We start from the raw sequence: 53483 nt of genomic DNA, 5'->3' as shown, positions 1-53483 counted from the left end.
TTCCTTAAGCTAAGAATTTACTGTTTGGAAGGTCACAGTCCACCATGTCAAAACCTAAACTCAGTCACGTTTAAATCCCCCCTTTCTTCATGTTTTATTTTCTGCAAGCATATTAGGATTTTTATCATCTTCCGTAGTTGAAATAGCAGTGCCTAACTAATCAAGAACTTGCACTTCTTCACAAGCAGGAAAAAAAGAGATAAAAAGGTTAAGGACAACTTTTATTGCTACCAGAGGCTTTTATCATCAGTACATGGTTCTGACTGCAGTACCTTCTTCAGGCTGCACAGGGAGCTCAGGACCCAGAAGTCATGAAGAGAAATACAGGTAGGCTGGGGAGGCAAGGGGATTAACTTTTATCAAGAAAATCCTAATAGCTTAACATAAAACTAGGGTACTAAATTCAGTTATTACATGTTACAGACCCAAATCATAGAGCTGCCCCAACATCTAGACAGTCTCTCCTACCGATTATAAACGAGTGAACTGAACAGTTTTTTTAAAATCTAATTTTAGTTGTTACATGTTTCTTTGGTGAGCACCTGGATACATTAACTTTATCACAAATTCTATTTTACAAACGTCAAAAATGCTTCCAACAAATCTTAACAGTGTCCTAATCACATGCCACTTTTAAGCTTCAATTTAAGATAAAAATGAAAATATTAATTTTGTTTCCAAACTCTAGAAATTGAAAGGAGACAAACAAAAATCAACATGGTAATGGGAGTTCTTTTTCTGTTACCAACTCTGATTCATAGGCAATTCTGAAGTACCTTTTTCAGATTAAGTTGAATTTGAATTATTGATTAAACATGGCTGTCACTGAAATAATTTGTTCACTAAATTGCTAAAAATAAATTTTCAGGGTTTCCTCATCAGTGGAAGTCAGGCTATAGATCAACATGCATAAAATTCATTTAGTATTCAAAGCAGCAGCAAGCAAAAGCAAGAGGAAAATTAATTCAGGATTCTGGGACAAGGTTTGCTAGCTAGGAATTTTGGAACTTTAAAAAAAAAAAACACTGAACGTGAATTTCTGATACAGGGTAATTAATCTACATTACACTTTAGCAGAGAAAAGGGTGGAAACGACAAACACTACAAAGAAATTTTTTACTTAAAAATTTTTTGATCTTGAATTTTACACTGTTTTTGGTCTTTAAGTGCTTAAATAATGTTGAATTATAATTAGCCATACAAGTCAACAGGGTTTTTTTTCTGGCTTATTTCGAATCAGCCTGATAAGGTATATACCTTTATACAGCCTATCCTGTTTTCCATGTTCCCATTCCCACAGTAGTCTACCTTAGTTTGCACTTGAAGGTAACACCTGGAGCTACATGACAGAAACAGGCTGCAAAGGTGGACAAGGGGAAGTATGTCCCTCTTGCCTTGATAAATCAGTGCCACACACAGAACCCACATTTTCTGAAGCATTATCTTCATTATAGAGCCGTTTGATCCCATCATAGAAGTCGTCCACTTCCATTTCCTCTACTTTGCGTTTAGCAGAGGTATGCTTGCACCCACTGGCAGCTGGGAGATGATGGCAGAAGGCTGCTGTACCTCTGACTGGCACTTCTGGTTTGCTGTTGTCCTTGGAGAAATCTGGGCCTGGGGCAGAGGAGGGTTGTAATCTGAACACTCCTTTGTCACAGGTCACCAGGGTGTGCTTGAGGGGACGGTAGACATAAACGGAATTTAGAGGCAGGGAAGACTGCAGAGTAGAAAGGTGACGTGCCACAAGCTCCCGACAGTGGATCAACTGGGAGCTATCCATCTGAGCCAGGGGGAAAGAAAACGCAAAGTTGATAATTAACATAGGCTGCTCTGTCTGTCATCTTTGCTGGCCACTTTTTCTCCCCGTGCCCTCTGCCCCCCAAGATTTCTCTCCCCACATCTTTTACCTCAAACTCGTCTACTCCTCCAGCCTATCATTTTTAGAAATTGTGTCCAAATCTGCATTTGTATTATAAACTTCTTTGGAACTTGAATTCTTTATTTGCACTTGTATGCTGTACATCTTCATGAAAGCTGAAATTATTCTCTTTTGTTCACTGCTATATATTCCAACATATGCTTTTGTTCAGGCTATCTCCCCTGTCTAGAAGGCCTTTCACCCTACCCTCTTTGCCTCTTCCAACCTCCTTAGTGAAGACCAAGGTACAGATAAACATAAAATCCATTAAGCATTTAAAGAAGCAGACAGAGGCAAGAAAAAATTTAAATAAGGGATGGGGAAAGGCTGGCTAAGAATTTTGAACAACTTAAGTATTTTGTTTTTAAAACAACAAATGGGAACCTTTGACAAGTTATATTTTTGTAGAAAACAGCAGAATTGACAACAATAAGAAAAAACGTTCTTGCTAGTGTTTTTAATTTGGGAGTTTCACTAATTCCTTCTTATCCTTCAGGATAATTCAGGTATCAGTCCTTTCTGAAGCCGCCCTTGACTCCCCTTAACCCCCCAACAAACCCAAATTTCAGGGTCATCTGTTTTTGTATCAACCTGTCATCATACTTACCACACTGTATTAGAATAATCTATTTAACCATTTATGCTTTTCTACTATAGACTACAAGATCCCAAGAGGTAGGCACTGTATCATGTTCATTTTTATTCCCTAAGTTTCTAGCACCAATGACTGTACCTGGAAGGCCTTCAAAATCTTACTTGTGATAGAGTCTAATTAGTTGCTCTTTGCCTTACTTTCCCTGCAATTATAGCTCCAGTCAGAATTCCTCTAGCAACATATATTTCTCCCTATTCAAATTTCTTTAGCGGCACCCCAAGTGCCTGCCGGAAATAATCTAACCTCTTTAGCTTGGTATTAAGAAGGCTCTCCACAATCTGACCCACCCCTCTTTTCCAGCCTTATTTCCTCCTACCATATCCCAATTTGTGCTCTACATTCCTGCCAAATAGGCCTGCTCGCTACTCTGCACAAATCTTGCCCTTTCTTACTTTATACCCTTGCTCATCCTGTTTCTATATGTTGAAACTGTATTACGTATTCCTTCCAGGTCTGGCTAACTGATGCCACCTCCAGGAAGCCTATCTTGACTATTTAACTATCGGGGATCACTTTCCAGTCTTATATATTCTATATATAGTCAATTCTTATTCATACCTATAAAACCTGTAGCACACAGCAAGACTTTGCAATGCCACAGAGAAAATAAAGGAAAATAACATGCTCTGCAAGAACATATTTGGTGACAAAATTATTTTTATCTCTAAATATACTCATTACTTGTTACCCAGGAAAGGATCAGTGGAAAGGAAGACGAAAGGCTGGTGTTAGTCACCACGTAGTACAAAGGTAAAAATGTCTGAAGTTGTCAGAAACTATACCCGAAAATGACCATTTTTAATATCTACTATTTTGTTCACTAATCTTTTTCCCCTAGTTTGAAAGGCACTAGATAACACCCTAACAGGTAAGATATTATTAACTAGTATTAGAATTTCTTTTCCTCTCTTAAAAGAAAAGAATTATACAGTAACTTTCAAGCTTACAACTGTAGGCTAGAGCTTATCATGTCCCAGGGATGTGGAACAAGCTAAGCCATGCTAAAAACAATGGAACAAAGCACACAGGATAGGGATGCGGCTTCAAAGTTCTTTAAGGCAACTGGTACTCTAGGCCAGGTACCACGCTTCTTCAAAAAGCCTACAAAAGAGAGGTAACAGAAAAAAAAGACAGGAATTGGGAAGTGAAAAGAAGGCTACAGGGTAAAAATTATTATAAGTACCTAGGTTTAATGAACTGTTCTTTAACAAATGAATGACACTTAATGGCCTAGAAAAGTAAAAATATCACAAATATTCTAATGCCTTGGTCACTGGGCATAGTATCACAGAAGAATCCTGAAAAAAAGACATGTATTTCAAGTAAAAGGAAGACTATTTATGTCACTATAAACTTCCTCTGTGAAAACAGTTAAGTAAATAGGGAGTTCTATTTATAGGTGAGGACTGGCAGAAAATGGGGCTAGAAAGACAATGAAGATTATGCAAACCAATACCATCTAATGAACTCTACTTCCACCCAAGTTAAGTCCTTTGTCTAAAATAATGCATCAAAATAAATTTCTTCTAATCTACTACAACCTAAATTGTTCTAAGAAAAAAAATAATATGGCCCTCATTGAGATACAGTGGAGGAAACAAAATAAGCACATATACTGGAGTTACTGCAACTTTAGACACAAGTCCTCTAATGAAATTGTTATAAAAAGATTTAAAATGAACTTGTTCTGATTGCAGAGTGTCAAGAGAACATTTAACTATCTCCCCAAATTCAAATATGGTAACCATTTTAAAGCATCCCCTGCAACAACAAACAGAACTATAATATAGCTCACCAAGGAGGTAGGGTAAATAGCATTGAAAGTTTACAGAGCGGACATCCAAATAGGTTACTGATGGGAAGAGGGGATCAGAACAGCATGATGTAATTGGTTCAGATGGACCCATTAGGTTCAATGGACAGCATAAAGCACTGAAAATACCATGCAGTGCAGTAAGTAGTCTGACTTTAAGCACCTTTAAGAAGAACTAGAAGACCCTGGTGGGGAAGGTCTGCTTCCTTAACTCCATACTCTAATTTTAAACTACACCACAGCAGAAACATCTACTTTGACTAGTGCCTGACTAGGGACTAGGAAGACCACCACACTAATCTGGGTAGATTTAACATCCTGAGATCATCAAGGTGGACCACATCAGTCAGAAAGAGGAGAACATGAGTATAGCCACAGAAGCAGAGCAATGAGAGAAGGGGTAAGAGGAAAGAGAGGGTTAGCTATCCCAGAATGATGATCAACAACAGGTAGCAAAAGAGATAAGAGGGGTGGTGATGGGGGCAGTGGAGTGGGGAGTGAGGGGACTAGGAGGGACAAGAGGAAGCTTGCCTTTCAAACCAGGGAACACTCACTGTACTTTGTCTGAAGTCCAGAGGGAACATAGGCAGGGTTGGTGATAGTGGGCCCCCTCACAGCATGAGATGTCTATGATGGACCATTAAGCAGTCCTCTCAAACCAGGACCCTGGGAAACATGTCAGAAGTAATTCCAGCATGATCTTACCATCTGATGCAAGAACTTCCTCAACTAGAACCAGAAATCCAGGAGAAACATCTGATATTACTATGGCCTTGTCATGGGTCTAATGACAAAGATATTAGACTTGGTGTTCCTACATGAACACAGGTGAACTTAGCAAAGACAACTGAGTCTTAAAGAATAAGGAGCCACTCAGATCTGGGCCACAAGGGTTTCAGAGAATTGCTAAAACCAAGTCTCAAAATCTCTGAAGTTCTGTGACCTTACTTGTTTTAAACTGTCTTCCTCATTATAACTTGACTACTACATGAAGCAGAGACTTTTTAGAATCACTGTATCCCCAATGCCTTGATCATAGATTTCTCAATAAATGTCTGTGGACTATAACTATATACATATACAAGAGAAAGGAACAGTGGTTTTCAAACTATGTCCAAATGGCTTATGAAAGGGAAGAGGCCATGTTGAATAGGACTGCATCTGATAGGCCTGTGCCCCAAACACACATTGCAAAGTAATACTTTACTACTTAGGATTTTGGGATTGTGTGTGTACAAGATTTTGTTGGGGGTGAGGGAAGGGTTCCAGTTCTAAAGGAAACTCTTAAAACCACTGGACTAGAATCTTCAAGGTTTCTGTGGTATGGAAAAAGCACTGGGGTTTTTTTTTTTAGTTTTCTTTGCTACTAAGTTCTGTGTGTCTCTGAGAAAGTCCCAAGTTCCCTGGGCTGCAGCTATAAAATAAAGGAGTTGAATGATATGATTTCTAAGAAGGTTCCTTCAAATTCCAAGCTTAAAATAATAATACTTGGGGAAAACAGTTTCAGTGAACACTTTCTTCTAGCACCAGAAGACTTAATAAAAGAGAATAAGCAGATTCTCTAGTGTTCTTCAGTAGAGAACAAGCCCTCAAAGCTACAGGATATACATGCTATTTACATTCTTACTATTTATGCTTCGAAGCCTGTGCTTTCTCTGTGACAGTAACTCTTCATATAGCACATTTTCTCTGGACGAGATTGGAAATAGGCACAGAGACCAAGTCATGGAGGCATTTAGAAATATGTCCTTTGTTCCAATAAAAAGATGAAAAATGTAGGAGGTAGGAGGTTCTCTTAATGTCCCTTCCCCTCCTTCCGCAGTCTAATGTAAAAGATTAATACTCAGCTTCATTTTCCAACACTCTAGGTAGGCAAAGTAAATGTTCTGTGCTACACTATTCACTTATGTGGTAGTTTATGTTAGTTTCTAAAAATTCTCACTAAATAGTAACTATCTCCTTGGGTTTATTTTCATTATAGCATTTATTTCAATGCAAAGAAGCACTTCTCAATTATTTTAATCTAACACATGCAATTAAAAGAACATAAAGGAGAAATAGCCTTTGTTACACTAACATCATGTTTCCCAGGGATACAGGACAAGCTGAGCCATGCTGAGAACAGTGGAACAAGACACATATAAGAGGAATGGAGCTCTAGTTGATATATTGCTCTGATCATCATCATCATTCTTTTTATGAAAAGACTCTCAGCCCTTCTCTGCTCACAAACTAGGGCATGATATTCTCAGCTGAGAGGTTGCACTGAAGTATACCTTACATGTCTGGGTCTGCTAACTTTTATATCTCATACCTATAAAATTGTCAATTATAACTATCTCACCAAACACCAAATTCAAGTATTCTCTCTTTTCTTTTATAGAATTATAAGTTTTATTAGCTCAATAACTGCAGCTCTTTGCTATAGTTCTTTTTATATTACAAAATGTTTTTAAGCTCAGAATTTAACAGACTCTGCTCTAAATAACATTCAATGAAACAAATCAGAATAACTACTGCCAAATGAGAATAAATAGGGACATATATATTTAAAGGGAAAGTAGGTTCATAAGTCTTTTATGGACTCAGTTGGCTGAGGAGTATGGTTTGCAGCAGATCTAAACTTGCAGGTTCTATTTGGTGACATGAATAGAAGCAATAAGGCTTCTCTCCAAGTTGCTGCTAACACACAGCACCATTACTAATTTTTCATTTGAATGAGAATTTTCTCCCCTAAACTTTTACTTTTTATATAGACGGTTGATAAAAATTTAACTGACCGCTAACATTTTATATCAATTTGCAGATACAAGTTATTAACCAATCTTAAGCAAGAGTGAGAACTACCAGGACTTCAGAAAGTCCTGAAACTTCAGGAATATAGTTTCTATTTGCCAAATACTTCCCTCTCTAGCCAACAATAAATTATCTGCTTGTCTAAAAAAGTAACTTCTTGCAATTTATGTTTTTGACTTTTATAAAATGAGTAAGTCAGAAGTACTATAATGAAACCTACAAATATAGCTAGGAACCTTCTTCATACAAAACTAATCAAGAATATATTATCAAGAATCTTACTAACTTTTAAAGTAATCTAAAAGGGATGAAAAGAATCAAGAAAATACTATCTAAGCTTTAAAAGAGGAAAAAAAGACATCTAACACATAAATTTAAAGTGTGTAAAACTATACTCTTCTCTACTCTTAAAAATGAGTTTCCATTACAAGATTAAAATGTCTCTTAGTTTTATAACTATCTGCTAACCCTATGTATCCCAATAGGAGAAAAAATTTAAAATGAACACTATTTAATTAGACTGACACCTACCTGTGCTTTCTGAAGCAGTTCAATTGTAAGAGGAAGCCAATCAGGAATGAGTTTCTCCATTTCCAAACTAATCATGGCCAGGGCAAGCATGGATCCTTTGAATTGCAGAAGTTGGCTGCAGGCCATACAGTGAAGTAATTGCTTGGTAAGGACTGCCAAATGTTGAGATGGGCTCAGTTTGGGCAAACTAAAAAGTAACTGAGGCCTAGTTGACACTGCAATGGCATGGAACTAAAAAAAAATAAAAATTTCACAAGAACATCATTCTAGTTTTACTCAAATGTCTAGATAAGCTATATACAGAAACTGATGTAACCTCAGGTATTACTCAATTTCTAAGTTTGCAATTTTAGCTTCAATGATTTGACATATACCCCAATTTCTCATTTTTCCTTGGCTAATTGCAATAATTTTCCTTTTCCTAAAAATCAGAACAACAACAAAAAAAATGAGTGGGCAATCTACTTTTCAAGTTACTGAAATAGGACTACACATTCAAATAAGAAACTAAAAGATTTCAGGTATATTTACAATGTGAAGAAAATCCAATGGTGTGGCTGTGTGAAGATCCCAATTCAACTTATCCAGAATAATTCTCTCCATCCTCAGAATTTCAGACGAAGAACATCCACAGAAACTATCTCTTGCCAACACCTTCAGTACTGGTATTCTCTATCCAAAGCAAAGGGGGATGGTGCAGGAGGACAGGACAGAAAAAAAATAAACTCATTTTTCAGTTTTTGTTTTGGTAAACCGAAAACAATAAAAGGATAATTTCAAAAATGAGACATGACTAATCTTTAAAGGAAAATATTTACCTCGTCTTCCTCAACAGTCTTGGCAGCTAGGAAAAAGCAGCTGATTGCAATACAACTCAGGTATTTTGGGTGGGCCTAAAAATGGGGAAGAGAGAAAAAGCAACTTCAGTGATTCTTCAAAAAGTTAAAAGAGTTAAAAGTATGCACACAATTCTATGGAATTCAATTAATCTGGTTCCTACCCATTGCTTTCTAAGATCAGAGCTAACTTTTAACTTCATAACCTCAGCCTTATTATACTCTGTGGAAATACTAAGACCATTCCATTGTTGGAAGTTCAACCAATGCTAGTTAGCCAAAGTTAACTTCTATCCAGCAGAGATGAGCTTGATTTTAGAAGACATTTATTTATTTAATAAAATTGCCCAAATTAAAAATATATTTGTGTATTTTTTAAGCTAGTTTTACTCTCTTTGCCTGTTATATCAGTTAGATTAACATACTAGGTGTTAGGGGAATTAAAGAGAAAGAAGGGAAAATAAAATGAAGGCTATTAATATATTTCACATGCTTTTAAAAATTATGGGATGCTAGCAGATGAAATTTTCTAATTACATGTTCACCCAAAAAATTATATATTCAAGATCCATGATAAGAATGAAAGGCTCCTAAATATATACAGAACCAATTAGTGTGGAAAAAACCATTCTTGGGTTTGATACCCATAGGAGGGCTTGAATTTGCCTATTTTCCTTATCTATAATAAGTAGGCACACTTTCTACGTCATTGGTAGAATAAGGGTTTGCCAACCCAGCATCAGAATCCAATTTTAAATAATCAGGACAGGGATTTCCCTGGCGGTCCAATGGTTAGGATTTGGTGCTTTCACTGTCATGGCCTGGGTTCAGTCCCTGGTCAGGGTACTAAGATCCCGCAGCCGCTCGGTGCAGCCAAATAAATAATCATGATAATTTAGTCCAATTATATTGAATGACACAGAGATAAGTTATATAACCTAAAGAAAACCTGTTTCAACATTTATTTTATACCTAAATATTACATTCCCTTGAAGCCTTGGGGAAGGCTGCTGATGACCAGAGTATGGCCTTGATTAATTATTTAATAAACATGCCAACCAATGACCATTGTGCCTCAGTATAAGTGGCAGACTGTCTAGGAATCTTCCAATTCTCTGCCCGTATGAGAAATAAAAGCTAGTTCAATACTATCAGTGTTTTAAAATAATCATTAATATTAATCAGAATATTACTGTTTAGAAAGCACTGCCATAAATATGTCTTCTTTTACAGATGAGAAAACAGTCTCAGAGGTTAATGGACACCACACAAGAGATCTAGAAAGTGAAGTCAGATCTTGTTGCTAAGACAGTTTTCCAGGTTCCCTTATTTCTCCATGTACACAACATATCAAAACCATATCCCTGAGGTAATCAGAGTTCATTACAAAGAAAAGAGTCCAACAGTTAACAACTTTGGGTAGGAAATGCAACCCCCAAATCAAGGGCACCAATAATAAATTTAGTACTGAGAAGAATCCCAACAGCAAATATATGGGTGTGTGTTTTTTAAACAAACAGTAGTTCTCAATCCTGGATGTATATACCAGAATCATCTATGTAGTTTGTTTTTGTTTATTTAAATACAGATGTCCAGATCTCACCTACTAGAGATTCAGATTCAGTATGTCTGGGATAGGGCTCGAGGTCTATTATTTTTAAAGAATTTCATAGTACCTTCTTCTGCACAGCTGGGATTGAGGTTCCATTCACTGTTGCAGCCCTTTAATGGTCTGCTTTAAGCACCTTTAAACTATGAATACATTTTAGATGAATTGTTTCAATATAGATTAACCATATCTAAGTATCTGATGCTAGTAGCATGATAGGATCCATTAAATAAGCAATATGAAAGAAATGATATTTTACTTGGCAAAATTCTCTAATTGTTCCAGAAACTTCCCCTAAATCTGTTTAAAATGTTTAATAATAAGTAAGACCAGTAAAAATCTTCTCTATGATAGAAGCTACAACAAGTCCATTAAAATTTTTGAGGAATATACAACCCAAGAAACGACATTAACCTCAAACGCATCTTTCTCTGTGAAAGGGAGATTAGCTATAGTAGGGGACTAGGGAGAACGGAGGGGGACTTGATGCTGAGATAAATGTAGGCATCTCAGATAACCCAGACTTCAGGCAATTAGTATCATAATTTAAGTTTCTTTACTCTCAAAAGTAGAAGTTTGAAACACAGAAAGGTAACTTGAGTGGCCATCCAAATTCTTCCACTCCATAATTCTTTGGCTTCTATTTTTTTATACCTAATAACAAAGAATATGGTACCCTCAGCACTGAACACATCATTCCTGCAGCTACATATTCCTAGGCATACAAATAACAACTGAATTGCTTTTCATGCCTTGCTATTGAATAAATGCTGACTTTCTGCTTTAAATCTGTTGTGGGCCTACTATGACTGATTTCACATAATATAACCAACAATATATTACAGCAATAGGGACAACATAAAACTTACCTGTAATGCTGCCATTTAACAAAAACACAACGAAGTTATTTTATGACAGTTCAGTTCATCTTGTTATACTCCTCTAGAAAGTATTTATATATTGTTCAGAAAACTACACAAAAGGGATTCAATAAATAAGTAGTGACAGAGAAAAATATGCAATAGGCTTATACTTTTCTAGTCTGATTCACTGTTCACAACTAGTACTCAATGTGTTTAAAAATGACTGAACATTTTGCTAATGCTATATGGTTTGTATTAAAATCAAGAGATCAAAACTTTCATAGGTTAAGTATAAGTTACGAATACTTGTAGCCAAAAGAAAACTACAGAATATAATTAGAAACATTTCCGAAAACTTAAAGCAATAGCAGAAGACATCGTGTCTTCTTATAAGTATATATATAATCTTTAGGAAGGTTTTCCACTCCTTCCCACTTTGCAGAATGTTTTACTAATAGTCCCTGGTGTAGCATATGAACCCTCAAAAAAGAAGTTGCATGTAAGTGTATTCTAAAATATTTACCTTTACAGTAGCTAAGAACCTGTCCAAAAGACTGCTAGCCAGAGCAAATGTTTCTGGGTAAAGGTTGAATTGGTACTTGAGTTTGGCCAGCCACTGAATCACTTCATCTCTCTGGGATGGAGAAACATTCTATAAGGGAACAATTAAAAAATAAAAATAAAGAGAACAAGTAAAGTTTCAAGTTATCATCAAGCATATGTTTGTAATTCTTGTTTATAAAAGGTTAACAAATGCTATAGAATCTGTGTTTATACGTTAAAAAATGTTTTTAAGTTTATTCAAAATCTATCAAACTTGAGATAAATGAAGATAAGACCTTATGTACTAGTTATAGCATTTAATATCAATACCCAATATTCTCTTATTTATTAAATAAAATTTTCATAATGTCATCTCACTATATATCTATACTTTAATTAAATTGAGGTTTTAAAGTTTAGGTAACACTAATATCAACTGATAGTAATTTTGGAAGTAAGTTTTCTTAATTCTTGAGAATAAGAAAATATACTGAATTTCCTTCTAAGGCAGCAAATAGCCATTAAACTATCTTAGGAAACACAAACGGTCTATGATAACAGAATGACAGTCCATTAAAAACAAAACTAAAGTCAAGAGGAATAAATGAAAAATATCAGGAATAAGAGACAAATTACACATTTAAAGATGATGGAAGAATATTGAAGGGGAAATTAACCTGAACCAACCTATCATTACAGAGATCACTACACAAACACTAAACATTATTGGCGTTTTAATCTTCCAACATATTATTTTTAACTGCTGGATATAGGCTTAATTTTTAAAAGGTACACACTTTAAAGCAGTATTTAACGATTTACTCTTCAGTTTTGTAAGCACCATAAAAAACAAAACAAACCTAGTAATACTTAATCTACTACTAATAAATAAAACAGATCTACGTAAGTACTACTTCTGCCAGGTAAACACAACAAAGTACAGAAATAACTCTGTGATTAGTGGAAAAGACTATTTTCAATAAGTGAGAGTTCCAGACAAGTAAAGGTTTAATCTAAGCACTGCAGGATTTATCATCATAACCATTTTGGATAGAAATCTCTTTAAAAATAAATATAATACTTATTTCATTCCTCAGAAAGTACACAGACCACAGCTTAAACCTTTTTCCTGATCATTCAGGGTCAACTTTATGAAATTAATTCCTATATCACAGAAAGATGCCTCAAGAGCTACTAAAGCATGAAGGGCTGTACATCTTGACAATGTATCTCCTCAAACAGGTATTTCAGTTGGAATTTCTTCTCTCCTTCCTCTTGGCTTTCTTTAGTTTTGTAAGGAATAAGCGCCTTGATGATCATTATAATCTCTACTATTGCACTGGCTAGTTTCTCTTATTTTATTCCAACTCCTCATTCTGTCAGTTTTCAGCTTTGACACAACAAAATAAAGTGTTTCTGTGTTGGGCAAACCAACTAATCACACACATAATTTTTATATTTAGCTCTAAACTCAGTTATAACTGGTATTTTAGAAGGTTAACTGCCATACATTCACCCTCTGGTCAATTCCTTTTTGTCAAATAAAGATTGACTCTAGAATACGGCACAGAAATACTGAGAAGAAAATGAGATAAAGATGGTTTACAACCTCTTATATTTACATCTCACCACCAAGCTGGTGTTAAGACTATGAACAATAATCTGAAAACATCTGACAATCAAGACATTTAACTGAGTTCATATTAATGAACATTAAGTGTCGATCATATGATAGGTCATGGGAATACAATGAAGAATGAACTCTGGGACTTCCCTGGTGGCACGGTGGTTAAGAATCTGCCTGCCAATGCTGGGGACGTGGGTTTGATCCCTGGTCCAGGAAGATCCCACATGCCGCAGAGCAACTAAGCCTGTGCGCCACAACTACTGAGCCTGTGCTCTAGAGCCTGCCTGCCACGACTACTGAGCAGGTGTGCTGCAACTACTGAAGCCTGCGTGCGTAGAGCCCATGCTCCGCAATAAGAGAAGCCACCGCAATGAGAAGCCCGCGCACCACGACTAAAGAAAGCCCGTGCGCAGCAACGAAGACCCAATGCAGCCAAGGGGGAAAAGAAAAAAAGAATGAACTCCCTCTTTAAGCTTTAAAATTTAAAGTCTCACAGTGAGGCAAACAATCAGAAAATGTCAATAAAATATGGTAAGCATTAGAATAGAGGCATGCACAGGGTGCTAGCGGACCACAGTGGAAGGGCACCTGGCCCAGTGTGGGAGTAGAGTAAAAGGCTCTTGAAGGAGACAGTAACTGACTTGTATCTTAAGAGTGAGGGGATGGGGGCGATCATATGCGAGGCAAGGAAAAGAACCAAGTATTTTAAACCTGTGAACTTTACTCTGAAGGATAGGACCAATGTCAACCTGGAGGCAATAACCTATTGTTAAGCTCCTCAGATTTGCAAATAAAAATCAAGATGGATGGAAAAGACTGCTAGAAACAGATACTCTGACAACTAGTGAAACGAGTGATACAATTCAATGAATCAAAAAGAAACAATAAGGTAGTTCATGGGACTGAAGTTGTGGGCTTGACAGGTTTGGGGTATATAGAGTAGCAGGGAACTGTATGTCCTGCAGAGACTATTATCCAACTTGACAGATGAAACTGGAGTTACGCTATTAAAGCCAGGAGTTGGATTCTCACTCTCACAAAAGGAGTCTGAAAAAGGCAGCAAAATACTATCTGGATTCTATGGCTTCTCCAGAGGTGGGAGGAAGCAGACACAGCCCTACAGCTAGTCCCTGGGTCAGACAGCTCTTAGCATGGTCATTGGTTTTACAATATTCCATTTTCCACAGAGCCTTGAGGTGCTACTTTAAGAGCTGGACTAGGGGCCCCTAAGGGTCCCTGGGAACCAAGTGAAGCAATCACAAAACTATTAGATGGAGAGAGTTATGTATTCAAGAGAAATTAAATTTCTACCAAGGTGAGCTTTTATCTAAAAATGCCAAAAAAAAAAAAAAGTAATGTTAAGTAAGCCATCCGAACAATTCAATTACAAGGAAATAAATTCATACAAGGAAAGGCAGATGGTGATACAATCTGATGAAACTGGGGATGCTTTTAGGGAGGTGAAAGAACAATGATCTAGAGTAGCAATGAGGAACAAAAACACCATTAATTCTACCTTCAGGTCAGAGATATAGGAGAAAAAAAAAAAAAAAACCCTAAATAACAGATTATATTATGTAATGTGACTATCTGGTGTTTGACATTAAACAAATAACACAAACATATAACTGTAAGCAGTCCCACAGAAGATGGGTATAATGTTCTGTAAGTATGGGTGTAACACAAGGGAACACAGTTAAATAGAGATTTCCATACCATATTTATAACTAAATGATATAACTTATGTAAAACACAGAATGCAAAAGGCACTTAAATATTAGTTTTGTCCTTTCCCTTCTCTAAAAATATCTGGTACTCTGTGATGCCAGAAAAAACAAATTTACAAAATATTACATATAAATAATTCTCTTAAACCAGTTATAATGCAATGTTATGAAAGAGATCATGACAATCTTTGGACTTTAACTTATATTAAAAATTTGAGAATAGAGCCAAGAAAGCATTGTTGCACGGCTAGTATTATCAACACTAGCCAAAACTAACAATAACCAAAAAAACCCCACAGAAGATAACGGTTTGAGAAGACTCACTCTTAAGTGAAGTGATACTGATGCTAAGATAACTTTTTCAAATCAATTCAAACCTGTACTGAACAGTAATATTATCAGAATAGCTTTAAACAATTAAGTTCTGTGCATAAGTAATCCCATCAGGGAGGGAGGGAGGGAGGAAGGAAGGAGGTCTGCCTACCCCAGATAGTATTTCCTGATCAAGGGATCTGTTTTCTCTTATATGGATTTCTCAAATAGGGTTAAGAGAGTTCAGTAAATTGGTTGAACAACTAATCCCACAGAGAATTTACAATGGTTTGATTCAACCTGGTAAAACACAGGGCTTTATATTCCACGTGCTGCTATTCTGATCATTAAAACACAAATCCTCCCCAGCTTTAAACTCGAAAAGGTTCACCATTACCTAAAAGATTAAGTATAACCCCCCAGGCATGGCATACAAATCCCTCTTTGACATACCTCTCCAGCCTCACTCACCTTTCATCACTTTCTGCCTTAAAATTCATAACAGCAGTACTTGTATTTATGTTCTTCCTTGTTCCTGTAACGCTACTTACATCACTGCTCCTTTGCTCATACTGCCCCCTCTGGTTGGAACACACTCCCTCTCTTTTCCCTGCCTTATTATTTATCCTTTAAGAGATATTTCAACGGTCAGTCCCCACCAGATACTTTTCCCGATAACTCAAGTCAGACTAAGTACCTTCCTGTGCTCCCACAGCATCTCTTGTCACAACTATTAAGTTCAACACTTTTTAAAAAATTACCTTACTGCTTTTGCCTATGACTGAGTAGGTAGCAGCAAACCTACACTCTAGCTGAGAACTAGAAAAGCTATTAACAACAGCAACAGAAAGGCATCAGAACTGCTAGGACAACCGGGCCTTGAGGAGCCAAGATTCTGGAGAGGAGGTAACAATAAGAGATGAGTCACCACTCTGCATAGCTTCCCCTTTCAGGCATCTGCCCATCCTGTGCGTATGGCAAGAGGTGTAAAGTACGAGCAAAGAACCAACAGAGCTTTTGGGAGTCTTACAAGGCAAGAGACAAAATTTGGAGACTTGAGGAGCCAAGAACCTAGTGGGAAGAGGGAGGGTCAGAGATCTGAATGTGACACTCAGCTGACTTTCCTCTTAATTCATTTTCTGAATGAAATTCTGAAGTTGGGAAGGACAAGGATCTCAGAGGCTAAGCAGAAAGCCTTTGAAAAGCAAGAATGAGTTCAGGAGGAGTTTAGCACCCTTCAGGAATAAGGGGCACTAGTAAACACTCCAAACTCTCAGCTGGAATCCTTGGCTACACTCTAGGAGTTGGGGGCAACCAGAGGTGATGAAGCCATACCCAACAGCAACCCAGCCTCCAACCAGCACAGTCCCTCAGTGGATTAAAGTGATTAACCTCCTCTTCAGTTTGCCCACCAGAGGGAAGACTGAACCATCCTGCAGAAAGACAGCATCTAGAGCCTCTACAATTTTTCATAATGTTCAGCAACCAATCAAAAATAACCAGGCATGACAAGACAAAGAACTAAGTGATCAAAAACCAAGAGGAAGAAAAGGGGCAACAAAAAGATCTCAGTCTTTGAGTTACCAGAAAAGGACTTAATACACAAGTAAATAGAGGATGGAAGACAGATGACAATTTTCAGGAGAGAAATGAAATCTATAAAAAAATCCAAAAGGGAAATTCTAGAAATGAAAAATATAACAACTCAAACTAAGAACCCAATACAGGACCTAACAACAAGCTAGGCAAGGGTGGACAGCTATGCTTTGAAGAAAATTTATAGCTCTAAATGAATATATTAAAAAAGAAGAAAACTGGAAAACCAATTATTTAAGCATCTATCTCAAGATAAAGAACAGCAAATTATATAAAGAAAGTAGACAGAAATAATGAAAAAAAGAGCAAAACTAAAAAAAAAAAAAAAGACATGTTATAATAGGGAAAATCAACAGAACTGAAAGACTGACAGACCTCTAGAAAGGGTGATTAAGAAAGAAAAAGCACGAATCAACTAAGAAATGAAAAAGGGAACATCACTATGGACCCTTTAGATGGTAAAAAGAGGATATGAGTAACTTTACACAAATAATTTGAAAATTTAGATGAAATGAATAAATTCCTCGAAAAACACAACTCACCAAAACTGAGATAAGATTTAAATGAAGACCTGATTAGCCTCATATTTACCAAAGAAATGGGACTGATTATTAAATACTTTCCCACAAATAAATCTGTAGGCCCCAGTGGCTCTGCAGTAAAACCTTCCAACATTTAAGAAGTAATATTAATCTAAACAAACTGAGAACACTGAAAAAAAAAAAAAAAAAAAAAGCAGGAACACTTCCCAACTCATTTTACAAAGCCAGCATAACTTTACCATGAAAACTTGACAAAGGCATTACAAACCAATCTGACCCATGACCACAGATGCAAAACGCCTAACCAAAATATTAACAAAATCCAATGATGTATAAAAATTCAACACCTATTCATGAAAAAAAATCTCTTAGCAAACTAAGGCAGAGAAAGGAATTTCTTAATCTAATAAAGATTAAGAAATATATAGCAAATATTATAGTTAATGGTGAAATACTGAAAACTTTCTCCTCAAATTCAGACTTCAGCAGTGTTCTGGAAACCCTAGCTAATTCTGTAAAACAAGAAATACAGAAAGTATAAGGACTGGAAAGAACTAAATAAAACCATGATTATTCACATTTGACATGACTGAGTATAATACACAGAAAATCTTAGAGACTCGGCAAACTATTAGTAAGTTAGTTTAGTATGGTCTATATAAAAATCTATTTTATTTCTATATACCAGCATATAGAAGCAAGCATGTAAAAAAAATTAAAAATTTAAAATACCATTTGTAATAGCCTCAACAAGACTCAAATACCAAGGAATAAACCTAAATCACCAAACGTTAAAAGAAACTGAAGACCATCTTTAAAGAAAAATGGAGAAATACTCTATGTCCATGAAATAGAAGACTCATATTATAAACATGTTAATTCTTCCCCAAATCAATCTACAGACCAAAACCCCACAATTTCTTTTTATTTTTCAAAAATTGACAACTATATTTAAAAATACATATGGAAGAACAAAGGGCTTAAAATAGACAAGACAATCTTAAAAAAAAGAACAAAGTTTATGCCACCAAAGGCTTATTATAATGCTACAATAACTGAGGCAGTGTGGTATTAAATAGAGGCAAACAGACCAATGATGAAAAAAGGGGCAAGAAACTAACCCACAAATGTATCTACTCATATACAGCAGTCACTTGATTAAAAACAAAAGCATTTATCACGGGGGGACTTCCCTGGTGGTTCAGTGGCTAAGACTCCACGCTCCCAATGCAGGGGGCCCGGGTTCGACCCCTGGTCAGGGAACTAGATTCCCCATGCCGCAACTAAAGATCCCACATGCCGCAACTAAAAGATCCCACGTGCCACAACAAGGATCCCGTAAGCAACAACGAATATCCCACGTGCCGCAACTAAGACCTGACACAGCCAAATAAATAAAGAAAAAAAAAGTACATTGCAGGGCAGTGGCGAAAAATGTCTTTCTAATAAATGATACTGGTTTTCCATATGGAGAAAAATTATTCTTGACTCCTCTTACTTCACACATACCAAAAAGGAAAAACAAAATCCTATCTTCATTACCTTGGATCAGGCAAACTTTTTTTTTAGTATCTTTATTGGAGTATAATTGCTTTACAATGTTGTGTTAGTTTCTGTTGTACAACAAAGTGAATCAGCTATATGAATACATATATCCCCGTATCTCCTCCATCTTGAGCCTCCCTCCTACCCTCCCTATCCCACCCCTCTAGGTCATCACAAAGCGTCGAACTGATCTCCCTGTGCTAGGCAGCAGCTTCCCACTAGCTATCTATTTTACATTTGGTAGTGCATATAGTCATGCTACTCTCTCATTTCGTCCCAGCTTCCCCTTCCCCCTGTGGTCCTCAAGTCCATTCTCTAAGTCTGCATCTTTATTCCTGCCCTGCCACTAGGTTCACCAGTACCGCTTTTTTAGGTTCCATATATGTACGTTAGCATACGGTATTTGTTTTTCCCTTTCTGACTTACTTTACTCTGTATGACAGACTCTAGGTCCATCCACCTCATTACAAATAACTCAATTTCATTCCTTTTTATGGCTGAGGGATATTCCACTTTATATATGTGCCACATCTTTATCCATTCATCTGTCGATGGACATTTAGGTTGCTTCCATGTCCTGGCTATTGTAAATAGTGCTGCTATGAACACTGTGATACATGTATCTTTTTGAATTATGGTTTTCTCCGGGTATATGCCCAGTAGTGGGACTGCTGGGTCATACAGTAGTTCTATTTTTAGTTTTTTAAGGAAGCTCCACACTGTTCTCCACAGTGGCTGTATCAACTTACATTCCCACCAACAGTGCAGAAGTGTTCCCTTTTCTCCACACCCTCTCCAGCATTTATTGTTTGTAGATTTCTTGTTGATGGCCATTCTTACTGGTGTGAGGTGATACCTCATTGTGGTTTTGATTTGCATTTCTCTAATGATTAGTGATGTTGAGCATCTTTTCATGTGTTTGTTGGCAATCTGTATGTCTACTTTGGAGAAATGTCTATTTAGGTCTTCTGCCCATTTTTGGATTCAGTTGTTTGTTTTTTTGATATTGAGCTGCATGAGCTGCTTATATATTTTGGAGATAATCCTTTGTCAGTTAGGCAAACATTTCTTTAAAAGGACTAAGCAAAAAAATTTTTCTGATAATTTGGTCATTAAAAATTAAGAACTTCTATTCATCAAAAGTCAACACAAATAGAGCTGAAGATATGTGTAATACACAGAGCCTGCAAAAGAACTCTTAACAATTTAAAAAGGAAGTCAATGGAACACAGGTGAAAGATTTGAACAGACATTTAACCAAGAAAGGATATCTAATGGCCAAATAAGCACATGAAAAGCTGCTGAATTTCATTAGTTATCAAGGAAATGCAAATGTGATACTATAACGCTCACCACGATAACTAAAATGAAAAAGACAGACAATACCAAGGGTTGACAAAGATGCAGAGCAACTTGGGACTTTCATACTCTGCCAAAAGGGGTAAAAAAAAAAAATGTGGTGTAAAAGTGGTATAACAACTTTGGTAAGTAACACAATTGGTGGTATCTGCTAAACCTGAGTATACACATATTCTAGGTTCTAGCAATTCTACCCCTAGGAATATACTCAACAGTAATGTGCACGTATGTTCAACAAAAGACAAGCACAAAAAAAGACTCTAACGACCATCAACAGCAGAATGGATAAATGAATTCATATGACGGAATACTACATGGAAATGAGAATTAAATTAACTATGGCTACATGAAGTACCATGGATGCATCTTACACCAAAGAAAATGATGAGCAAAGGAGGCCAGTACACACTTTATGATTACATATATAAATATAATTCAAAACAAGGAAAAACTAATCTGTGATATTAGGATAATGGTTTCTTTGTGGGGAGGGGATAGATGGTAGTAACTATAAGAGGACACAAGGAGGTGCTAGTAATGTGGTGGTTACACAGTGTTATTTTGTGAAAATTTATAGAGCTGTACACTTATGATCCGTATACATATACTTTAAGAAACTGTTTACTTAAGGAAAAGAAACAAAACCTATGGGCAAAATAGATTTATTTGTTTACCAAGTCTACAGATGGTACAAAAAGGACAAAGTCAATACATTACATAACAATCATAATTTTAAAGCCAGAAAAATGGGCATCAACAACTTGAAACTTAGGTAAGAATAAATATGAAACAGTGCACCTAAGTTAAAAATTTTAAAAGTACACCTAGGATAAGGGAAACTCTGCTTAAAAGTAGAGAAACAAAAACAACAAGGTTTTAAAAACAAGTTCAGTAGAAGCCAACAACATGACACTGCTGCCAAAGCATAAAAATTTTTTTTAATTTAGGGCTATATTAATGAAATTATCAAGCCAAGATAAAGTGAGGTAATAGTTTCACTTTATTGCTCATTAATGACAACTCAAATGTCACAATTTAAGAAACACAGTAAATTAAAGAGTATACGTAGAGAAAGAAAAACTGAGAGGCACAATCTTGTCAAATGAAAAATGGTTAAAGAACAAAGGATATTCAACCAGGAGAAGAGATGACTGCGAGCTTAACACCTGACTGTAAGTAGATAAAGGGCTATCATTTAAAATATAAAATGAATTTTTTCTGTACTGCTCCAGCGGAGAGAACTAGAACCAGTAAGTAGCCACTAGAAATAAGCAGTTTTCAGGTTCAATTCAGGAAAAACTTTCCAATAATTGATAGAGCTTTTCTACTGTGGAATGGACAAAGTATGCAAAGTAGAGGATCACTTATCCGTGATGTCAGGACTTTTTTTTTTATTTTGTGGTTAGACTAAATCAGTGTTTCCCAAACCTAACGCATATCAATAAAACTATGAAGTTTTTTTAAAATACAAATTCCATAGTTGTCACCACAAGCAACGTAGGTCTGGGAGGGGCCTGGAATATGTAAGAAGCCTCCTGGGTGATTCTCATACACCTAGTAGCCCAGTGGTTCAAGATCCTGTATTTGAAAACCACATAATTAGATGGCCTTTAAGGTTCCTTCTCAAAATTCTAATGGAAGTCATCTTTATATAAAGAGCTTGAGGCAAGGTTTACCTTTGTATATCAAAAGCACTCTGTACATCAAAATAAATTGAGAATATCTGAAAATACATGTCACTTTAACCAGTCTTTAATTTTTTTCCCCCAAATTTGTAACAAAATTGCTGTGTACTTGAAAATACTATTATTATGTAAAAGAACTCCTCTAACCTGGATGAATTATAAAGAAATGATAATCAGTGTTCATTTAACAAGTGTTTACTGTGAGCCTATTATATGCCAATAAACAAAAATGACAACTCTACCTCAATGGAACTCGGTCAAATCATCAGGGAATTAAAATATTGTGTGCTATCATACAGGAAGTATAGAGTGCTGGGGGAGCACATAGAAGGGGAGTGATAGGTGTAGAATATTCTTGCATGACCACTCTGTCCTAAACTGCAAGATAGGATAATGTAAATGACAAGAAAACTGTGAGAGAATGACCCTGAAGTAGAGTTTAGGTGAAGGAAGGGGTAGGAATAAGAAAACCAGAGGGAAAAAAGCTTAAAAATATTTTATTTTTCTGTTGTAACCAGCACCCCCCCAAAAAAAAAGAAAAGTGGAAAAAGATACATGTATGGTTTAGACGCTAAACTTTAGAGACAAGATTGTTTCTCTTATGCAAGGAGGAGTCAAGAAGGAGAGAAAACATGGTTAGAAGCAATATTGGAAAGGGAAGTAGAAAAGCCAGTCCCTGAGAGTCACAGAAGAAAAAAGAATTAGAACTAGAATAGAGAAGTGTCCCTGGGGTTATTCTGTCAAGTGGCTCAAGCCCCTATAGCTCTTTACTCCCATCTCTATCTTATCTCCTATACCCACCAGACCAAGCCCACACACATTTTACAAGAATTAAGTATGGCTTCCACCTGACATTACTAAAGGCAAAACCTTAAATAGATCCCTCTTATAAGTTCTGATAGTGTTCTGTTCTCTGGTCTAACATCTTAGTAATATTTGTTAAAATACCTATAATAATAGGCCAGATTAAGTGATAATATAGCAATATACTATAATCTTGGTAGAATATCACCTTCGAAGACCATGTTATAAAAGTATATCATTGTTGGTTGCATGCTGACTCAAGGAGATAGTAGGAGAAAAATGAAAGAAATGGTTCTAAAAGCAGCTGTAATAAAGCTTTGAGGCTTACTAGAATGTCAGAACGTAAGGGCAGGAATTTGTTTTTCTCACTGTTGTATCCCCAATGCTAGGACAGTGTTCAGAATATGGCAGATACTTAATAAACATTTACTGAATGAGTGAATCCCCAGTAATCTAAAAATCACACAAGCTTACAAAAATAAAAAATGAAAAACAAAGTATAATGGGAAGAGAACTGCCTCAGGTTCAAAATTATAACTCTACTACTTACTAGTTGAAGTCTTGAACAAATTGGGACTACTGCCTTTTTCAAAGGATTAAATGATATTAAATGTGATAGCACATGCAAATGCTCCTAGTATAAAAGGCATTCATTCAAGCTAACTAATCTTCAGTTCACTAAATGACAATTAGATAACAGTAAATGGAAAACATGTATTTCTTTAGCTTGTGGGAAAGAAGATAAAAGTAGGTTGGAATTAGAAAAAGCATTCAGATATCAATAACCTATGAGCAAAGATTAACCTAAACCAACACAGGAGGAGCTTAGATACTGTCATTTGCCTACACATACCAAAAATTTCTCGGCCACTACTTTTTATCCCAAACACAATGCTAGGTACTAGGGATAAAAAGATGTGTAAGACATGTTACATAGTAAACTTTTGGAATAGACAAATTTCATAGTTATTTGGAAAAAACAACTCTATATGAAATTTCTAAAAGGCATACAGCCAAGAGTAATTGAGAGGCCAGCTGCTGATTATCTCCCTAGAAGCTTTGAACATTGACCTTACATTAGTAGTTTAAGTGAATTCCTTATAAATATTCATGAAAGAGAAAGTTGTTGATCACTAAACACAAGGATTTGACTGTGTTCAGCCTCTGCGGCAAACTATGTATCTAGAAATAAAGAAGGCTTATTATTCTAAGTATTGTACTACAAGAAAAGAGAAGGGACATACCTAGCTCCCTAAAGGTGTAACTCAGATAAAACAAAACAAACAAAAACAGTTCATTTTTGTTTTGTTTCAGAATGAAACAAGGAGATGTTTCTCAAATAAACAGAGCATATCTTTAATGGTACATATTTCTCCAATACAGTGTCAAGGTGCAATTACATATGATAGTAGTACACTTAGTTCTAATAAAAGTCTCCTGTCTAGAGTAAAAAGAGAAATCATTACCTGATTTGTAGGCATTTTCAGCACCTTCACTTTCCACATCTGGGCTTCCCTGGAGATTGCCTTTTCCAACAGGAAAGACAATCTCTGGTTTTCCAAAGGCCCTGGAAACTTCATGATATCCTTTGGATCTGCCTGCCACCCAGCTTGATGCAGCTACCTATAAAATCAAATATAAAACAATGCTCTATATTTAATTATATACATAGTAACTGTAGCATTATATAAATATGTTGGTACTTATTAAGCAATTCATAAAACAAAATAAAAATGTTATGAGGCAATATAGGATTTTACAGCTCTTTAAGATATCATATATTAAAATGTTACCATAATCATCAGTTATCTAAAACATTCTCACTTTAAATCTGAAATTCAGTTGTAAAGAGAATAAAAACATGACCATATAATTGACAGAACCTTAGGACTTTGATCAAAACATATTATCACTGTGTCAAAAAATTTTAAGTCACAGGCTTTTTAGACTAGGAATTCTTAGAAGTAGTTGTCCCAAATATTTCTCTTAAAAATCTACACAGATAAGGGCTAAACCCTCTTTTCATTAAAAAAAAAAGTTACATCAATTACATTAAATCCCACCCATTTCTACTGAATCAGTATGAGACTATCCCCTCCTTTAAGTATGAAACCATCTTGAATTGTGCTCCCACTACAGTGTCCACTAGCTACACATGTAACCATTAAAATTAGAATTGAATAAAATTAAAATATAATTCCTCAGTCACACCAGCCCCACTTCAAGTGCTCAGCTGTCACATGTGGCCAGTGGATACTGCACTGGACAGTGCAGGAAAGGAACATTTTTATCAATGCAGTAAGTTCTACTGGACGATGCTGATCTAGAAAGCTCAACAGTAGAGTAACTGGCACTCTAAAATGAGCAGCAAGTCTAAAGAGCAACACAGTACAAGGCATCTCAGAGTCCGAGAGACGTTTCTATGTTTCTTAAAAAAAAGGGAAACTATAGAGGTTTGACTGTGTATGGAAAATTGGATTGAGAAGCTGCTGAAGAATGTGAAAAGACAACTAGATTGATGAAAGCTAAACAACTGAAAAGGTTATTAAATTCAGAAAAAAAGATTATGCAAGCAAATAAACATAATAATATACCACAATATTTACATAGCAATAATAATGAAAATACTGAATAGAAATTTCAACACAAACGCTGTAATAAAACTACACTGGTAGGATGAGGGGTGTTGGGAGAAGGTAGAATGAGAGCCTCATCTTTATAATTCAGAGGAAAACCATAAATAATATCTAAAACTTAAATATCAACAAAACAGCAATAGGTAAGTTACTTGAAAATATGATCTTAAATAACAAGAGAAATAGGTAAGAGCTGAGAGTGATTAACCTCTGGGGAATGAGAAAAGGGTGGAGAAGCCAAGCAGCAGGGGAATGTGGTTTTTCATTATAGACCTCATATAACTATTCCCTTTTTTCAACTCCGGACCTGTATTACATATATGCTTCAAATTCCAGGGATTCTTTTCAAAAAAATTCAATGTCTAGAATTAACATATGAAAAGTTCCTAATTTTTGATAAAAATTTAAAATTTGAAAAAACAAAAAATACAAACCTAATCTTCAATTTCCATGTTCCCTCTGCCCCAACTTCAGCTACTATCCTCTTTTCTATTTATCACCCCACACACTTCACTTACTATTCAACCTATTGCAAACTACCTCTGGTTAACTGGATTGTAATTTTTTTTCTTTTTGCTTCTTTAAACTCTTGGGTTTTTGCAATTTTTCTATATCAAGCATGAAGTGCTTTTCATACTAAGTAGAAAAAAGTTAAATAACTTAGAAAGTGGAAAATAATAACTATCCTGAAAGGTCCAACTCAAAGGTAATTTCTTCCAAGAACTATCTCCCCTAATAAATTATAAATTCCCTTGCAGTCATATCTACGAATATCATGTTTTTATTACTCACAGTGCCCATCGCACAGTATCCTGATGAAACAGAGACACAACCAAAGGCTCATTTCAACCCTCGGGGCCAAAACCAAAAAACCATAACCAAAACAAACAAACCCAAGTCTAATCTCTTTCACAGGTGAATTCTTCAAATGTTTAAAGGCTGCTATCATGCTCACCAGGTTCATCCACTGCATTGCTGAAAAACCATTCAAGAGTTTCTCACATGACATGATTTTTGCTCTTCTAAATTAGCACCAGTTTAATTATTAATGCAGTCTAAGATCATTAGCTATTTTTTTAGAGGCTACACCACATTATCAATTCAGATAAAATTAATGCTCAACTAAAACTCTTAAGACTTTCTAAGGTAACTCTTAGGTGAACTTCCCCTCCACCTGACCCACCTCACTTTGTATGGGTTTTTGGTACCTTTGGGGGGGGGGAGGGGCGTTACATCCTTGTTCAGGACCTTAAATGCATTTTTTCCTTAAAAAAAAGTCATCTTGTTAAATTCTATCTACTGTTACATTCTGCTTAGATGTTCTGAGATTCCAATTTTGTTGCATTGGTACTTTTCTCAAATTCTCCACAATTAGATAAACAAAGTCACTACAACTTCATCGAATGCAAACATAAATACCAACCTCACAAACAGTATAAACTAGATGTTCACCTGTCTAGACGTATTTAGAAGAAACACCTATATTGGATGGAGACTGAACTTCATAGGTTCTAAGAACTTCTTCTAAACCTAATTTTGGTCTGTAATTGATTAACTCCTGTCAAAACTTATTTATTTCATTCCTTTAGCTACTCTCAACAGGGTGGCTCACCAGGATCTGCCAGCCTTCTCAGCATACCCCAATGGGTGGCTGCCCCTAGTAATTACTCTTCCTTTACAATGATTCCTTTGAAGATTACTTTTAGGGTAGGATGGGTGGGGGACCTGAGAGGAACATATAGGATACAGTCATGTAAAGAAGTATAAGATCAGGTTCAAGGCATTCTTGTTCCTCAATCTTCTATAATTAAGGCCCTTAATAAGACTTTCAAATATTTAGATGATAGAACAACTTTTTTAAAACAAAGGAATCTGGGTCAAAGAAGAAATCATAAGGGAAATTAGAAAATACTTTGAGATGAATAAAAAAATCAAATGTACTAAAACTTACAGGAAACAATGAAATACTTGTAAATGCCTATATTAAAAAAGATCTCATATGTATAACTGAATCACTTTGCTATACACCTGAAACACAATACTGTAAATCAACTGTAATTCAATAAACAAGAAAAAAAAAAAGATCACAAGTCAACACTCTAACCTTCCACTTTAAGACACTGGAAGAAACAGACCAAACTATACCTAAAGCAAGCCAGAAGAAAGAAAATAATAAATATCATAGTGAAAATTAAGGAAGTAGAGAACAGAAAAATAGAGAAAAATCAATGAAACCAAAAAAGTTGGTTCTTTGAAAAGATCAACAAAATTGGCAAACCATTAGCTACACTGACCAAGGAAAAACAGAGATCAAGTACTAAAATCAGGAGTAAAGAGGGGACATTACTACCTATGTTACAGAAATAAAAAGGATCATAAAGAAATTTTTATTAACGATTGTATGCAAATAAATTGGACAACTTAGATGAAAAAGACAAACATCTAGAAACACACTATCAAAACTGACAACAGAAAAAGCTAAATAGTCATATACCAAGTACTAAAGAGACTGAATTAGTAAAGAAACTAGTGTCAAAGAAAAGCCCATGCCCCAGTGGCTTCGCTGGTGAATTTTACCAAACATTTACAGAAAAATTAATACAAACTCTTCACAAACTCTTCCAAAAACTAGAGGAGGAGGCCTTCTCATTTTATGAAGCCAGTTATTATCCTGCTACCAAAACCAAAGACAACAGCACAAAAACTACAGACAAGTATCTCTTAAATTACAGATGCAGAATTCCTCAACAAAATACTAGCAATCTGTATCTGAAAACATAAAAAAGGGACTATACACCATAACCAAGTGGGATTTAGCCCAGGAACACAAAGTTGGTTTAACATTCAGAAATCAATGTAACACACTGTATCAACAGAAGAAAAGAAAGCAATCATTCTTTGCTCACAATAGGGAAATGTAACAAAGGAAAAAAAAAAAAGTTCAAATTTCCTTAAACTTTAAAAAATGGGGTATAAATAATACAAGTGAGAAACAAAAAGGATGGAGGACACCCGTGGGGATGTTCCAGATTTTCCAAGCTACAGAAAAATAAAAGTGCAATACATTACCCTAGACTGGATCCTGTACTGCAGAGAAAAATGCTATAAAGGTCATTTTGGGGTCAACTGACATAATGAGAATTTGGACAGATTTGACAAAAGTAAATTATCAATTTAAAATTTACTAAAGTTGGTAACCTTACTGTGACTCTGTAAAAGAATATCCCTATTTTCAGGAAATACACACTGAAAAATTTAGGTGTAAAGGGCCATAATGAATGCTGTAGAGAGAGGGGGTGTAAGATGGGAGGGAAAGACACGATAAAACAAATGGAGTAAAAGGCTGAAAATAAGTGAATACAGGTAGTTTCTTTTTGAAATTATTTACAAGTTAACAACACAGAAAAAGCAAAACAAAAACAGAAACCATAATTTATGAGAAAATGTTCTACATTCCTTTTTTAAAATATATGATACAGTGGAGAAAGCGCTGGCTTGAATTCTACTTCTTTTACTAACAATCCACAAGCCTGCTTTCTAATGTTTTAAAAACAAATTATTTGAGCTAGATGAAAAATGAATCCTGCTAAGGAAAAAAACACAAACACTAAAAATATAACTTTACTGTTTTAAATAACAGAACTTTATAGTTTTATGTTGTTATTTTATGCCCACTAATGGTCACATTCAGAATTCTGAATGCTCAGATAGAAAAGTCTCTAGGAACTAAAAAACAAAAAGACTGTATTTTGGTTGGCATATTCCATAAACTTTGACCTTGAGCGTTTCACATTTCTCCTCCCATTCTTTCAATTGCTGCTTCTGCTTCTTCCTCTATGTGTATCAAATACCTTAATGTCTGAGTGAATAGTTTATAAAACACTTAATTGTACAGCATTAACTATGTTACAAATCAGCATACAGGGCCTCTTGCTCTTCTGAGGAAAAGTGCTGCACAGTGCTGGGTATACAACAGAAACAACTTCATTAACATGGAATTATTGTATTTATTATGTTCAAAACACCAACTCCATTAATAATTTTGTACTGGTGCTGACTTCCAGATCTTAGTTCCTCTTATAAAAAGAGGGATTTATTAATGTGACCATACAAAAACCTCATGTTCTATTATTATCTCCTTGACTTTACGCCCTTAACCTAATAATGAACTACAGGTACTTATTAATTCCAAAACACCCTGCTTTATCCCAATCTCCATGACTCTCCACATCCTGTTCTTTCAACTTGAAATGTCCTTCTCTAGCTTGCACTCTCCTTCCTACAGAGTTGTCATTTGCATCATATGTACTTGAACATAATTCTACTTTTGCATTTAATTGCTCCGTGAGAGCTGTCTATTTGTAGGCTGGTCTCTCCTACTAACCATGAGTTCCTTGATGGCAAACACTCTCCAGAGTTTAGCACTGTGCCAAATAAATAATAATAAGAGCTTACACTTGTTAAGTGCTTAACAACTAAAAACAATGAGTGCTTACTACTTGGCCAGGTATTGTTCAAAGTACTATGCCATATGAACTCCTCGAACACAAAGGAGGGTATAATTATTAAGTCTGTATTATTATCAAGCCCCCTTCAAAGATGAAGAAACATGGACAGAAAAATGAATACTTTCAGAATAAAACATGTACACACACTTTAAGCTTCCAATCTTGACCAAGAAACATTTTAGAGTTCCATTCTAAACTACTGACACTAGGATGTCACATTGCCACGTAAACTCACTCATCTCAGTTTAACTGCAAACCATCCCGGTGCACCTTCCCGACACACGCTGATTCTACTAGTCTGCTCTTCATTACTATTGAGAAACTTCTTCTAGTCCAGAAGCATAGAATCTCTGATGCGTCTGGTCCCAGACTAGCAAATCTGAATCCTGTCCCTTCTTCCTTAATCTATTTGTCCGTTCCCTTCTATTTCCTCTGCCACAAATGACCTGGAAAAGCCAGAAGCAGATAACGCTACTTTAATCTGTTCCGGGACAGAGACTGTATAGCACAGCCTGCCTGGGCTGGAATTCTGGCCACCGGGTTCTAGCTGTCCTCTAGTGGGAAAATTAATCTTATGGAGCCTCAGTTTCACTCACCCATAAAATGCTCCTGAACTACCTGCCCCGTGAAGATTCAATAAGTTGCAAACCACTTATAACGATGCCTCTCCGATAATAAACCTCAACAAGTGTTGTTATTAACATCCTAAAGCCACACTGCTGCTGCTCAAACGTTGAGTGTCTCCCACCGACAGAATAAAAGCTAAATACTTTAGCCTAACATTCAACGATCTCCAGTCTGATTCCATCCTGCCTCCGGAGCGATACCTTCCACTATTTTGCCGTCTAATTCTCAACTCCTAACAAAACGATCTGCAGTGGAACCTCTAGCTCGGCAGAGGGGGTTCTGCCCTCTTTTCAAATTTCCGGTATTATCTGCCCTACAGGGTGCAATTCAAAGCTCACCTCCTCTCCAGATTCCCCCGACTCACCCCAACCCCGGGAAACGTGCCCCTCCCCCGAGCTCCCGCAGCGGCTCACCCCATTCATCCGTCCTCCTCCCCCACCCCCGCCCGCTCTGCAATGTGAATGATGTTCCCGCGGGTCCCGCGGAGGCGTCGAGGTCTAGGGGCGGGGGTGTGTCCCCTTCTTTGTGTACCGCACAGGCTCGCGGACCCTAGAACGCGCATTAGGAGGCAGCTTGCTGTTGCTACAAGAAAGTTAGTCGCCGACGGGAAAACTGGCCCGAAAGGGAACCCAGCGGAGCCGTTTCCAAACTGGGCAGGTGCCTGAGTTGTAGGCGCCAGGAGACAAGAGGGGCGTCTGGGAGGTTTCCCGGAGGGGGCGGCGGGGGCGGGGCTCAGCCGAGGGGCGCGCGCCGGCGGCGCGGGGCTGCAGGGGGCTCGCGCGCGGGTCGCGGGGACGCGTGGAGCCCCCCCGTCCCCGCCCGCTCACCTTCTCCTCCTCTTCCTCCTCCTCCTCCTCCTCCCCGGCAGAGCTGTAGGCCTCACAGTGGTGACGAGGGGTCATCCGGGGGCCCGTTACCACCTCATTTTCCTCAGCGCGCGGCGACGGGGAGCGCGGGACGAGGACGGGGCCGACTGAGGAGGGAGAAGAGGGGGAACCGGGCCGGAGGGCGCGGGCGCTCGAGCGGGACGCACGGCTGCGGCCTGTGGGTCGGTCAGCGAATTAGTTCCATGACGCCCCCGGCCCTGAGGCCGCTGCCGGTCCCGCTCCTCCAACCGCAGCCGCTTGTGCCCGGGTGGGGAGGGGGTTCCCTCTCGCCATAGGGCGGCGGGGGCCGGGGAGAGGCGGGGGGTGAGACCGGCTCTGCCCCTGCCCGGGGGAAGCGCCTCCGAGGGGAAATGGTGAAAGGGGGGGAAAGGGGGAAAAGGAAAAAAAAAGGAAGGGGAAAGGGGGGGAAAAAAATAAGAAAAAACGAGACAGAGGCGCTGCCGCGTCCGCTCGCGGGGAAGGCTGGGGAAGGAGGGGAAGGGACAAAGAAGTGCCGGCTTCGTCGGCTCCGCCCTCGCGGACCGATTCCTAGACTCGCTCACTCCTTGTAAACAACACTGAACTGGCCTCTGGACCCTCTCCCGTTTTCCTCTCCGCTGCGATCTCCGTCCAGCGAACGTACAGCGAAGTCCGGCAAAAAGCTGGGCTGTTGGAAACGGGCTGGGAAAGTCTCTGGCATTGGGGTGGGAGGAGGGCTAAGAGAAGCTAAATGTGCGTGGACTCGTTTTCCTTGGAGGAGCGGAAGGGTTCCTCTTCCACTGCACGGTGACGTAAGCGCCTTCTGAGCTCGCTGGAAGAGGCGTGCGGTGGCCGGAGAGTGCGCTGCGCATGCGGCCCAGGGAAGAAAGAAGCAGCTGAGCGCTTAGCTTGGGGGTGGGGTCTTATAGGGATGCTCCTCTGGCCGAACAGAGCGCTACGTGGTTTTATCCAGCTTGTCTTTCTCTCTGGGGCTTGTAAAAGGATTTGTTGGAAAGGGCCGCGATCTGTTGCGTAAAGATCTTGCGTTCTTTGTTGACCTCGCAAAAAGTTCTGTGTTCTCTTCTTACCATTGACGTGTAAATAGAATTGCGGATTTTTTCGCTGCCACGTCGTGGGTGGAGGGAGATTCTAAAGCGCATTATAAATCGGGAAATTGCAGGGAGCATAGTCTCAAGCACCTTCTAAAACAGTAAATTATATTGCTGGCAGCAGGGAATCTGCTTTGTAATGCGCCAAGGGAATTCTATCCAGTTAACCAACACATCTGAGTATTTCCGAGTAGGTTTTATTACCAGGTCTTTAACGAGTGAGTGGTGACGTATAAATGTGTTTTATTTGGGGTTCCTTTACGGACCTATGGTAAACTTTGCTCATCTTTTAATCGTTTTAGTTATAAAAAGAAGAGTAGAATTACAAAAAGTTTTGAAAGAGAAGAAAACCCTCAAACTCAACCATTTACAGAAGTAGTTGATTTGTGTTTCCATTTGTATTTTATATGCCTATTTTAAGTCACTTAAATTTGTTTTAAGCTTATTCAGAGAGCCAGGGGCTAATAAACTCTAGCAAGCTGGAATTAACCAAGACAAATAGCTTCTACCTTCATGGAGTTCACAATCCAAACACTGAGCTAATTATCACTATCTAAAATCACCCAGTACGTTGATTTGCTTACTTGTACATTGTATTCTCTCCTTAGAATATAAGGTCTAGGATGGCAGGGATCTTGTATGTTTTATTTCACCCTGTATTCCTGCATGTAAGAGGCTCTCAATATTTTATTACTGACTGAATAAACAATTACCAGTATCAAAAGTATTAAGATGGAAAATTGCAGGCTGCTATGGAAACACTTAATCCTAGCCTAGTCAGGGATATCAGAGGAGGTTTTTGTGAGGAAGAGACATTTAAGGTGAGACTTGAAACCACTTGGACATAGAATTGGGGAAAGAGTGTTACAGGCAGAGGAAACAACAAGTGCAAAGACTCTGGAGCTGAGACATTCTAAAAATCTCGGAAAGGTAGTGTGGCTGGTCCTCAGAGAATTGAAGCCTGGGGCAGGGGTAGGTCCCTATGACAGAACCGGAAGGGAAGCCCAGGAAGGATTTTAAGTGGATCGTATTTTGCTTTTTTCACCTCACGTAGTCTTTCTTACGTGGGCTTTATTGCTACATGGTCTTCCTTCTATAATACATCGGCAACATTTTTTTGCACAATACCATTCACTGCAGGACCATGAAATTGCTTCTGATTTTCACTACTTTAAGAAGAATACCAATTCCATTCCCAGATATGTAGTCAAGAGAAATGTAAACCTGTCCACACAGAGATTTGTACATGACTGTTCATAACAGCATTATTCATAATGACCAAAAAGGTGAAACAACACGAGTGTAAGTCAAATGTGGTATATCTATAATATGGAATGTTATTTGGCCATAATAAGGAGGTACTGAAATATGGTGTAACATGAATGACCCATGAAAACAATGTGCAGTCCTTTGTGGCTGGCTTCTTTCACTTAGCATAATGATTCCATTTGTATGAAATGTCCAGAATAGGCAAATCTATCGATAGAAAGTAGATTAGTGGTTGCTTGAGACTGAGGATGGAGATGGGATTGGGGAATGATAGGTAAAAGTTTTGGTGTTCCTTTTTGATGAAACTATTTTACAATTGATTGTGGTGATGGTTGCAAACTAAATATACTAAAAACTATTGAATGGTACACATTAAATAGGTGAATTGTCTGAGAGGTCAGTACAGCTGTTACCAAAAAAAAGGGAGAAGGGGAAAAAACCAAAAAGAATACAATTAACATCTTCATGTGTAACCTTTTCTGGGTTATTCCTGGGTCCAACGGTATTTACACTTTTACAGCTTTTGATGAATACCCATTTGCCAAATTGCTTGGCAGAAGAGTTGAATCAATTAAGATGTAACCTGAGTATTTAAGAGTTCTCACTTCATTATATACTTACTCTTTTTGAAACTTAGTTTTAATAAAACTGTCTTACTGCCTGTGAGATTGCCAGTGACAATTTAATCTAGAATACTGTAAATATAATTACAAGTAATTAATTGGTGGGTAAGGAACTTGTTCCAGTTGTCCTAACAAAATATATGGACATTCTTTTTCTTTACTATTCATTCAAAGACCTTACTTTTAATCAACATCTCTTTTTTGTTAAAAACTGTAGTAGTTTTTTAAAAATTAAATGTAGTTGTAACAAATGGAAAGACTTTGAAATTCCCTGAGAAAATAAATAAGGCATATAAAGAAAACATTAAAATCCTTGTATTGGTAAGGAATTCATATTTTTTCATTAAAAAAATATTTTTTAGGAATATTTTGTCAAAAATAGTAAAAATTTTACTAAAATTTTAAAAATTAATTAACATTTAATAATATTTATTATTTAATTAATATTAATAATATTTATTATTTAATTAATATTAACAATATTTAATTAATAAAAATAGTAATTAATTATCTACTAATAAAATAATATTTATTATTTAATTAATAAAACTACCACCTTTCTATGTGGTATTTGAGAATAATAATAACTAAAATATATTGATTACTCACTGTGTACCAGGCATTGCACCAAGCACTTCTATTGCATTCTCTTCTGTTTATTCCTGCAGCACTCCTCTACTGTAGGTATTTTTGTTATCCGCATTTTTCAGAAGATAAAGAGGTAAAGTAAAAATAAACAACAACAAAAAGAGGTAAAGTAAATCCTCAAGACTGGTCACACAGCTTGGAGAGGCAGAGCCAGGATTCAAACCCAGTTTGTCTCACCCCAGAGCCTGATGTGCTTTTAGTCACTACCCTTTACTGCCTCACCCTGTGGGTATTACTGGCTTGCATGGAAGTCGTCGAACAAAAATACTCACCCTATGGTTATTTTTGGCTTGCCTTTAATCTTAGAACAAATATTCAAAAAAAAGTTTTTAGTGACTAGTTCATATTTGTGTTACTAGAGAGTTGATTTTTGCTTGAAAACAGGTTATTAAAATTTTCTTACACTTCTTTTATTTCATGACTAGAATATTGAATCTTGAAATATAACATGTCCTGCTTCAAACGCAGACTGAGGAAGCTGAGAAACTGTGCTCTCAGAATAAAAGCTCTGTTCTGAAATGCAATATAATGTAAAGTGAGACCCCTCCAGGAGTCTAAGACAACTGAAGGGAATCAAGTTGATGAACAAAGTGGTTTGCTATCTGTAGTCTTTTGAGAAAAGTAATTAGGGGCTTCCCTGGTGGCGCAGTGGTTGAGAATCTGCCTGCCAATGCAGGGGATCACGGGTTCGAGCCCTGGTCTGGGAAGATCCCACATGCCGCGGAGCAACTAGGCCCGTGAACCACAACTACTGAGCCTGAGCGTCTGGAGCCTGTGCTCCGCAACAAGAGAAGCCGCGATAGTGAGAGGCCCGCACATGGCGAATAAAAGCGGCCCCCGCTTGCCGCAACTAGAGAAAGCCCTCTCACAGAGACGAAGACCCAACACAGCCAAAAATAAATAAATAAATAAATAAAATAAATTTAAAAAGAAAGAAAAGTAATTAGAAATGGACTGCTTACCTTTTCATGAGCATAGAAGATAAGGTTATATTTAATCTCTAATGACAAAAATTTCTAGTCTCCTTTGTCTTAAATGAAATTTTAGGGTAATGTTCCCAGCAGACAATCTATGAAGGTACTATCTTGTAGGAGAAATACTAAGGCCTACAGGAACAAAGGAAGTGATTCATTGTCATTATAATCACTTACCTTTAGCATTTATGTACACTTAAGGATCCTTTTTACAGCTCCCAAAATACTTGTTTTCTTTAATCTCTACAGAGACAGAAAGTGAGAGGAGTAAGCCTGTCAAACAGACATTAAGAGAAAAGGAGTCCACATTCACCAAATAATATAAAGACCACCTACTTACTGTTTTTTTGTTGAAGTGTAGTTGATTCACAATGTTGGGTTAGTTTCAGGTGCACAGCAAAATGATTCAGTTATATGTAGATATATATTCTTTTTCAGGTTATTTTCCATTATATGTTATTACAAGATACTGAATATAGTTCCCTGTGCTATACAGAAGGTCCTTGTTTATTTTATACCTCCTACTTCCTATTAAGTGGGGAGAAGTGCTCAAATAAAAGTCAAAAATTCTAAAATAGGAAGCCACAAGCTGCTTTCCAGATTTTGACCAACTCTGAATAGAAACTGGCTTTATGTTTCTCATATTTAGGTGCTTATTTTGAAAGACTTCACTGGGAGGGATCATTGGTTGCATGCCTTATTAAAAGGACCCCCGGAGTCAGATAGGGGCCACTATTTGAAATTTGTAAATCAAAAAGGAACATTCTTTCCTTGTTCTTGGGAGGAAAAATACATAATTAAAATAACACCATTTTACTCTCACAAACTGTTTTGAATGCTGAACTACCAAATTTAGTAAATTTGGGAAAAAATACTTTTGTATATATTACATAATCAAACTACCAATACATTATATTTCTTGTCGAGCATTATGTGTATGTGGGAGGTGTGGAGAGACAGGTAAACATCTTCCAAAGTGTATTTTTAGTCTCATCACAACAAATGTTTACTGTAATCTTTATTTCTTCTCACTGAAGGAAAAGAATTATGTTTGGGGAATCGATTTAAATTATCCACAATCAGGGTTGCCAAGACTTCTTTCTCACATACATAAGCTGCTTCTATTACCAGACAGTGATTTAGTAAATATTTGAGACCCATTGGAATACTGGGGTAGGCACCATACGAGATTCTAAGAGTCATTCTACGAGTGGTCCTGTTTGTAAGAAACTTCCATTCATTCATTTCTTAATTCAACATTTACTAGCTGTGTGACCATGAGCAAGTTAACCAGCTTGTCTATAACTTGACCTCAGTTTCATCAACTGTAAAACAGGGGATAATAATAGTATATCTCCAAGGGTTTTATGAGGACTATATGGGATAATATTTATGAAAGGCTTGGACCAACGTGTGACGCATAGGGAACACTAATTGTTAGCTTAACTCTTGTAACCCTTTATGTGCCAGGCTTGAGTTTAATCTTTTTTTTTTCACTTAATACAGTTAAAAATGGCCCACCCTCTATCAGCTCCCAGCCTTGCACAAGGTAAGAAACAGAGAGGAGAAAGTCTCTGTGTTGGTCAGAAAAGGCTTTATAGACTTGAATGTGGCATTTATTATTTTCTGTTGAACAAATTACCTCAAAACTTAGCTGTGTAAAACAATAAGTATTTAGTATCTCACACGGTTTCTGAGGCTCAAGAACTGTGAGTACCTTAGCTGGGTGGTTCTAGTTCAGGATCTCTCATGAGGTTGCAATGAAGGTGTTGGCTAGAGCTGAAATCATGACGGGACTGGAGAATCTGCTTTCAAGTTCAGTCATGTGGCTGTAGGCAGGAGGCTTCAGTTCCTAGCCACTGGGTCTCTCCATAGGGCTGCTCATGACCAGGTGACTGGCTCCTCCATCACAAGTGATGAGAGAGAGTGGGAGAAGGAGACCAAGATGGAAGCTGCAGTCATTTTATAGCTTAATCTGTGACATGTTCTACTATCACTTCTGCTATATTCTATTTATTGAAGCAAGTCAATAAGTCCAACCTGTACTGAAAGGGAAGGGAATTAAACTTGAAGGGAACAGTATTAAAGAATTTGTGAACATATTTTTTATTTTTTTAATCTTTTTTTTTAAAATTATTTTTATCTTTGGCTACGTTGGGTCTTCGTTGCGTGCGAGCTTTCTCTAGTTGCAGAGAGCGGGGGCTACTCTTCGTTGCAGTGTGTGGGCTTCTCACTGCGGTGGCTTCTCTTGTTGTGGAGCACGGGCTCTAGGTGTGCTTCAGTAGTTGTGGCATGCGGGCTCAGTAGTTGTGGCTCACAGACTCTAGAGTGCAGGCTCAGTAGTTGTGGTGCACGGGCTTAGTTGCTCCACAGCATGTGAGATCTTCCTGGACCAGGGCTCGAACCTGTGTCCCCTGCATTAGCAGACAGATTCTTAACCACTGAGCCACCAGGGAAGTCCCATGAACACATTTTTAAAACCACTGCAGGTGTGGAAGGAAAAGTAAGGTTTTGCTAGGTAGACAGGAACAAATTTACGACAAGCAAGGGAGCAGCAGAAGCAAAAGAATAGAGATACTAGATTACATGCCATGTAATCTGCATGGCTAGAGAATTGAGGGGGTTGTTTTATTCCTATTTTTAAAATGAGGAAACTGAGGCTTAGAGAGGTAACTTTCCCGATGTATATTATACAGTTAGTAAATGGCAGAGCTGGGTCCTAAATCTATATAATTCTGATTATAGAATCCATGATCTTATTACTACCTGTACTGGGCAGGGTTCTCCAGAGAAACAGAACCAAGAGGATGCATCTATGTCTCCATCTCTACCTCTATATGGAGAAAGATGTTGAGAGAGAGAGATTTATTTTAAGAAATTGGCTCATGGTTGTAGAGGATTGGTAAGTCCAAAATCTGCAGAGGCTGGCATACTGCAACTTTATGGAAGGGTTGCAGTTCAAGTTCAAATGCAGTTTGCTGGCTGAATTCCTTCTTGCTCAGCCTTGGTTATGTTGAGACCTTCAGCTGGATGGATAAGGCCCGCCCACATTACAGAGGGTAATCAACTTTATCCAAAGTCCACCAATTAAAATGTTAAATCTCATCTAAAAAACACAAAAATACCCTTCACAGAAACATCCAGGGCTTCCCTGGTGGCGCAGTGGATAAGAATCTGCCTGCCAATGCAGGGGACACGGGTTCGAGCCCTGGTCCGGGATGATCCCACATGCTGCAGAGCAACTAAGCCTGTGCGCCACAACTACTGAGCCTGCGCTCTAGAGCCCGTGAGCCACAACTACTGAGCCCGCGTGCCACAACTACTGAAGCCCACGCACCTAGAGCCTGTGCTCCACAACAAGAGAAGCCACCGCAATGAGAAGCCCACGCACCACAACAAAGAGTAGCCCCCGCTCGCCGCAACTAGAGAAAGCCCGCGCACAGCAACAAAGACCCAAAGCAGCCAAAAATAAATAAATAAATAAATAAATTAAAAAAAAAAAAAAAGAAACATCCAAAATAATTGTTTACCAGGTATCTGGGTACCATGGCTCAGCCAAGATCATACATGAAATTAACACATGAAATTATACTACCCTCTACAATAGTGACAACTTGGGGACCAGACTGCAAACAGCCCTGAATGTCATACTAAGCAGTTAGTTGGACTTATGAAAATTAACGAGTGGCTCTGTCTGAGAGACATGACCTTGAACAAGTGATATTGGATGGGGTGTTCCAATAGAATATTGTAATTCCTTTAGGAAATGTATCTTGGAATATTTGTCTATCATGCTTGATCTTCAGTCCTGTTTTGACAAATGACAAATATGGTTTTTATTAACATTATATTTTTTCCTTTCAATACTTTCCTTTTCAGGCCATATATTTTTAGTAATTAGCCTTTCACATATTTTGAAATGATGACTTTCATCTCAAAAATATTTTTCTCTATTATTTATTCTCCCCTATTTGGAGCTTTTCTCTTAACTTTTTCATTCACTTTGATGCTTTATTTCAAGGTTTCCTTTTAGTCATGCCTCCTACGAGAATGAAACGTGAAATTAGGGAAGAAGACAAAAATATGGGTGCAAACTAAAGAACCCAGTTTGTACATCAGCTGGACTGGGTGATTCCAAAGGTATAAATATTGTTCAAGTATCATTTCTTTGCTGACTGTGAATAAGATAAGCTGTTTCAAACTTGCTGCTGGAGATATTTCTCTTTGTAACTAACATAGAGCAGGAAACTCAACTTTTTTTGTGGAGCCTCAGAATTCAAAATTGCACTGGTCCCAACCTGTTCTTTTGACCCACTCCAGTCTGGGTCCCCACTGAGGACATGACACAGATAAGGGGTGGGCTGGAGAGTGTTGTGAGGACACCTGAAAGTGATGTGGAGTATAAATCTATGGAAACACCCTACCAGGAGAGAACAGGGAGCAAAATCTAGAAAACCAGTAGAGCAAAAGGTACAACAAGTTGGACAGGAAAGCAGAACTGGACTTTCAGAATAAATAGGGGTTGAGACCTGCTGGTAAAGCATAAAACAAGGTTAGAGAGTTTGGGAGCTAAAGTTTGGGCTATGGATTTAGCCCATTTTCAGCTTTCCTTCTTAAGAACAGCATGATATAATTTGTGAGCTTGAAAACATGGGGAGGGGTAGATAACACCACTAGATGGTTTGGTGAATTCTAGCAGATGAGCAGATTTTGTTTGAGTGAAGAAGACAACACCATTCAAAGGAGAAGCTAGTTTCCTAAAAAAGGAACATTTAATGCATCAGTGCTCTTCTGTGTTCCTTTCTCTCTCTCCCCTATCTCCTGTTGCTATACTGATCATTCTACAAGCTCAATCAAGTGTGATTTCCATCTTTAGTGCTATGAAAAAAAGGACTTCATTAATAGCATGAAAGAACAAATAAAGGTTTTACCAAAATTAGTTTCTTTTATTTTCTAACATATCAACACAAATATTATGTCAATGATATAGTGGAGGTTTTGATAGTTTATTTATCTTTCTATCTTTAATAAAATTATACCTAAACCATCTTGGAAAAATAGTTTTCTTATTTTACCTTGTAAGATTGCCAGTGGAGGTATACTTATAAATTCTCTAAGTAATCCATTCCAAAGGAAAAGTCTCCTTTTAATTGTGTTCCTTTACGTATTTCAGAAAGCTATTCTTAATATGTTGCTCATTTGAACTGTGTGATAGTGGAAACTAAGACCCAAAGATCTGACCATATGAAATACTCTTTGGATCAACCCAGCTAATTTTGACATAAATCTTAGAAAATGATCTGCTAATTTTGACTTAAATCGTATTTATACTTATAACCACTTGCATTTTAAAGTGAAAAAATACATACCCGAAATCCACTACTCTAAAGTATAAGATAATTTCCATTCCTGAATCCAAAATGTCTTCTGAATGCTTAAGGATAATGTTGGGTAAGGAGGAAAGATAATGCTGGAGAAATATGGTGAGAGAAATCAAACTTTATGCTGAAGAAACTGCAGTTTTCTGTGAACCTTCCCTGCCTCCCACAATAACAGATCTCCTCCTTCAGACCTCTCAGAGAGGCCCACTGATCAGTTTTTACAGGTCCATTGAAACTTGGGCTCCTGACCACTATCAGGAATTTACAATCTACATATAAATAGGTAATGAATATTAAAAGATTAATTTGAATGCCAAGTCAGTTTTTTTTTCAACCAGAAAATTGTTGAATATAGAACAGACTTCCTTTGACAGCTACTCCTGCATACATTATAATATATGTACCATATTCCTTACTGTAGAAAGTTACAGTTAAGGTCATAGAAACTGAATCTTGTCCATATAAAAAAACAAGGCTATCAATGTTACTAATAGTATTGCTTTTATATTTATACATATATCTTGTATGTATAAGTATCTTGCTCTTTGCCTTTAAAATATATTACTGCTTTAGTTTTTAAAACTGTTCAAAAGCCAAGGAGTTATTCACTAAGTTCTCATTCGTCACTAAATTCAAATTGAATTTATAAAATGATAGTGTCAGAGAGCGTATGTTGATTTTTATAAGTTTGATATACACTAAACAAAGGAAGCAAGACAAAATGCAATTTCCTATGCTAACAATGCCAGGATCCTTTATCATACTAAATACTAAAATTATCCCTAATGTTAGGAGTTAGATTAGAGTAAAAACCAACAATAGGAAAGGTTTTCAAAAGATTCTTTTGAGTAGAGGGCCTTTTTTGTATTGAGTCAACAATTTTACATTAAAAAGTTCAGTAAAAAACCAAAAACCAAAAACAAACAAAAAATTAAGTGAAGTGTGCTGTAATCAGTACATATCCCCAGCTTCCACAGCAGCTTGAGGGGGTAACCGAAGGGGTAAGTGTCATGACAATATTGCTGGCTCTGAGCTCCCCCTGTGTAATTGCAGGCACTCCAATTCTCCCAGCACTCCAAGTTCTTCTTTTCCCTTGGCAGGTCCTAGAAGAGTTAACTTGATCTCTTTGCCAGTCTTTAAAAGAATCCCATCTTTTTGTCTCTGCCTGGTTGCTTTGGCACAGCTGCCCTGCTGGCTCTTCAGGTGTCTACTGACTTCGGCATGACACATGGGGGTCACTGCCTCACAGTTTGTACTTAAAATCATCCCTTCCCAGTGGCTGATTGATGTTGGATTAGGTCCCTTGCGATCAACATCTATGTTGTTATAGGTAAAGGGGGAGTGAAGTGAAGAAGGGGCCCTCTCTCTGCTGGTGCTACAGTCCTTTCAATGAGTTTGTAAGTAGGGTGGTCTTGCTTTCTATTTTTATAGAGCTCACTATGTTGACACATTTCCTTATGGTTCTTAGTTCTAGGGCTCTCGTCAACTTCTGTGGATACTGAATCCGGTAATATTAAATGTGACATTACTTCATCAACCCCTAAAATGTCTTGACACTTTAACTTGTAGCTATTCAGGTGAGTTCCCTACCCACTCTGGGTCACCCCAAAGAAATGAGGGGGCAGCCTCTGTCCCTCCTCTGCTCCCTTCCTGTGGAGACCACTCTTGGGTTCCAAAGTATTCTCTCTATCTGAAGGCCCGGTAGAGCCTCTGGTGGCCCTACTTTCTAATGTACGTAAGTAAAGACAGCCCCCATGTTAAATGTAACTTTTACTTTTTAAGAGAAAAATTCACTTTCTGTCGACAAAGAAGTAGAAACATAAAATTCTATTTACAATAAACATAATTATTCATTCATAGACTTATTAATATAAATAGTACTATGACTTTTCATTTAATATTATGGTTAGTTAAGACAAAGATGAAGAAAAAGCATTGTATCTGAAGATTACATTTTTTTTCACTTTCATAATTCTAATTGACTTTTTAATTTTAAAATTAAATTTGAAATCAGTCTTTATTATTCAATTTTCTAAGTTTTTCTTTTTCTTATCAGAAACATTTTTGTGTATAATTTTGTAAATACAACATATTTGAATTTAGTTAGATGGAACAACTCAGTTCTTCAGAGTTAACTGGGTTCTTATAAACTGTTATTTACTATCATTCCATAGCTTCTTTTGTCAAGCCTCTTTTCTAAATAAGACCCTCAGAGAAGCTCCTGGGAAGAATTATTTCCTGGGATGAAGTATCTTGGCCAGAGCAACATCTTTCCAGGTTGTATTTGCTGGTAAGTCAATGAAATTATGTCTTTTCAGTAGAGTCTCTGTTTCTTCTTCCACGAGTAGGCATTTTAAAAAGTGAATTTTAAGTAACTTTCAAATTCTTTGAGACTCAGAGTGCAATCAATTTTCAAAGGCACATTTAAACACGACATGGTACATTGTATGGTACAGACCGATGCTGGCGTCAGTTGGTTTTGCCAGCCACGGTTACTAGTAAAAGCTGGAGTTATGTGAGACTCTATCTGACTCAATAAACAAAGAGCCAAGTGTTTACTGAGCATCAGCTGTCTACAAGGCCTCGGAATGAATTGAAATATCAAGCTGACCACAAAACCAGGAGAAAATATTACAAAAACGAGTATGCCTTTTGGGAAATATGCAGTAATGGTAATTTTATGGGAAAATTGGGAACAACTATACAAATATTTTGTGCAACAAAATTAGAAGTTTCTGTATACGTCTGGAATGAAATCATCCAGGAAGTCACAGAGCTCTTAATTTGGAGGACATTTTTGATCTGGTCCTACATTGGATTAGGCTTGTACTTACTATTCTTCAGGCTTGGAGTAGACCAGATGAAAGAAAGCAAATGCCCCAAAACTCACAGGCTAGTCTACCATTTTTCAGCGGTCTGGTGTGAAATTTTTCTGACATAAGTAAAACAAATACTTCCTATTGCTTTTCTAATAACTAGAACCTTGGCCTTTAGGCTTTACTAGATTGCAGAGTTTTGGAGATTCCCAAATTATTTCTTCCCCTAAGGAAAAATCAAAACACTATCATCATCAGGAAACTCTGTCTCTTGTCAGCTATTTTGTGCTTTTATTCTCATTTCCTTATTCTCCTTATTTAGTCATATTGAACTTACAGTTGTATATCTCATCACACTTTTCACAAATATTCTTAGGAAATACTTAGAGTTCCCATTTTCCTAAGTATTCTTAAACACTCTTTTATTCTAAGATCCTGCTGAGAGCTTAGTGGATCTGTCTCACTGCCCAGACCTCTGTTTACTGCCCTTGTTTATTGCCCTGCATAGGTTCACTGTGCAGTGGGATGTCTATCACCTCTCTACAAATATGCTGTGCTCTTCTCCTAGATTTGTGTCAGGTTCCAATATATGTGGAGAGAATCACCTGAAAGGTCTGCATAATGATGACCTTATTTAGGATACTGGCTAGGCTGTTGAAACAACAGACTCAAAAATACAGTCACCAAAGTGGTGGCCCTATAGTATAGAGCCTTGTCTATCTTGTTGCTTTCCCATCCGTAGGGAGTTGGCTTCATTTTTGTGTCTGAGAATAGCTAGCTCACCACCCCTCCTGATGCCAGCCCGTTTGGAGGGAAAGGAGGGAAGGAAGCACCTAACCCCGAAGTTGCATACAACACTTCTGCTTACATTCTATTTCCTATGCAGTCTTTAGCTATATTTGGATCCAGGTTAAAGTATTATTAGTAGTATGGGAGATAAAGGGTATTGAGAAGACAATTAGCAAACTCTGCCCCACACTCATATGCTCTAGATCTCTTAAAATATTGTTTTTAAAAAGCAACGGCTAGCATTTGGTGTTTTGGCTGATGCATAACTTCCATCTTAGTTCCCTTGATATTCTTACTAGTATTTGGAGCAGGGGCAGGGGGGCGGAGGTAGTAAGTAAAAAGTAAAGAAAAATTTTTTGATCTGATCTCAATCCACTGTGCCATGGTCATACCTATGCTGACTTCCCTGCAAAAAGTGTAACCTCTGTACTGCCACAAAGAGCCAGATTATCACTCTTTAGTCACCATACTTTGAATGTACATTAACTCTATAACATATTAAAGATATAACCAATGCAAGTAAGACTATGAAGCTGAATGTGCCCCTTTGCTAATGTAGCTAAAATCTCCATACATTTGAATGCCCTTCACTTTCCTTTTTGTAGGTATAGAGTCTTCCGGTTCGGGGTCCTCATCATCCTAGCTGCATGCCCTGTTGACCCTCAACCTTCTGCTTCTTTGATGCCCACCAGGCTGAGCTTCAACACTCTATTTGCATCCCACAGGAAGCCTGAAGTCTTTAGCGCGTTCCACAGGATGTGCACTTCCTTCCTTAACTACTCTAAAAACTGCGGCTGATGAGTACACCATGTCTCCATTAGGGATCTCTGCTGAAGGGAACAGAAATTCCCTCAACTCAGCATTATGAGTATAGGTGGAAAGGATATTTATTGGGAAGTAGAAAGTCACCCAACGGCTACTCTTCCTGGGATCAGATGATCTCTCATCTCTGCTTCTCTGTGTGTGTCCACTTGCTCCTCCTCCTCTATCCCATCCATTTCTGATGTCTCCAAAGCTTTTTGAGGTTCACTTCCCCACAGTTCTCACCTGAGGCTTTGATTTGTCACAGCCTCATGTCTGCACCGTTGTTCCCACTGCTGAGAACTCCTCTGCACAATACGAACAGCTTCAATCTCTGTATTTTGGCTCAACTTCTGAAATGAGAACATCTAACTGACTCAGCCTGAATCAGGTGTTTACTCCTGCTTTCCTGGTTGTGGCTAAGAAAGTGGAGTCACCTGAAACAATCATGACCAAAGCAAAGAAGGCAGATTGTCTAAGAATGGATTGTGAGTGGAAAGATGACCAATATACCTAGAAAGACATAATCTTTTTTATATTTTTAACCCAAGTCCAAATTTGGGCCGAACAGAGTCAGTCCTGCGATGATGTGAGAGTTAAACATCTGGTTAGTTGTGAAATATCATCTGACCAAATACTGTACCACAACTGGTACCAGGGGGTGATCCCTCAAAGGGTACTATAGGTCAGCTGCTCCCCTGACCAGATAACTTGCTGCCTGTTGCCTTCATGCACTCATGTTCAAGAATTGGCAGCTGTAGACTCTTATAAATTGGTATCAACTTCTGGAAATGTGGAGCACTTAAATCCCTGGATTATTTCTTATTTTGGATATTGCTTCTTCATATCTCCTTTTGAAATCTTCCATGTTTTCCACCATGTTCCTTTAAATTATATATGGGTACCATTTAGAAACACAGAAGTATATATTACAGATTTATCTACAGCAGGAATAGATTGAGGTTTCTGTGGGGCTTGAAGTTTATACAGTTTTAGAGACTTTTTTTGAAGAAAAAATATAAAATTATCAAGGCAAAATTAAGTATGAAATTGATCCTCTATTTCAAATGACAAAAAAAACCCCACAACAGGTATCTTTTAAATAAATGGTTCTTAAATTTCATTGGGCATAAAATATGGTAATTTTATTAAAATACAGATTTCTAGACAAAGATGCCCATTCTCACTATTTTTATTCAACATAGTACTGGAAATCCTAGACAGAGCAATTTGGTAAGCAAAAGAAATAAAAGGCATCCAAATCAGAAAGGAAGAAGTAAGATGGTCTCTGTTTGCAGATGACATAATATTACATATAGAAAACCCTAAAGACTCCACCAAAAAACCCTGTTGGAACTGATAAATAAATTCAGTAAAGTTGCAAGATACAAAATCAATATACAAAAGTCAGTTGCATTTCTATATACTAAAAATGAACTCTTAGAAAGAGAAATTAACAATCCCATTTATGATAGCATCAAAAAGAACAAGATATTTAGGAATAAATTTAACCAAGGAGTGAAAGAGCTATACACTGAAAACTGTAAAACATTGATGAAAAAAATTGAAGAAGACACAAAGAAATGGAAAGATATTTTGTGTTCATGGATTGAAATAATTAATATTGTTTAAATGTCCATACTACTCAAAGTGATCTACAAATTCAATGCAATCCCTATCGAAATTCCAATGGCATTTTTCACAGAAATAGAATAAAGAGTACTAAAATTTGTATGGAACCACAAAAGACCCCAAATAGCCAAAGCAATTTTGAGAAAAAAGGACAAAGCTTGGAGGCCTCACCTGTTCTGATTTCAAACTACATTACAAAGCTATAGTAATTAAAACAGTATGGTATTGGCGTAAAGACAGACATGTAGATCAATGGAACAGAATGGAAAGCCCATAAATAAACCCATGCATATTTGGTTAATTAATTTTTTAAAAAATTTTATTTATTTTTGGCTGCATTGGGTTTTCATTGCTGTGTGTGGGCTTTCTCTAGTTGTGGCAAGCAGGGGCTGCTCTTCATTGTGGTGCATGGGCTTCTCATTGTGGTGGCTTCTCTTGTTGTGGAGCATGGGCCCTAGGCGCGTGGGCTTCAGTAGTTGTGGCGTGCAGGCTCAGTAGTTGTGGCTCACGGGCTTAGTTGCTCTGTGGCATGTGGGATCTTCCTGGACCAGGGCTCAAACCCGTGTCACTTGCACTGGCAGGTGGATTCCTAACCACTGCGCCAGCAAGGAAGTCCCTGGTTAATTAATTTTTGACAAAGGCACCAAGAATTTACAACGGGAAAAGAATATTTCTTTAATAAATGGTGTTGGGAAAACTGGATAGCCACATGCAAAAGAGTGAAACTGGACCCCTATCTTAAACCACACACAAAAACCAACTCAAGGGCTTCCCTGATGGCGCAGTGGTTGAGAATCTGTCTGCTAATGCAGGGGACGCGCGTTCGAGCCCTGGTCTGGGAGGATCCCACAGACCGTGGAGCAACTGGGCCCGTGAGCCACAACTACTGAGCCTGCGTATCTGGAGCCTGTGCTCCGCAACAAGAGAGGCCGCGATAGTGAAGAGGGTCGTGCACCGCGATGAGGAGTGGCCCCCGCTCGCCGCAACTAGAGAAAGCCCTCGCACAGAAACGAAGACCCAACACAGCCAAAAATAAATATATAAATAAATAAAAGATTACTATTAAAAACAACAACAACAACAACAACTCAAAATGGATTAAAAACTTGAATGTAAGACCTGAAACTGTAAAACTTTTAGAAGAAAACATAGGGGGAAAACTCCTTGACATTGGTCTTGGCAATGATTTTTTGAATTTGACACCAAAAGCAAAGGCAAAAAAAGCAAAAATTAACAAGTGGGACTACATCAAACTAAAAAGTTTCTGCACAGCAAAAGAAACCACCAGCAAGATGAAAAGGCAACCTACAGAATGGAAGAAAATATTTGCAAAACACATATCCATAAGGGATTAATATCCAAAATATACAAAGAACTCAACTCAATGGCATAAAACCCCCAAATAGCCCAATTAAAAAAAGGGCAAAGGACCCAAATAGACATTTTTCCAAAGAAGAGCTACAAATGACCCACAGGTGCATGAAAAGATGTTCAGCATCACTAATCATCTGGGAAATGCAAATCAAAACCACAATGAGATATCACCTCACACCTGTTAGGATATCTATTATCAAAAAGACGAGATAACAAATGCTGGTGAGGATGTGGAGAAAAGGGAACACTTGTACACTGTTGGTGGGAATGTAGATTGGTACAGCCACTATAGAAAGCAAAAATGGAGGTTCCTCAAGAAATTAAAAATAGAACTTCCATATCCAGCAATCCTACTTCTGGGTATATATGCAAAGGAAATATAATCGTTATCCTGAAGAGATATGTGTACTCCCATGTTCATTACAGCAATATTCACAATAGCCAAGGTATGGAAACAACCTAAGTGTCCATCAAGAGATGGTGGATAAGGAAAATGTGACACACACACACACACACACACACACACACACACGCAATGGAATACTATTCAGCCTTTAAAAAAGAAGGAAATCCTGCCTTTTGTGACAACATGGATGAACCTGGAGGAAATTATGCTAAGTGGTATAAATCAGATAAAGACAAATACTGCATAGTATCACTTATTTGTGGAATCTAAAACAAAATTCGAACCCATAGAAACAGAGAGTAGAATGGTGGTCGCCAGGGGCTGCAGTATGGGGGAATTGGGGAGAGTTTGGTAAAAGGGTACAAACTTTCAGTTATAAGATGAATAAGGCTTGAGGATCTAATGTATAACATGGTCACTATGGTTGATAATACTGTATTGTGTAATTAAAATTTGCCAAGGTAGTAGAACTTAAATGTTTTCACCTCTCCTCCGCCCCCAGAAAAAAGGTAAATATGTGAGGTGATGGATGTGTTAATTAACTTGAGTGTAGGAATCTTTTCACAATGTACACATATATCAAATCAAGTTGTGCACTTTTAATATATTACAATTTTATTTGTCAGTTATACCTCAATTAAGCTAGAAAAAACCCCACACATGTTAAAAAAGATGGAGAGTGCGACTCACTTGCTACACTGAGAGACAAAAAACAGAAAACAGGTTCCTGGGTCCACTCCTGACTTACTAAATCAGAATTTCTGAGGTGAGATCCTCAAAATTTCTGAGGTGAGGATGCATGTTAGCACCTGCATCCTCAGGTAGTCTGAAGACCATATTTTGAGATGAATGAAATGACTACTGTAGTGAATTAAATAAGATTTTAATGATATATTTTTGTGTGTGCATTTACTAGGAATTTCAATTATTATTGCTGTATGAAAGAAAGAATACAAATTTTGTATACAAGGTTTGATGGGAATTCATCCTAAGCTTATATTTTTATTTAGCTGTTTTATAACCAGAAAGAATAAGCCAATGAAGAGAAGGAAAATCAAAAGCTGAAAAAGATAATAATGAATATCATAATATTTCATAGGATATTTACATTATTTGGAGGAGAAAATGCCCCAAGGATGTCATTTTTCCATATCAAAGTAAGAAGTAAACATATGAATACTAAATGTAACTTATAAAAAATGAGACTAATTAAAAAAAATTACTCCAAATATTACTATGATGATTGTATTTTATGAAATAAGTGTTTCACAAAGTGGTTATGTACCTGTATAATGCATACACACACACAGAGCAATTTACTAATAGTGTAAATAAACTTCGGTTAATCTCATGAGTTAAGAACACTTTTGTGAGTGAATTAATGGTCTTATCACATTAACTGATTTTTAATATGCATAAAGTTCAAAACATATATATCTGAAGAGATCACCTACATATTTATTATTATATTATAACTGATAGAAAAATATCAGTTAATGGAATTTACTGAATTAAATTGCAGAACTAATTTGACCGCCTAAACTGTAGTACTCAAGCACAATCTCTGTAGAATTCATATTTACAATTAAAACATTCTCGTGTTCAGGAAAAAAAAAATAGCCTGACTTTATAGCTTCAGGGAGATACAATACTGTTAAGTAAATTTAGGGGACTTTCAGAGGTAGCAAAATGAGATGGGGAAAACTATAGAATTATCACACTTTTCTGATAATTAGAGCTCAAACTCTTGGGACATAGCTGCATAATTTCTACCCCAAAGACTGGTTCCTTCCTGGCCCTTGAAAATAAAGGGCAGAGCTATCAGTTGGGAATCAGAAAACAGATTCTAAGAGGGTGGTGGGGCATAGGTCAGCCAAGGATACAGAGTTCTCTAGAACGGGAGCTTTCTTATTTATTTTAGACAGAAAACTTTCTACCTCCAAATGGAAAAAAAGGAAAAAAATCATTCTTACTTTATAAAAAACGTTTCTCTCTGCCGGAACATTAGGAGACAACTGAGCCACCCAAGCCCTGAGGCTCTGCGGGTCATTTGCAAAGTTCACCTTCTTAATCTGCTCTCCGTGCCTCCCTGGCCCTGGGCCAGACCCAGCTTCTCAGTCCTGCCTTTGTGCTAAGGACAAAAGCGAGTTCGGAGCCTAGGCTGCTTTCTCCAGTGAAACTGTCTACCTACTCCAGGTAAGTCAGGGAGTCCCAGGAGAATCCTTGGAACACAAAAAGCATATTGTGCCTGATGAATGCAGCCCTGTTGCAGGCCTGCTTCAGAACCTGTCATTAGACAATACCATAGCTCTCAGCTGCCTGGAAAGGTTCCTGCATGAGTTTTAAAGCTGTAACGTGATTTACAACCTTATTAATTTCAGTTGCAAACTTGAGCACATACAGAGTGCTCTATTTAAACCATGAATAAGCCTGCACTACACTGAGTGGGGTTGTGTCCGTTTGCACAGCTGCACTTTGCCATAGCGTTGTCAAGTTCCACTCTAGACTTTCAAACAAAAATTTCCAAAGGTAGTGCCTCTGCTTGCAAAGCCTATTTGGACAGTACCCATATATTTGCCACTGTCGCTTTTAAAATTGGTTTCCAATAGAGTTTGAGGCCCCGGATCTAGAGTAATCTGATTTGTCTTCTAAGACATAGAAACTGAAGCACGAGGCAGCCTTCATACAGAGAAGGGTTTCTCAGCTTCAGCACTATTGATGTTTTGGGCCGAGTAGTTCTTTGTGAAAGAGTTGTCTTGTGCATTGAAGGATGTTTAGCAGTCTCTGGTTTCCTCGAGGCCTCAAGCATGCTAAATGTAGCCCAGGCAAGCAGTCAACAATAGTTTTATTTCCACCTTCAAGCAGTAAGAGCTGACCTCTGGCCCCTTCCCTTCAATGGAGGGCTTTGAGCCCATTTTCCCTTTAGGAGCTCTAACCAATCATTGCCAACTTCCATCCTGAGCTCTCAGCAGGCCAGGAACTTCAACTTGCTGCTTTACATTTCTGCCTTTTATTCCATTCTGTGAAGTACCCCATATCCTTCTAATGAATTCATTTTACACTATTGATTTTTTCCCCCAATTCAGTAAATAGCAGCCCTATTCTTCCAGTTGCTCAGACCAGAAACTTTGGAGTCATCGTTGACTCTTTTTTTTTTTTTTTTTTCCACATCCTGTGTCACTCAGTGTCCCGGCAGGATACGGATAGCACACTAAAAGCGGTATCTGAGAAAAATTCAATGGATTATTTACAAATGTGCGGTCAGGTTAAGGGAAAGTAATAAGCAATGGTGACGCACCCAAGGGGGAGTCACAGTGGGAAGCCATGACTGCCCAAGGCTGGAAGGAGGCAGGGGTGAGAAGGGTTTACCAGAACCGGCAAGAGCTGTGGTCATAGAAGATGGCTGCCAAACTGTAGCCTGGCAGGGCAGGCGCCAGGAGAATAAATATTTCTGTCTTGTTCTCCTCCTGCTCTCCAATTTCCTTTCAGTTCATTTCACTGTCTGAACCCAACCAAAGGAGGACAGGAGATTCCAGATGTGTGGTCTGCGGAGGTCAGATTTCCAGTCCCCGGGAAGGAGTAGAGGGTGGATCCGAAGGGGCAATCAGAATCCCTGTGTGCCCTCATCAGCAAATCTGTCAGCTCTGCCTTGAAATACATCCAGAAGCCAACTCTCACTCTCTACTTCCCTTATTACCTTCCTAGTCCAAGCGGCTGTTTCTCACCGGGACAACTGTATTAGCTTCTATCCCTTTACCAGCTTAATTTTTTTACAGCATTTATGACCCCCTAAAATATTATGCATGGTTTGTTTATTTGCTTATAGTCTGTCTCTCTCCACTAGAGTGTAAATTCCATGAAATCACAGACTTAATCTGTTTTGTTAACCGCTATGAAATTCCTTATACATTGTAGGCAGTCAATAAATATTTAATTAATTAATTAATACTTAAGTTGATCTGATTTGGTTTCTGTTGCTTATTATTTCCAAAGAACTTTAGATGATTTCAGGGTGTACACCCCTGAACGTAATGTAAAAACAAAATGTAATCTCATTTTGTTTTTAAAAAAAATTTTTTTTGTGTGCATATAAAAAAGAATGGGAGTATCTTCAAAAATTTTAGAAGTGATTACCATTAGAGAGTAGGATTTGGGGTAGTTTTTATTTTCTTTTTTGAATTTAACATTTCTGAAATTTTCTACAATGACTACATAGGATCCTTGTTATAAGATAAAAGTACCTTTATTTTATTTTAAAATTTAAAAAAAATATTTTTTTGA

At 37.5% G+C, this 53483-nt stretch overlaps 1 protein-coding gene across 2 annotated transcripts; it reads right to left on the bottom strand.

Moving 5' to 3' along the window:
* Positions 1-208: 208 nt before the first annotated feature.
* Positions 209-31907, bottom strand: CCNI (cyclin I). 2 transcript variants are annotated; one of them, XM_068542796.1, is made up of 7 exons: positions 31363-31906; positions 24231-24387; positions 11548-11676; positions 8535-8609; positions 8248-8388; positions 7717-7947; positions 209-1783 (listed from the first exon to the last, which is right to left on the bottom strand). In XM_068542796.1, the coding sequence occupies exons 2-7, from the start codon at positions 24342-24344 to the stop codon at positions 1340-1342; spliced, it is 1134 nt and encodes a 377-aa protein (XP_068398897.1). In that variant the 5' UTR covers positions 24345-24387; positions 31363-31906; the 3' UTR covers positions 209-1339. The 2 variants fall into 2 exon arrangements, with proteins under 2 accessions (XP_068398897.1, XP_068398898.1); XM_068542797.1 differs by lacking the exon at positions 24231-24387 and having other exon boundaries at positions 31363-31907.
* Positions 31908-53483: the final 21576 nt, after the last annotated feature.

Source organism: Eschrichtius robustus, chromosome 4 (genome assembly GCF_028021215.1).
Source record: "Eschrichtius robustus isolate mEscRob2 chromosome 4, mEscRob2.pri, whole genome shotgun sequence".
Lineage (NCBI taxonomy): Eukaryota > Metazoa > Chordata > Mammalia > Artiodactyla > Eschrichtiidae > Eschrichtius > Eschrichtius robustus.
Note: the sequence above shows the minus strand (reverse complement) of the source record. Positions and strands in the feature narration are given on the sequence as shown.

What these genes read in the sequence shown, in the direction of transcription:
- CCNI (XM_068542796.1), bottom strand. Translation starts at nt 24,344, where the DNA reads ATGAAGTTTCCAGGGCCTTTGGAAAACCAGAGATTGTCTTTCCTGTTG. An exon ending in TGAAAATGCCTACAAATCAG is followed by an intron (nt 11,677 to 24,230) that starts GTAATGATTTCT and finishes GTTCCCTTATAG; the next exon opens with AATGTTTCTCCATCCCAGAG. An exon ending in AGACTGTTGAGGAAGACGAG is followed by an intron (nt 8,389 to 8,534) that starts GTAAATATTTTC and finishes TGCTTTGGATAG; the next exon opens with AGAATACCAGTACTGAAGGT.